This window comes from Aegilops tauschii, chromosome 5, assembly GCF_002575655.3.
Source record: "Aegilops tauschii subsp. strangulata cultivar AL8/78 chromosome 5, Aet v6.0, whole genome shotgun sequence".
NCBI lineage: Eukaryota > Viridiplantae > Streptophyta > Magnoliopsida > Poales > Poaceae > Aegilops > Aegilops tauschii.
The window spans coordinates 384433402-384503909 of NC_053039.3; the positions used below are offsets into that span (position 1 = coordinate 384433402).

The 70508-nt window shown below is 43.2% G+C and overlaps 5 protein-coding genes, 2 long non-coding RNA genes and 1 pseudogene across 16 annotated transcripts; 4 read left to right on the plus strand and 4 right to left on the minus strand.

Moving 5' to 3' along the window:
* The first annotated feature begins 465 nt into the window (after window positions 1–465).
* Window positions 466–7350, plus strand: LOC109751008 (uncharacterized). 8 transcript variants are annotated; one of them, XR_012184950.1, is made up of 10 exons: window positions 466–1180; window positions 1297–1384; window positions 2008–2185; window positions 3095–3279; window positions 4177–4307; window positions 4423–4761; window positions 4871–5086; window positions 5227–5316; window positions 5865–6179; window positions 6623–7350. It is a non-coding gene; the product is annotated as an uncharacterized lncRNA (long non-coding RNA). The 8 variants fall into 8 exon arrangements; XR_012184951.1 differs by having other exon boundaries at window positions 4427–4761; XR_012184952.1 differs by having other exon boundaries at window positions 4430–4761.
* Window positions 7351–10200: 2850 nt separating this feature from the next.
* Window positions 10201–14259, plus strand: LOC109750984 (putative wall-associated receptor kinase-like 16; annotated as a pseudogene).
* A 1211-nt stretch (window positions 14260–15470) lies between these two features.
* LOC109750998 (putative wall-associated receptor kinase-like 16) lies at window positions 15471–22328 on the plus strand. 3 transcript variants are annotated; one of them, XM_073500463.1, is made up of 5 exons: window positions 15471–15578; window positions 15655–16235; window positions 19810–20251; window positions 20357–20521; window positions 20950–22328. In XM_073500463.1, the coding sequence occupies exons 2-5, from the start codon at window positions 15786–15788 to the stop codon at window positions 22125–22127; spliced, it is 2235 nt and encodes a 744-aa protein (XP_073356564.1). In that variant the 5' UTR covers window positions 15471–15578; window positions 15655–15785; the 3' UTR covers window positions 22128–22328. The 3 variants fall into 3 exon arrangements, with proteins under 3 accessions (XP_073356564.1, XP_073356563.1, XP_073356565.1); XM_073500462.1 differs by having other exon boundaries at window positions 15480–15581; XM_073500464.1 differs by lacking the exon at window positions 15471–15578 and having other exon boundaries at window positions 15660–16031.
* LOC109750999 (putative BPI/LBP family protein At1g04970) lies at window positions 22316–26293 on the minus strand. Its single transcript, XM_020309912.4, has 6 exons — window positions 25722–26293; window positions 24697–24836; window positions 24161–24515; window positions 23726–23974; window positions 23190–23315; window positions 22316–22800 (listed from the first exon to the last, which is right to left on the minus strand). Exons 1-6 carry the CDS (start codon window positions 26112–26114, stop codon window positions 22558–22560), a joined length of 1506 nt encoding a protein of 501 aa, XP_020165501.1. The 5' UTR covers window positions 26115–26293; the 3' UTR covers window positions 22316–22557.
* Window positions 26294–33198: 6905 nt separating this feature from the next.
* Window positions 33199–35037, plus strand: LOC109751010 (berberine bridge enzyme-like Cyn d 4). Its single transcript, XM_020309923.4, has one exon. The coding sequence runs from the start codon at window positions 33246–33248 to the stop codon at window positions 34821–34823; it is 1578 nt and encodes a 525-aa protein (XP_020165512.1). The 5' UTR covers window positions 33199–33245; the 3' UTR covers window positions 34824–35037.
* Window positions 35038–35814: 777 nt separating this feature from the next.
* LOC141023445 (uncharacterized) lies at window positions 35815–38806 on the minus strand. The gene is made up of 2 exons (XR_012184953.1): window positions 38408–38806; window positions 35815–36738 (listed from the first exon to the last, which is right to left on the minus strand). It is a non-coding gene; the product is annotated as an uncharacterized lncRNA (long non-coding RNA).
* A 4172-nt stretch (window positions 38807–42978) lies between these two features.
* LOC109751001 (probable glutathione S-transferase GSTF1) lies at window positions 42979–44114 on the minus strand. Its single transcript, XM_020309914.4, has 3 exons — window positions 43823–44114; window positions 43686–43734; window positions 42979–43559 (listed from the first exon to the last, which is right to left on the minus strand). Exons 1-3 carry the CDS (start codon window positions 43973–43975, stop codon window positions 43099–43101), a joined length of 663 nt encoding a protein of 220 aa, XP_020165503.1. The 5' UTR covers window positions 43976–44114; the 3' UTR covers window positions 42979–43098.
* A 622-nt stretch (window positions 44115–44736) lies between these two features.
* Window positions 44737–54292, minus strand: LOC109751009 (uncharacterized). Its single transcript, XM_020309920.4, has 4 exons — window positions 53452–54292; window positions 53055–53102; window positions 45741–45849; window positions 44737–45647 (listed from the first exon to the last, which is right to left on the minus strand). Exons 1-4 carry the CDS (start codon window positions 53684–53686, stop codon window positions 45629–45631), a joined length of 411 nt encoding a protein of 136 aa, XP_020165509.1. The 5' UTR covers window positions 53687–54292; the 3' UTR covers window positions 44737–45628.
* Window positions 54293–70508: the final 16216 nt, after the last annotated feature.

Here is a 70508-nt window from a genome sequence, read left to right on the forward strand (position 1 = left end):
GCGACACCTGGTGCCCATAAGGGACAATCCGTGTCCCATGTCCTACTCTACCTCGTCGGCGACCGGACCTTCACCTCGCGAGTCTCACCGCTGCCGGACATGGGCACGGAAGGTGGAACAACAAGGACGGTCGCCAGTGAAGATTAGACTAGGTTTTACGTTACATGTAATTGTATGGATCGAAAGATTTGCTAACAAGGTATCCGGCCATGGAGAACATTTAAGGATCGACCGTTACTATCCATGGACACACCCGGGCAAGTCCACATATATTTAGAAGGCCGGATTTGCTAAGTCCGACTGTAGATGCTTTAATGAACTACATGATTTGGTGGACCTTTTTATTTTCTCTACTCCTAATGTCTCAGTTGGTAGTCTGCGTTCCGGGTTTTTTTTTCGTCCCACCATTTTCGTCCGGTTTTTTTCGCTGGTTTTCTTTCACCCTCTTCCCACCCCTCCCATCCACGCAGCCACCCAAAAAAACCCCACACCCAGAAAAAAAAGGCTCCATCGATCCCATCTATCGTTGCCGCCGCCGCCGCCGTCCGAGAGGGAGACGCCGCCCCCGCCACCGCCGTCCGAGAGGGAGACGCCGCCCCCGCCGCCGAACTCCGGGAAACGCCGCCGCCAAGTCTCCAGGGCAGGGCGGTTTCAATCCCTGCCGCCGAACTCCGGGAGACGCCGTCGTTGCGGCACAGGGTAGATTTCGCGTCTCCACGTGGTCGCACGCACGCCTGCACCTCCACTTCCCCCCTCGATCTCGATCGGATCTTTCTCTCCACAAAAATCGCCACCGCCGGCCTCCTTCGCTCGACTCGGCCATGGTGAAGCTACACCTCCCCCAATTCCTCCCGTCGTCATCGTCATCCTCCGTGTGACCCCGCCAGATTCCACGATTTGGGGGATTCCCTATGAGGAGCCGGCGCGTCGTCCTCATCGCAGGCGGTGGCGGGTGTTGGCATGTGCGCGTACGGAGGAGCTCCACCTCACCCACTTCAGCTTCCTCCCGTCGTCATCATCGTCCTCCGCGCGACCACGCCAGCTTCCATGGTTTGGGGGAGCCTTCCCTATGAGGATCCAGCGTGTCGTCCTCGTCGCACCCTAATTAGGTTCCTGGTGTGTCCGCACCGCCGCACCCTAATTTGATTTCGACTGGAGTCTAGGACGTCAGCGCCACCAGGTACGTACATCTGGCTGTTCATCTTTCTTCCTCCGAACGAGCAGCGACCTATGCGTTTCTGATTCTAGATTTGTCCAACGATTTGCCTGATTGTTTCTCCTCTCTAATCTCTATAGTTTACCAATCAGGTCCTTAGCACTGCCTTCCAGGTGATAATAAACGCCGTTCACCACAAGAAGAGGTGAGAGGCAGATTCCAGATAAGGTATGCCCTAGCAGGTTTTATGAACCAGAGGCGAGAGGCAGATTCTTGATGATGATTTTTAACTGGATCTTATATTATCATAGCTTTGTGCTAATTTCCAAAAATAATTGTCCTTTTCAATTTTAGTACTGTCATGCCATCTCGAAAGTATGCATTGAGAAGAAATTGTTGGATGAGATAGATAGTTACTATCATTACTAATTTACTAATTTGCATGTCGGATGATTTTATTATTTGATATGCTTAATGATTTTAGATGCCCTTATTTTTTGGCCTCTAAATTTATGTCTACATAGATTGATTATTATTTAGACCTTTATACTAAAGGCCCTGGATTTTTGTTTCGCCCTGGGCCCCTAAAATCCGAGGACCGGACCTGCCGGCAGCACTTGATTCTATTTTAGCTGCAACCAAGTATCTACTTTAAAGTTATATAGATCAGATTTTGTCAATAAAGCTGATTTTCCTGATCCTATAATCCTTGTTCTTTCAAGCCAAACATGTCATTTTCTTTAAGTTTGCATGACTGTATTTTTTATTTGTCATTTTCTAAAGTTTTATGAACACTTCTGTTTTTCTGTCGAGCACTAATAGAGAGAAAACTGTTTTCTTATTTTTAACAGGGAGCAAACTGCGTAGCAAGATCAATAATGAATGGTTCAAGTCATGTGTTACAAGTTACAATGAGCAGGTGGTACTCAAGTCCGTTGATGATAAGGATATTATTCGAACATTTACTGCAATGAGGTCTCGGAAAGGGCATTTGCCTCGTGATTGTCTTTAGTGCGCTGTCGGTATTCGGTATGTTCCATCTGACCATCTATATTCTTGCAAGCTTTTGATTTGTAATATATTCAAATAATTTGTATTTAAAAATTATGGGTTAGTAGATCCGTTTTAATTTGCATTTCTATTCTTGCAAGTATTCGGTATTTGCATTCTTTTGTCCACGCTTTAATTCCTAGATCCCGTTTGTTTCGGCAGCATTGTTACTTTGTTGTTTCTTCTGCTACAAGGCCCATGGTTATAGTAAACCTTCTTATTTTAAGCATCCTATCAAACCTACTTAAACAAACGTGTGCCTTTTTGCCCACATCTTCATGCTATTCATCTGCATGTTGCCTTGCATATATATATTTGGTCAAAAAGCATACGGTTTCACCACAACAGGTAACACACAGGCCATGTGTCCTCTGCTTATGGATCTGTACTTGTGTTTCGTATATGCTAACCATACTTTCTGTTGCTCTCGCCAAACTCTCGTGTTAACTGTTGAGTGATGGGATCAGTTCATGACCTAACTAAAACCTCTGATCCAACACCTCATCACACTTTTGGTCAGACATGCATATTAGGCCAACGGCACATTTTAGTGAATGAAAACTATGAGCTGAGAATAAATAGGCGCTCTGTTTGGTTCAGATATTTTCATACATAATTTGATGTACTTCTCATGGATATCTTCTTACACGTGAGCTTATTTTGAAGATGATAATAAGTTTCTGCCTTAGAGTTAATGCATAGTATATGACCGTCAATCTCCAGTTCGAGGAAGATTTTGGAGCAGCAACATACAAGCAGAGCTAAGATTGGTCCAGCCACTTCATTTATTTTCTGAAAAGGAATTGATGAATGAGAGTATATTTTGAGAGATCCATCTATATGGTACGTTCAATGCTGATTTGATAATTTTGCGCATGTCTCGTGCAGGCATGCCAGCGCCTTCGTCGACCTCCACTCGCCAATCTGTAACGCCTATGCCCGTGGTGGCGGGTCACACTCTGATGCAGCCGTGCACGCCGCCGCTACCAGACGACACCCCCATCGAGTAATACACCCCAGTCGAGATTTTCTATATCATCTCTGCCAAGGCGCAGTTATCGGAAGAGATTCAGGTAAGACTATCCTTGTTTTCTACATCAAATTTTGCATGTTCATCTATCTAATCTTTGATACTACATTTCTTAGCTAATGTCCTCCTTGCCTGTACCATGTTCATATGATTAACAAAGGCTTGGCCATCTTAATATAGTAGCCCGTGAGGTGGATATATATACTACTCCCTCCATTCCTAAATATAAGTCTTTTTACAGATTTCAATATGGACTACAGAATGAATCTACACTCTAAAGAATGTCTATATGCATCCGTATGTAGTCCATATTGAAATTTCTAAATGGACTTATATTTAGAAACAGAGGGAGTACTTCAGTTTGCATGAGAGAATAATCACTTATATGTGTGCCTTGATATTATAGTAGGATTGCTTGGATTATTTCTGTAGTACTTTGTCCAAAAATGTTGTTCTAATCCCTAGCTCACTTGAACCTGGGTGAACAGTAAAATAATTAAAAAATCTGATTTTTTTTTTAGTGTGAAACATTGACAAATGTTTTCATAGCGAATAGAAATTTTTCACCAGATGACATTCGTGGAAAATATGTCCAAAAAATAGTTGCAAATTTATCACCAGATAACATTGTGGAAAATAGTTGCGTCCGTACAGTTCTTCGTCGAATTTGTGTTTGATTTTTTCACTATATATTACTTCTTGCTTGCGCGAGGGTGGTGTAGATTTGTTATTTTTTGCCCCGAAAAGATGGTAGCCGGATTAGTAGTCTAATTGAGTAGATGCTGGTGAGGGAGGGTTACTTGATTTTTATTGAGTACATTATGCTCTGCTTTGTGACGAGGTTTGAAATTTGATGGTTCTGATGTGTAATAGAGGGGGCAAAAGTGTTATCGATTTCATTGTTTCTGTGCATGTTTACGTTGACCATCGGTGGCGGGAGGCGGCATTGCTGGCGGCCGAAGGGGTGCTTGTGGAAGCAGGTGGAATAGTCGGCAGCTGTGGGGATTCGTTATTCTCCGAGGTTGGCGGGCTCGACGCCAGGCTCGATGGGGCTGCGGGATTGTCAAGCAGGTAAAGTTCGTCAACTCGTCCAGTTTGATGCTTTTCAACTGCTGGATAATGGTTTCGTGCCATGCGTCGTCTCCATGTATTTACTAAAACATTTACTATGCTCTTCTATTTGGAGAAAGAAGCATGGTGCAGCCCACCAAGCTGGGGAGAGCCATATAATGCCCATCTTGGAATTAGCTGTTCGACTGAGATGTGCTGGACAAAAATATTGCCAGTTCCTTTGAGTATGCTTGACTTGTATAATGTGATTTTCATTTTTTAGAGTGAATTACATAATATATAGATATGCATTATTTTGGCTTTAGTAACTGATTTTCTCATGTTTAGAAACATGCGAGGTTGTGGGGGGGGGGGGGGGGGTCTTCTAGCATTCCAATCTGCACTACTTGTGCTTTGTTTCATCGACAGACATCATGCAATTGAAATAGTTTGATTCAGGACACCAAGCGTTTGGGTAAGTGGCATGGTGCTGGTCCTTGAAATTGATGTTCTTAGTGATTTATGATGGAGTTTTATCTGAATTTAACATCGCTGTCCTCAACATCAATTTTGTTGACTCATAGGCGGGTGATTGCTCAACGATGACTGGAGACGATCTTCGGTATTACAACTGCTTTATACCAATGGGTTATTTGCATCTCAAGTTAAATTAGTCACTGTTGATCAACAATGAGATGTGGCCATTGTTTGATGGATCATTGATGATACGGATGTGCAATGAAACAATGATATACCCACTGTATTGGACCCGAACACCTTCCTGAAAATTGTTCTGAAGGGTGAGACACTGAACCACCACACAATTTCAGAACTATATCTTTATATTATATCTCTTATTTTCCCCTTATTTGAATTTTATAATCCTTACTTTTCAATACATATCTAAATAGACTTGATGTTTTTGACTAATGGGTTGCAGGGTTAGCACAAGGAAACTATTGTTATGACTTGCGAGGTCTGCTGGAGGTGACCGGATCCGGATGACTTGAGCAAAGCTGTGAAAATTCACGTATACCGTTTACCAAACTCAATTTGTTTGGTCTAGATGCATGACTTTTAGAATAAATTTAGATTGTATGTTTACTCATTGTCGTGATCTTTGTACATCTGTAACTACACCCTACAACCTGAGCCACTTGACGACCTGCAATTAGATGTTACAAAATATAGATGCAATATGTTAATTCTAAGGTGGCATCAAAATCCTAATAATTCATACCTGAAATAAAATTGTGATTTATTCACTATCTTACTATCATATCCGCGTCGAGCACAACCGAACGCCTCTATTTCCGGTGAGGCCAACTATCCAGAATCCTCCCACTATCTTAAATCCATTGATGTTTTTCTGTTAAAGGCTTTGCTCTATGTAGATACTGAAATTAGCAACGCCAAACTTTTATTTTGGAAATATCACTTTTTTGTGAGAACTGGAAATATACTTTAGAGTACTTTGGTCTGTAAGTGTGTTGCGCTGCTGTATTTTAAAGACGCGGTTTGTATTGGAAAAGATTACATTAAAGATGGTGTCGATCCTGACGACGGGCTGCCTTGCAGGGCAAGGGATGGGGGTACAAGGCATGGGTCTGCGGCGCCACACCTTGCTGTTGCCTGCCGGTGGCCAGCGAGCTGTGGCGGTGCTTCTCTGTTGCATGGCGAGGGACTGGGGTGCAAGGCGTGCATCTGCAGTGCCACTCCTGGGGCATGCCTCTCCCGCGACATTGCCGGCATACACAACATACCTTACTACACGGGGATTTCCTCTCTGAACTAAATATTATGTCAGAACTGAATATTACGTCCGAAGACTGAAACATCCAGAAAGCTTATTGAGACTATTCATTGATGGTGTTTCTCTACTACACGAGGAAGGTAATTACCGTTTATGTGCTTCTTTTCCTATTTCAATGCACCATTGTGTTATTTTGGTTGAAAAATTAAAGTTTGTACATATTTTCATGGTTTATGTATAGTAGCTGAGATCCGTTGTTTTATTCCTACATATTGAGGAAATTCTGGTGAAGCTAAAGTTGGTGTTATTTCTCTTTTTTTCTGCGATTTAGTACTGTTGACATAGTTGCTAAAATTTATCATTTCAAAAGATCAGTGTAGTGGTGCAGGCTAACAAAATCGTATTGTCTACAAGCCTGAGGTACACAAACATAACAACTGATGAAAGAAGAACATATTTGTACCTTGTTGCCCGCTGACTATAAACAGAAGAACATTGAAACACTCGTTATTGCATTATATATTTTAGTTGCAATAGTATTTAATTTTGCATGAAGAAATATGTTGAGTGTTTCTTCGTTCAGTTTCATGTGCCAATTAGGCATGGACGACGACGGCCATGATCCCATCATCGCAAGCTCACGGGAGGGAGACACACGTCTCATCCAGTGTAATAGCACGCTCCAAAAAATCCCTAACCCTCCATGGAGCCATTGCCAGGGTGATGAGATCAACACCACCCACCACCACCACCGAGCTGTAGACGGCGTGTCATGGTGCTCCCTAGCTCTTCCCGCCTCTTAAGAGACCACATGGCGTTCTGGCAGTTCTGGTGCGGTTTTTGGCCAAGGCTGGAAGCCAAGAACACTTCTTAATTTTGATCATGGACGTGACATTGTGGTCGGTGTTGTGTGGTGCAGTTCAGAGTTTTCTTGCCTGGCGTATAACAATGCATGTTCAATGGGGTAGCCTCTTCTCAGGCACGAGTATCCGAGGCAGACCACGACATCTATTTAGAATAGCTACAACAAAATTGTGACAGAGATGGTTAGTGGGAGAAGGAACTTGAGACCACAGTCAATTCTGCTGTAGGGACTGTGTGTAGAAGATAGTAGTAGCAAACATAGAAGTCACTTTGGAAAAAAAGTGTGCATATATTGTTGTACTAGAGATCCATTCCTATATTTAACTGATATGCATGGTTGAATTGTAGTATGTGTGATACGTGAGAATAATGTAATATGAAGCGAAATGTGGTGGACAGGGCTTCACATTGTTGTTTTTCAGCAGAATATGATGTTCGTCTCTTTTTCATATGAACTACAATATGGTCAATGGTAGCTTGCTGAATAGGTTAAGCTAGACCCAAGACATAATTTCACGGCCAGAATTTGACATGTTTAATTTTTTATGGAAAGAATATTTGCTGCTAATAATTAATGATACAAGTTCTTATTTGTTAGTGCAACATTATCTTCCATGTATATAGATTGAACAAAATATAAGCTGAAGTGGAATGTCAAGCCTTAATTTATACTAAAGAATGATATAGGTTTTCTCTATGTGTAGAATAGGATTTTTTTCCCTTGGAGAATCTACTAGCTGGAGTGGTCAATGTCGATATCCTTGTGAAAGTTCGCATGATCTTAGCATGAACCAACTCACAATGCTATCTCGAGCAGTGCTTTATTCACTTAAGTATCTTTTTTAGGAGAATACTAGGTTAAAAGCCTATTGCAAAAAAATTAGACGCGAAGTTTATAAGGGTTACATGTATGCAATTTACATGGGTCTATCTAATGTTAGAGTTTCATGCCTCTAATTATTTGTATTTATGTATTCTAGCTACGGATACCAGTAGCATTAATTCTTTTAAAGTACTGCATCTATAAAATTTACTATTTAGATACTGTATATGAAAATATCAAGTAATTGTAAATGCCATTTATGATCACAAACAATCTTGCCGTATGATTGTTTCCATGGTCTTCAAAGAAGAGATCCTAGAAGTTGAGTGCAGTTGGAGGGGCCTCGGTCCTTTTGAGCTAAGAAAAGTTGATGGGGCCTGTCCAAGCTATGAATAGTAGATGGGGAAGTGTTGAAATATTTTGTGTTTCCATGGTTTCTAAATGGTAGGAGGTATGTGCAGTAAGCCGTACGGTTTTAAGTACCTAATTTCATGTGTAAAAGTTTGCCAGGGAATTCTGGTTGTAGAATCTTGGAATAAGGAAACAAAATCCTACATGTGTCATATTGAAATAATGAGTGAAGTGCACTGTAGGTCCTTGAACTATTTCAGGGGTGTGATGTAGGTCTTCAAACTATGAAAATCGTCATCCAGGTTCTCGAAGTGCAGTAAGTGTGTTATTCAGGTCCAAAATCTCCCTGACCCCCTCTAATTGGCCGGCTGATGCCGTTAACCGTGAACACTAAAAAGTAAACCGTGAATAGTAATAACAGCGTTCCAGTTCCAACATCATTTCTGTTCATGGTTTATTGTTCAGTGCTCACGGTTAACGGCGCCAGATGGCCCGTTAGAGGGGGAGATTTTGGACCTGAATGACACATTTACAACACTTCGAGGACCTAGATGATGATTTTCGTAGTTCGAGGACCTACGTGACACCCCTGAAATAGTTGGAGGACCTACGTGACACCCCGGAAATAGTTCGAGGACCTACAGTGCACTTCACTCTTAAATAATGAATAATAACAGACATGCTTTCATGAGATGATTAATCTTAAACATAAAAGGGCCTCCATGTGCCACCTATCATTTGTAATGCCCAATAAAGAGTTCTATGTTTTTGTATGACTTTATTTGTTTTGTTTATTATATCTGGTCGTATATGTTACCGAATTACATTGCAAGTGAAGTGGATCTCAATATTTTCGTATGTGATTGGCTATCTTTTTTATACATGTGAAATTTGATATGCAATCAGTAACAACCAACCTGCAATGAGTAGGAAGGCATAGTGATGTAATCAGTAACCCGATATTGAATCCTAATAATAATATCAACAAAAGAATGTTTTCAATTTTTTAAGGCCCGTGGCAACGCACGGGCACTCTACTAGTATCACTAACTAGGTACGAACATGTACTCTAAAAAGAAACTACTTAGGTACCCAAACATAGAAAGTACTATAACAAATAAGTAGGAGTAGTTTATTTCGGCAGCGTGCCATTCACCCAGTGAGAAAATGCACGTACACAGTACATCGCGCCTCACCTTTGAAGCTTCACGATACTACCGACCCAATTCGCGCTAAAAGTTTATTTTTAAAATACAATACAAACGCAAGCGTTAAAAGATTGCTTTAAAACATTCACATGCTGTGGCCTTTCCGGGCTTTAGGTCAGGGATTAGCATCGACGAAGGTTCCTCGGAGCACGCCAACCACCGATCGTGCGCGAAGGAAATGATAGCCCACTATGGAACAATTTTCGTATACAGTACTAAGAGGCGAACACTTTCCAGCTAAAAAAATGAACATTTCCAAAACCCTTCGCGCAAAGGGAACAGCAGCACTGCATGGTTCTTAAAGCGATCATGGGCCTGGTTGAGAGGAACGGCTGAATCAGTCTTTTTTCTTGGCCAGGCTCCAACGTGTGCAACGTGGCACAAGGCTGCAAGCATTGGGAACCATGGAAACGATACACTTTGGCCATAACTCCTCACTCCACTCCACTCATCGTCCAAACCCTCATTCTCTCACCACCCCTTCTTTGTCATCGATGGTCGGCTTCCTATGTTTACCCCCTGCCTACACTAGTGCTCACCTCTAGTGGCTCATTGGTGTTAGACGAAAAAGGGTTCCCCGCTTTATATTACGACGAAGTAACCAACCGATACAACCAACGATAGGTGCTGGGACGGAAGCAGACACGCCCAAAAGAACTGGAAAAGAAAGTACAAAAGAAACAAATGCCAATAATGGCGGATCGACAAAAATGAAGAAGCCTGCGCCCACAGGAAATCTCCCACCGAACTCCTAGACTCCGAAGCGCCGGTACCAATCAACACCCCCAAGAAGGGACGCGACGATGATGGCGCTGCTGCCAAGGGTTTCCCCCGGTACACGACGAGGGGAGAGGAAGGGTAGCCCCCGACGCCCTCCACGAAGGTCCGGCGGCACCCTCAGGCGCCACAGCGTCGATGTCGAAAAGGCCGACAGGGATTTCTCCTGATCCCAACCTTCACCCCAGGGCTCCGAAGCCCACCACCAAACCGACCCCCACCCTGCGCCAACATGGTCTTGAAGCTTCCACGCCGTCTCAGAACGGCACCACGAAGTGCGGTCTGTACAACAAAGAAGAGGAGCCGGGACTAGCGGCAGCAACACCGTAGGCACGCGGGAGCGATCCTGAACTGGAAAATAGCAAAATTGGCTTGCGGGGACGCTAAGAAGAACACGAGTTCCTACACATGTGTCAGCAACAACAGTGTGTGTGTTGATTCCACCACCCACAAGCCATCGCGAATGGATGCCGGGGTAGGTTCCTTCCCTTTTGCTTCCTTGTGCATTGACATAAGACCTCACATAAGAATCAATTGTATACACTGTTTAGCAATTCTAACTACAAACAATTGTTCCAGATATCGGTGAGTGCAGGCGCCTTGCCAATCCTTGCGGCGATGGTGTATGCAAGAACACGCCGGGAAACTACAGCTGCTCATGCAATTATATGACGAATGGTGTTTGTGTGCCAATTCAAAAAAAGCCTTCCCGTTTTCAGGCAATGCCTGTTATAGGTAAGTTCGTGTGTGCTGTATGGTGAGGACCAAAGTAAAATCACTTGATTGGACACCGTACGAAACAATACAAAGTCTGTACCAACATGATAGCCTGATTTATTTTCTTTAGAAGCAAGCTGTCTTTGGTCAAATTTCTAGTCTCTCCGTTCGCAAATATATATGATTGTTTTTTTTACAAATTAAACATTTAAAGTTTGAACATCACTACTGAAACTTTTACTAATAATTGATAACATAAAATTGATAGTACAAGATTCATTATGGAACATACTATTATAATGCATAGTTGTTTCTATTTAGAAAAAAAATATCTTTATAAATTATTATGTTCAAAACGATTATGTGTCTATGTTCAAAACGATATACATGTGCCATAGACGGGACTAATTGGTGTTTTTTCAATTTCTCTTCAACATAACACTTTTAAGTGGTCACTACTCATCGAAATTAATTCATTTTGAAAAAATACCTCTTGTAGGTGCAAGTGTGGGACTTGTCGTCCTTGTGATTTTTGTAGCCTGTGCATGCTTGATCCAAGAGAGAAGAAAGCTACAGAATATGAGACTCGAAAACTCGCTGGCGTGGACGAGCTCGCCTGCACACGGTATCACGATGCGTCCGTCCAGTTCGGGATGCGTGATGCACGACGTATTCCTAGACGCGGACGTGAACATATTTAATGCGTATACGTGACGGCTAGAGACGCCGTTGCAGCGGATTGTGACGGTGACGCCGCTTCGTCCTGTATCACATGTATAGGAACTTCATATGTATTGATACACACAAAAAACATGTGTATTATTTTGCCATGACGACATAATTTAAACTGCCATGGCATCGAATTTTAAGTTTGCCATGGTGTATGCAATATATTTGTCATGATTAAAATGTAAAAATATAACTACACACGAAAAATTACCATGGTACAATACAAAGGTGAACATGGTTAAACGGAGAGTGGCATTTTGGCACATGTGAGCGCGCGCTCATGATTTTTAAAATGTGTTTTAAACATATTTTGAAATGTCAAAAAATTTCAAATAAAAACTTGACGTATACATATCAATATTGTACATGCTCACAATGTTGTTTCGCGAAAAAGACAACTTATCTGTTGCGTGTGAAAAGACAAAATCCGGTGTTAAAAATGCTTTTCACAAGACATCCTTCCGTCTTTTTTACACAAGCCACAAAAAATGACGGTTTTCTCCGAAACTTGACGCGCACACATATAATGTCGAGATGTATGCGCCAATTTTTTTTTGGAATTTTTTCACACATTGAAATATTTTTTCGTGTGCAGAAGCGCGCGCTCCCGGGTGACAAAAAAATAGATATAATTTTTTTCTGAAATTGTGATGTATCAAACCTAGTCGACTATTCTACTCATGTGTGAAGTTTCGTAAAGAAATGAATCCCATGGTATTCTTAGTAAACAAAATATAATTGGGACCATACTATCATCAACAATGCTTTTAATATAGTTTCGATTTTCTCATTTTCACCGAGATTACCATGGTTGTGATTTCCTCGTGGAACTTCTTATCGGTTGACTAGCTATGTATATTACAAAAAAGTTTTTTTTGTTTTTTCTAGTATTTTTATACTAGTCATAAGGGGTACGCGTGGAACCATGTTCACAAAATCCACGTCTTGGCAAAAATTCATTTATAAAACATATGTGAAGTTTTCATGGCAAAATTTCATTTTGAAACCATATCCAAAGTAATAAACAGTTGACACGGAAATATTATTATTTTTTAAACATATGCCTCTAATAAAAGTTGCCATGGAAAAATTCGTTTCAAGATCTAAACATGTTGTAACAAAAAATATTCAAACCGTTCGATCAAAACATTTGCGAGAGATTTGATGATCCGCACTTGAACTCTAATAATAGAAAAATGGTATTCTTGGCTCACCCAAGGCAAGCGACTGGGCGCGTGAGCCTCTTTTTCGCAGGGATGGATCCGCGTACTGCTCCTCGCTAGCTGTCAATCACCCAATAGGAACCATATTCAGGAAACAGCATTTCATTAGTTTGCATGCAAACAAATTAGATATATGGGAGTTTCGCAAAAAAATAATAGATATATGGGAGACCGAAGCTACTCACTTTGACCGCTGCGTGCTGCTCCTCGCTAGCAGAACCATCCATGCGTCCGTCACGGCGACAGCCAGCTCCGTCGCGACGGCCCTCCTGGCCCACATCGGTATACGAAGCCGTATTTCCCTCCGTCCATAATTCCTCCTCCACGTGACCTTGTACCATTGGTCCACAAACCAGGAGCATGCGAGCTCGTCCGCCGTATCGCTGCTCTCATATGAAACTGGCCTACTTTCGGCAGCACGGTGGCACAATATTATTTGAAGAGATGAAGTCACAGCAATGCCATGCATTCAAAATTTTCTAGAAGAAGAATTGCAACAAGCCACGAACAGGTTTAGTGAAAAAACAAGTCATTGGTGGGGGAGGCCATGGAACTGTCTACAAGGGGCTTCTCAAGAGTAACACTGAAGTAGTAGTCAAGAGATGCATGATTCTCTTGATGCTCCATTTTAAGTCAATAAAATCCATCATTTGTCGAAAAAAAAGATGCATGACAATTGACGAGCGACACAAGAAGAATTCGGCAAAGAAATGCTAATACTTCCCCAGATCAACCAAAAAAATGTCGTGAAGCTCCTCGGGTGTTGCCTAGAGGTGGAAGTCCCATGCTGGTGTACGAGTTCATCCCAAATGGCATGCTCTTTGATCTCATCCACAACAACCATGGCTGGCGCATCTCCTTGACCACTCGCTTGGGGATCGCCCACGACTCTGCTGAGGCACTCTCCTACCTTCATTCAGGGGCTTTGACTCCGATCCTCCATGGTGATGTTAAATCTTTCAACATCCTTCTCGACGATAACCACAAAGCTAAAGTCTTCGACTTTGGCGCCTCCATCCTTGCACCAACCGACGAGTCACAGTTTGTCACACTTGTGCAAGGAACTTGTGGGTACCTCGACCCGGAATACATGCAAACATGTCAGCTGACAGACAAGAGTGACGTGTACAGCTTTGGTGTTGTTCTTCTGGAGCTGCTCGCATGCAAGAAGCCATTTAATCTCGATGCCCTTGAGCAGGAGAAGAGTCTATCAATGATGTTTATGTCTACGATGAAGGAGAATAGGCTTGAGGTTATGTTGGATGATGGGATCAAGGACGAGGAGAACATGGAGATTCTTGAGGAGATCGCGGAGCTGGCAAATCATTGTTTGGAGATGTCCGGTGAGAACAGGCCCTCAACAAAGGAAGTTGCAAAGAAGCTTGATAGGCTGAGGAAGGTGATGCATCATCCATAGGCGCAACAAAAGCCTGAAGAGATGGAAAGCTTACTTGGGGAACCCTCGGCAATGGTCCACTATCTCAGCATCGAGAAGAAAGCTGTGACAAATCTGCAATCAGGGCGTTGAGTATTCGCGCCTATTTTTCTTTTCAAAACAATCAATCAGTTTGTATATGTACGTTATCTATTTCTCATTATCTTTGTCAATTGCACTGTTGACCTAACGACATTACGATCACAAACAGCTACATATGGATAACACATGTGCCTAGTAGAAGTAGACGTAGATGAACAGAAATCTGAATCTAGATAATTTTGCGGTGGCAGCAAAAGGCACTAGTAGAAGTAGATGGAGTTTGTGGCGGCAGCACACGGGTACAGCGGCGGCAAGGACGGCAGCGGGGGCGGCCAGGAGGGAAAGGGGTAGCGCGTGGCGGCGGTAGAGGCCCGGCGGTGTGAGGAAGATGGCGCAGCGGCGGCAAGGACCTGCAGCGGCTGCGCGAGGGCGGAAGCTAAGGCTAGGATCGGAACCTATCTGATACCATGTAGTTTGGCAGTGCAACACACGATGTTTGATCGGGTGCATAACGCACGTATATATGTACAAGAGTAGCCCATGGCCTCAACTATACAACGAAACAGGAAACAGGGCTGTTAGGAAAAGATCATAATCATATACTCCCTCCGTTTCCTAAATACTTGTCTTTCTAGGCATTTCAACAAGTGACTACATACGGAGTAAAATGAGTGAATCTACACTCTAAAATATGTCTACATACATCCGTATGTGATATTCATTTGAAATGCCTAGAAAGACAAGTATTTAGGAACGAAGGGAGTACATGCGATTGGCCTATACATATATTCAACAGAAACTACCCCGCACTTGTTATGTATACACCCCCATGAGGTGAATACAACTGTTTTGCACCAAATATTCTTTCCACATTGGCCACGGTGAGAAACTTTTTTGTTTTTTGGATTATTTTGGAAGATGGAAGTGAGACTTTTTTTTAAGAAAAGTTTTTTCTAGATTTTTTTAGATGGATGTGATGTCCACATGATGCAAGAAAGTTTTTTATTTTATTTTAAGATGAAGGTGAGGAGTTTTTTTTTTCTTTTTTTTTTTCTTAAAGATGAAGAAACGTACGCATAGTTTCCTCTCAAGCGGTTCCGAAAGTTTTATGAATTCAGAGAGGACGTGCCCTCACTCAGAATAGTCTCTAGGTCCGCCGATGCTGTCAGCATGTCTCACTCAGGCTAGCTCAGCCAGAGATGTCGCTTTAAACTCTTCATGTGTTATTTTTTATATACTCCTCAAGTCGGGTGTTCTAGATTGAATTTATTATGAAAATAAAGTCTCGGTCAACATTCACTTCTAGAATGATTCCTCTGGATCTCCCACAAGGGTAACAATGCCAAAAGAAACCGCATCTTCCACGCAAGGTGGTAAGACTCGATGGTGACATGACCTTTGAACAAGTTTCAATCGACGCTAACTAACTCCTCAATTCGTCTGCAGAAATTTCTCATCGTTTGGAAACTACCGGTACTCATCCATTTAACTGTAGCCCCAGAGTAACGCCATGGTCAGCTAGGAAGGAGCTCAGGAGGTAGCATACGTACGTCCACACCGCTACCCGTTCACCGGCAATGACGAAGCTGAGGTATTCTCGGTTTCTTCTTTCTGGCCATATTTTCCTCATCCTTTCAGTGATTTGGGCGCTGGCCACGGCCGACGTACCGGCAGGCCAGCGTTCCGGTTGCCCGGCGAAGTGCGGCGACGTCGACATCCCGTTCCCGTACGGCGTCGGCAAGGAGTGCGCGTTACACGACGGCTTTAACCTCAACTGCACCACCGTGGAAGGCGTCGAGATGCCTCTTGCGGGGCATATCCAGGTGATTAAGATCTCTTTGGCTAACTCCACAGCCACGTTGAATACCACGGCGATCTCGTGGAAGTGCTATTACCCAGCCACTGGCACTATGAAATCCGAGAAAGGATGGTTGAACCTCACCAATACACCTTATTGGATATCGGAGGTGGATAATACAGTTATCGTCATCGGGTGCAATACTCTCGCTTATATGAGGAGCTCTGCTGTAAGTATCTTTTTTTAGAACTCTTCTGTAAGTAGTACTCCCTCCGTAAACTAATATAAAAGTGTTTATATTATTATTTTAATTATCTAAACACTCTTATATTAGTTTACAGAAGGAGTATTTGGCTTTCTTATAATGAACTGATCCAGGTGAAAATGTTTGGATAGCCAGGTTTTTCTAAATTTATTTCCAAGGTGCAAAACCTGCCAGATAGTAGTGTATCTATGCTTCACGAGCTTGTATGCATTCTTCCTAGCTACTGATTCCACCCGGTACACGGGCGTAGCCTTGTTCTTAATATTCAGATAAGACAAGGCTTTGCTGGTCAATAAATAATTTATAATTATACAAAAAATGCTAACTTCCAAACGTTTGTCATATAGGGATAGATCCAAACGACTCGTCTACCGTTTGATAAAGATCGCTCATTTCTCTGTGCGCCTATGTTCCCTTCCGATTTTCTTTTCCCTCCCCGCACACCGACCGTTTCATAGCCCGGTTCGCTTGGCGAGAGTCACGGCCCAGTACCCCTCCTGTCATTTTTATTTTGCGCACTCGCTAGCCAAAAAATTGTTGAACAAGGTTTAGATCCCTCGACCTCATGAATGGCAACGCAGTGTAATAACCATCTGGTCTCAGTAGTTGTTGTAGTTGATTACTAGTTAAATTGATTTTATAGATTTGTAAAGCGGATTCTGCTCCCATTCAATATGGATAGAGGTGCCGCTGCCCTCGAGCGAATTTTTTTGAGAAAAATTAAGGCCTGAATCCATACGTTCTTCCATATTTCCACGGATTTTTAAATGAAAAAAATTTGTTGCGCCGAGTGAGAATCAAACCTAAGTCCTCACATGTGGTAACTTTGACCCTAAAAAAGTTTTTAAAACATTCTTCGATAACTTTTGTTGTGGATAGCATGATAATTTACGCATCGCACATCTGATAACTTACATGCAAAAAACGAAGTTAACTTTAAACCGGGGATTTTTTCTGTTGAAAACATATCCCCGGTAACTACTTGTAAATAACATGATAATTTACAGATTCAGAGTTGATAACTCAAGTATAAATACAATGGTAACTTTTGACCTTGGGATAAAGGTTATTGTAAAATATACCCCTGATAACTTCTATGTAAATAACTTGATAATATACGCAGCGTAGAGCTGGTAACTTACTTAGCCGAAATGTGGTAACTTTTTGAGCCGGGGATTTTTTGTTGTTGAAAAACACCTCCAGTAACTCATGTGTAAATAACTTGGTATATACGTATAGTAGATCTGATAACTTACTTATCTCAGACATGATAACTTTCTTGACCGTAATAAAAGTTGTTGAAAGACAAACATCCAGTAATTTATGTCTAAATATCATCATAATATATGAATTAAAGAGTTGATAACTCACGTATAAACACCATGGTAATTGTGACCCAATAAAAAAATTGTTCTAAACATACTCTCAATAACTCTGGTGTAATTACATACAAACGCCATGTTAACTTTCACCCGTGGATTTTCTTTCGTTGAAACATTCCCCGGTAACTTTCTGTGTTATATCATGATAATTTATGCATTGTACACCTGATAACGTACATATAAACAAATTGATAACTTTTTTATCCGAGCACAAAAAGTTGTTGAAACATACCCCGGTAATTTCTGTGTAAATAAGATGGTAATTTATGCACCACTGACCTAACAACTTACATATAAACACATTGATAACTTTTCACCATAGGCGAAAAAAGTAGTAAAAATATAGTGTAAATAGCATGGTAATTTGTGCAACAGACACCTGATAACTTACATACAACATATTTGATAACTTTTTACCCATGAGAAAAAAGTTGGAAACATGCCCTGGTAGCTACTGTGTAAATAACATGGTCATTTATGCATTGCAGACCTCATAGCTTACATTCAACCACCATGGTAATTTTAATTTCGAGGAAAAAAGTTAAAACATAACTTCTCCCGCAATTTCCATGTAAATTTATGGTAGTTTTACGCACCATAGACCAAATATCTTAAGTTTAAACACCACGGTAACTTTCATCCAGGGATAAAAGTTGTTGAAACATACACCAGTATAAAGTTACCATACTGCCCCATGCTAAAGTTATCATGTTTCTCATGATATAGTCATTAATCTTCTCATACTGTAGTTACCAGGCTTATCATGGCATAATTATTATGTTGCTCATGACATAGTTATCACGCTGGTCATGCCAAAGTTACCAAGCCAAAGCATATTATTATTGCTGATATGACAGAAAAAAGAAATGTTCAAATAATCATGTTTATGTGTAATGGATAACAACTAAAAGTGGCTTAGTTGGGTTTTGGGCTCAATAGCAATTGAACAGACCTGGGTTCAAGTCCCCTTTCTAGAACTTTTATTTTCTTTTCATACTGTGTAGCCAAAAACCAAAAAAAGCACTAGCGATTTACTATTGGCATCTATGGTTTTTGAGAGAAGCAAAACAATCGGTGAAATCGATCTTGGGGCGATAGCGATCACGTGGGGAACGACTCATTCGGATTTATCCCTAAAATCAGAACGTTTGAAAGTTAGCACAACCCATTATACAATAGTTATATGTACTTTAATTATATTATGCTACTTATTCTAAATGAATACTTAATAATTATATTCATTTTTGTTATATTATATTGTACTACTTAAATTCAATGAACACTTAATAATTATACAATAATCATTTGTATTTTAATTACATGCTACTTATTTTCACTAAATAATTAATAATTATATGTATTTTTACATTTGTCTTACATTATTAATCCAAATATTCATGATCATATAACCAAATATCATTAAAATATATTGCGATAAATTCTATATCCTATATATACCTAAGAGAATCATCCCCACTATCTTATTTATCTCAACATGCAAGCATGCCACCTCACCATATAATGATGAATGGGATAGCCTAGCTCAATATGCATGAAAAAACTCACTACAACATTCAACCATGCATGGGAAGATGCTTTCCATTCGATTATTCTACTTATATTCAATAAATATTTTACAACTATACATAATCAAATATAATAAGTCATATAGAATAAAATAAAATAAAATAACATAAGACATGATCCCTGCAGGAAAAAAAATCTTGTTAAACACCCCTGCAGAGAAAAAAAATCTTGTTAAACACCATTTCATTCAGGCTAGAACTCCACCAGTTATACTACTATAGAATAAAATAAAATAACCTAAGACATGATCCCTTAACTAGTACTCCCTCCGTTTCTTTTTAGTTTGCATATAAGATTTGGTCAAAGTCAAACTTTGTAAAGTTTGACTGACTTTGTAGGAGAAGATATCAACACTCACACAATGAAATCAATATTATTAGATGCTTGATGAAATTAATTTTCATAGCATATAACTTTAGTATTGTAGATGTTGATATTTTTTCTATAAAGTTAGTCAAACTTTACAAAATTTGACTTTGACTAAATCTTATATGCAGACTAAAAAGAAACGGAGGGAGTACTAGTGCAAGTTTGGTTCAAGACATAACATATACATTTTTCACGTGCAGTATGTCATAGGTTGCTTCTCCACGTGTGAGGGCACCGCCCTGGAGAATAACAAATGTTCTGGTGCCGGCTGCTGCCAAGCCGATGTCCCCAAAGGCATACAGTATTATGAGGGCTATTTCAACGGAAACTACAACAACACAAAAAATTCACAAGACATCAGCTGCAGCTACATAACAGTGATGGAAAAAGCAGCTTTCAACTTCAAAACTAGCTATGTCAAATCCACAGTGTTTTATGATACATACAAGGGCAAAGTTCCTATTGTCCTGAACTGGCAAATAGCAGAATCGGCTTGCATGGACGCTAAGAAGAACACAAGTTCCTACGCATGTGTCAGCAACCACAGTGCGTGTGTTGATTCCACCACCCACAAGCCAGGTTATCGCTGCAAGTGCTCTGATGGGTATGAAGGCAACCCTTACCTCGCCGGTGGATGCCAAGGTTCCTTCACTTTTGCTTCCTTGTGCATTGACATACGACCTCACATAAGAATCAATCGTATACACTGTTTAGCAATTCTAACTACAAACAATTGTTTGGTTCCAGATATCGACGAGTGCCAGCGCCTTGTCAATCCTTGCGGCGACGGTATATGCAAGAACACGCCGGGAAACTACAGCTGCTCATGCTACCCAGGGAATTATATGACGAATGGCATTTGTGTGCCAATTCAAAAAACACCTTCCCGTTTTCAAGCAATGCCAGTTGTAGGTAAGTTCGTGTGTACGGTGAGCACCAAAATAACATCACTTGTGGGCAATTAATTGGACACCTACGAAGTACAGTAATACGGAAGTTTGTACTAAGATGATAGCCTAATTTGTTTTCTTTAGAAGCAAGTCATGTTTGGCCAAATTTCTAATATCTCCCGTCACAAGTATGATCGGTTTCTTTTTATCAATCAAACATTTTAGAAGTGTGACCATCACTGTTGAAGATTTTACTACAAATTGACAACATAAAATTGAAAGTACTAGATTCGTTATGGAATATGCTGTTATAATGCATGATTGTTTTTTAATTGAAAACAACGCATATTCATAGAAAATGATGGTCACTTTTCCTACAACATAATACTTCTATTATAACTGGCCACTACACATGGAAACTAATTCATTTCGAACAAATACCTCATGCAGGTGCAAGTTTAGGACTTGTCGTCCTTGTGATTGTTGTAGCTTGTACATGCTTGATCCAAGGGAGAAGAAAGCTACGAAATATGAAACTGGCCTACTTTCGGCAGCACGGTGGTACGATATTATTTGAAGAAATGAGGTCACAGCAAGGCGCCGATGCATTCAAAATCTTCTCAGAAGAAGAATTGCAGCAAGCCACGAACAGGTTTAGTGAAAAACAAGTCATTGGTCGGGGAGGCCATGGAACTGTCTACAAGGGGCTTCTCAAGAGTAATGTTGAAGTAGCAGTCAAGAGATGCATGACAATTGACGAGCAACACAAGAAAGAATTCGGCAAAGAAATGCTGATACTAGCCCAGATCAACCACAGAAATGTCGTGAAGCTCCTCGGGTGTTGCCTGGAGGTGGAAGTCCCCATGCTGGTGTACGAGTTCGTCCCAAATGGCACGCTCTTTGATCTCATCCATGGCAACCATGGCTGGCGCATCTCCTTGGCCACTCGCTTGGGGATCGCCCACGACTCTGCCGAGGCACTCTCCTACCTTCATTCGGGGGCTTCAACTCCGATCCTCCATGGTGATGTTAAATCTTCCAACATCCTTCTCGACGATAACCACAAAGCTAAAGTCTCCGACTTTGGCGCCTCCATCCTTGCACCAACCGACGAGTCCCAGTTTGTCACACTTGTGCAAGGAACTTGTGGGTACCTTGACCCCGAATACATGCAAACATGTCAGTTGACAGACAAGAGTGACGTGTACAGCTTCGGTGTTGTTCTTCTGGAGCTGCTCACATGCAAGAAGCCATTTAATCTCGATGCCCTTGGGCAGGAGAAGAGCCTATCAATGATGTTTATGTCTGCGATGAAGGAGAATAGGCTTGAGGTTATCTTGGATGATGGGATCAAGGATGAGGACAACATCGAGATTCTTGAGGAGATCGCGGAGCTGGCAAAGCATTGTTTGGAGATGTCTGGTGAGAACAGGCCCTCAATGAAGGAAGTTGCAGAGAAGCTCGATAGGCTGAGGAAGGTGATGCATCATCCATGGGTCCAACAGAATCCTGAAGAGATGGAAAGCTTACTTGGGGAACCCTCGGCAATGGCCCACTCGACGATTGTCAGTGATCAGTATTTCAGCATCGAGAAGAAAGCTGTGACAAATCTGCAATCAGGGCGTTGAGTAATCGCACCTATTTATTTTGTTTCAAAACAATCAATCAATTTGTATATGTACGTTATCTATTTCTCATTATCTGTCAATTGTACTGGGACTTTGGATCGCATTATAGTCGACCGAACGACATTACGATCACAAACGGCTACAAATGATGCCTGTCCATATGAAAGAACTGCAGATACATCACAAAGTTGAAACCATCAACTAATTCTCCAGTATAAAACCTAGTGTTACAGCAGGTTCAGACTAGTTGTCAGTTGTCACGTACCAGATTCACGGAAATATTTACATTTACAGTTACAGCTGTGGTTATTTACAGATTTTCATCGAGGGGTGATTACTTGCAGACTATAACCGATGCCGGACCTTAGTTTATACACTAGTTTATACTAATTGTTTATATACAACCGATGCCAGACTACAACAGATACGATCAATGAAATAGCATGGTGACTGCCGGATCTTCGCTGACTGATCCAAGAACATGCTTTATTCCAGATCTATTCATTGGTTCGATGAAGGAAACATCAGAGCTAACGATTATGCTTGAGTATGAGGTGAGGATATAAGCATCTCTGATGACGAAGCCCTTGATGATGGGCAACGGGAAACCTTGTCCAAGATACGAGTTCACATAGGGCACGAACAAATTTTTCAGGACGATGCGCATCACACTCTGACAATTTAACAGGATTAGCATCAGTTAAGAGTATCAGAACTCCAGAAGGAAAGAAATTATGTTCAAATAGGTAAAATTAGGTATATTGAAATATGAGTGCAGCTCCATTAGTAACCACTGGTTTATCTTTTGGTGTCAGGTTTAAGGACATCTCAGAAGGCATTTTCTGTTATACAATGGTGTTCCTTCAATTACTTAGCATCACATAATCTTTCATAAAAAAGCCAGATATCTTACTAGATATGAGGTACCAATTTCCCAGCTCATAGCGCTGGCATTTAGATTAGGAATCTCCCCTGCTACATCTTACTAAAGGGTGCATTTGGGTGCAATTGAAGGCCCTACCACTGGGAGACAAAAAGCTGAAAATGTGAGGCAAAAATTACCTGCACTATACCAGTATGAAGTTTGCCAATGTCACTCCACTTCAAGTCGAACGAGAAATAATTTAACTCAACCTCTCCCACAAGATTATTCCCAGAAACACTTGCACGTCCAGAAACAGCAACTGACTGCAAAAGCAATATGTAATTACAATAAGAATAACAGTAAGAGATTGAGAAAGATGCATATGTTTTCATGGAGATACAAACTTCCAATTATTCAATACAGCAAAGTTTAGTTTAGTTTAGTTTGATTGTTGAGCATATCAAACAGCAAAGTTTAGTTTAGTTTGATTGTTAACAGCAAATCATTGAATGGAATGTTGATTGCCGAGCATATCAAACAGCAAAGTTTAGTTTAGTTTAGTTTGATTGTGTGAAAAGTTGAAATATTGAGAGCCTGAAGCAACATAAAAAGGTATACTTTAATACCACCCAGATGGTGCATATGCATTGTCATTTCACTCCAATAGATTACCTTTCATAAACTGAACAACTAGGATAGGAACACACAAAATTAGTGAAGAAGAAAAACTCACCAGTGATATGCATGCAACTGGAACTATATCATCAGAACCCAATACAATTACTATGACATCTAAGTCCACTGTGGTGTCAATTCTACCCACATTAATCCTCACAGAGGGAGGTGATATAGCAGAAATGTTCAGCAGCATATCCTTGTTTGGATATTTACGGTACAACCTTGGAATCAAAAACCTCCAGCTAGCAGTGTTCAAAAGAAACTGATCGGGAACCTTGTCCACCAAATGTTGTAGTAAACCAGCCTGAATGACGAAAGTAATCGCGTCAATCAGAATAGGCTCACTGGTACGTAGTAGTATAGATGAAACATAGAAAACGTCTAGGTTCAAGTTAGCAACTCTGCACTCACATAGTCAATAAGAATACTATTCTTTTTAAAAAGGAAGAGAAAAGGAACAAATTTACAATGATAAATGATCATAGTATACCTTGAAGTAGAGAGCTGAAACCGAGTTGAAAACATCTTCGTCCAATGAAATCCACAGCATGTTTGAGGAGCTGCCAAGGGCTGGTGCAAGTTTGGTATCACCGAAATTTATATCACTCTGAGGAGCAGTTTTATCAGATGGAATAAATAGTCCATCTATATCAAACTCAACAGAGGAACTAATGAAGCGTGGATCATTAACAAATGTCACATTCATAGCAGCGACTCTATCAACATTAATTTCCTTTGGAAGGCCTCCTAGGAAATGGTCGAGCTTTGATGCACTCTCCACTATTTTGTTCGTAATCGCATTTTCCACAGATGATCTGATATGATTGCTAAAAGCATCTATGAATCTACAAAAAGTAAGAGGATACATCAACTGATGTGGGTTCAATAACATCTCATTAGAATTCGTTTGAAAATAAAAACCCTAGTTCACTTCAGATACATGTCATGACAAGAGTTTTATATAGAAAAACCATACTCAAAGGAGTTGACAAAGTATTAAAAAATATGGAACTGTGAACCACGTACCCTTGATAAAACCAAGAGGATCCTCCATTCAGTGTTATGTCCAAGTCTTTCATATAACAGCCACATTCCATAACAAATAGTTTTAGTGATCCATTTTCATTCTTCAGCCCCATGGAAACCCCAACGTCCATTCCTTCAACCTTAGTGAAAAGGATTCATGAATACACCTCGTACCTTCTTCCATATACATGTCAAGGGTGTCTACTACTAAAAAGTTACAAAGGTAAAGGATGTGTAACTATCACATATGTCGCACAACAATGAACAAAACAAAGGTGTAAGGTTTGACATGTTAAGAACACTTCCAAGTAAATGTAAAACTTACATACATAAAACTGCAATTGTTTGCAAAAAAGGCATGTAATGTGAATCCAGGTAATTAGTTGCTTGTGCAAGCTTTTAACTTAAAGAATTTCAAAAATAAAGTAACTCGCTTTTTGCCTTGTTCAAATGAACAACAAGCTTATCATCATATCAATGATTTATGAGGCATATGGCATCTCTAAGTTACCGTAATGCTGTTTAGTTGCTTGCTTCTGTCTATGTGTATAGCCACACTTAATTCCTACGAATTTTTACGAGTTAGATTTTATATTGTAAGTTCAAAACCCCATTGTGCTAAAATGTCATATGCTGGTCAAATCAATCCTGCAGGCTGACCAAATTGAAGCCTAAGTAAAAGAGTCATGCTGCTACCAATATGTAGCCAAGATATGAGTATTGTTTCAGTTGAAGCTTATGTAAAACAATCATGCTGCACTAATAGGTAGGAAAAATACCATTATCCCATAAAATAGTTATACTACTGAATAATATACATAGACACCCATGTACTTACTGAAGAAATGAAACTTTCTTTACAGCCCCATGTATATAATTCCCATGTAAAACATGTTGATAAGTATGAATTAGTTCTCCGATAACTAGGTTTACGTCTATTCTTGAGGATGCAATTACCTCTAATTCTGAGCATTATTAACACTTTATGAACCAATCTAGTGCCTGAAGCCCGTCGGTCGTGTTACCTGAATCGAAGCATTCCCACTGTCAGAGATCTCAACGAGCCAGGAGCTGTACGAGTAACTCCACTCCATGGTGAGGTTGACGCTGGACAGGGACGCGGCCACCACGACCCCCGTGTCGCCGGCGGCGACGGTGGAGTTGGCGACTGCCACGCCGCCAAGCACGATGCGGGAGGCGACCGTGCGGACGGCGCCGATGATGGGGATGCTCACGGACCGCTCGATGTCGGGTACGCTCAGATGAGCGAGGGTGTCGGCGGCTCGGGGCACGAGCAGGTCCTTGGCGAAGTCGAGGCCGGACTGGGAGATGACGGCGGAGATGTGCGGCGAGGCGGCGGCGGGGGAGGGAGTGGAGAATAGGAGGGTGAGGAGGAGGAGGAGGAGACGGGCGACCATGGCGGCGAGGGGGATAGTGTTCGCCGGCGGCGGCGGAAGTGGGTGGCGTCAGGGAGAAGAACACACGCGCGGCGGAGGGGAGCTTGCGAGCTCGCGACGGCTTTGACCGGCCGCGGCTTCAGTGAGGAGCGATTGGGGTTTGCCAGGGTTAACGTGGCGCAAACGTGGCTCGATTGGCCACCCGTCCACATGTGTTCTTCTTCTTTTGCCGAGGATCGACCCGTTGGCTAGGCAAATGAGGTAGCTGCCAGCCCATTCGAGTTCGAATCCCGACTCGGACACTCGATGTTCACGGAGTTTCTCCTATAAAAAATGCCAACAAAGGTTAGTCCTTGGGTTGGTCTTAATTTTAGTACTCTCGTTCTTTTTCTTTTGTTTAAGAAATGGTAGCCATGTGAAAGAGCGAAAAGTTGTCAATGCAATAGAAACAACACGATAGTTCTCATCAAAATGTGTGTCCCGTGAATTTGTCTTTGGTGGATCTGCTCTGATTTGATCGTTGTCCGTCTATGTTTGTGTGTGTTCAGGTTGCATCCTTTCGATCTACGCTACTCTTTATCGGCGTCGGTTGCTGTCCTGTTGTGATGGTCCTATGGAGTCTTAGCATGACGACTTCCCGACTGTTTACTACAACAAGTTTTTCCCGGCTCCGGCAAGAGAGGTGCGATGACAACGGCGCGCCTTCGGCTCGCTTCAGTGCTTGTAGTTGTGGTTAGGTGGTCTATGGATCTGGGTGTAATTTTTTTTATTTCTGGTGTTCGTTGTACTATCATGATTAAAGATGAATAGATCAAAAGTTTTCTCAAAAAAAAAAACATTACCTCCTTCCACACACTTGCCACCCACAAACGCAATTCGTCACACACCGAACAACGCACATCGTACCAATGTCAACACCGAGACACAAAAGAGCCAAATGCACATCACACATACGCGCAAGTTGAACGTCGACACTGGGACGAAGGGGGTATTTATATAACTCCATGCAAATATGCCCATTGCACACCTATTTAGGGTGTACATGATTATGAGGTTGTAGATGAATATTAGTTGTGTAACAAAAAGATGTTTTTAGTATGTGCATACAACACTTCTTGTGGGGATTGTATAAACTAAGAAATAACTTCCGTTAGAATCGGAGTTGTAGAATTATGTTGCAACTATGGTAGTAGGCAATTCACCATATGCTTAGGAATGTCTATTTTCCCTGCCCCGCCCGATGTCTAGACCAACCCAAGTTGTGGGTGTACCGATTGAAGGCGATAAGCCCAGAACCATAGAGGATGGAGAATGTTTTCTGATCATGATGAGATATGACGATGAGCGATGTGGTGAGCAATGGAGAGGAGAAGCTCTAGGCAGGACTGAAGGACAACAATATATGCCCCATGTCGAACATGTAAAACACTGCACCTATGTTTGTTCATGGATGTGACCTGAAGTAGATTTTGAGTCAATGCGATTTGTGAGTACACCGGTGTGGCAAAAACTAAAATAGCCGGCGGCCTTGAGTGCGAAATATTCAACTCAAATTTATTATGCACTATTTTTACTTCCTCTGGTAACCAAACATTTTTTTTTCTCACAACACAAGATTACCACTACTAGTTTCTTTATGAAAAATACTTTCATAATTAGTGGCGAGCCACTAAGTGAACGAGGCCCAGCGCAAACCATGTACAAGTGAACGATTGGTTCGTTTCCGGCAAATCCTATTTACCACTTATTATGGCCATTTGTCTTTTTTAGGCAATCTCGCGAAGTTTTTATTAAAACCTCACAGTGTTTACATGAACGAAAGAAAGATTATCGGGCTGGACCTAACCAAACATGACGGGCCGGCTCCTAAAGATAAAGAATGGTTCGCTAGATTGGGAGTTTTAAAATTTGAGCTCCTAAATTCATGAACTATATTACAAATTATGAAAACTGACGAATGGTCAATGATCTCATGGATGATTGCTCTGTAGCTCACAGAACTTCCTTGCTCTACAACATCAACCACCACCTTGCAATCCGAGGCAACATGAATCCGCCCAATATAGAGATCATCAGAAAGGTCCATGTCTTCTTTGACAGCAAGTGCTTTGAGTGTAGTTGGGTCAGAAATACTCTTGAAAACAACTGTTGTCACTCCCAGAAAGGTTCCGTTGTGATCTCTGCCACTTGTTGAGGCCATTTGTCAGACAATCACACATAGAGACACGAGCGTGGGCTGGCCTAACTGACCCAAGCAGTAGCGGTTTTCATTTTTCATCCATGTGTGTTTTTCTTAGTTTTTGTTTTTTTAGTTTTCCTGTTGTCTTTTTTAATTTATTTGTTTTTCCTGGTTTTCTTCTAGTTTTTTTCTTTTTTCTTATATATTTTTCCTTTCTTTTTCTTTTTAAAATTCGAGACATTTTTAAAATTAGAGAATATTGTTTAAAATACACAATTTGTTTTAATTCGAGATTATTTTCTAAAATCTGAGAACAATTTCTAAGTTTCCGTGATCATTTTTTTAAAGAAAGACATTAGTACGTCTTTAAATTTTATTTTATTTAACCTTTCCACTGTAGCTGATTTTTTCTGAGAGAAAACTGGAAAACCAAAAGAAAATCGCTCCCATGTCTTAATCACAAAAGTGGGCCGGCCAACTCAATGGCTTATGTGTGATTGGCCCACAAATTGCTCCAACGAGTGGCAAATAGTGAACTAGCGCAGCAATGGCTTACGTTCTTTTAACCTTTCCATGATCATATTTTTTAAAAGAAACATTAGCTCCCTTTGTTCCCTCTCATTGTCTTCTCCTATGGGTACACATCTTTGATCGTTCTATTTCCTGAAGATGTTCATGATTTGCTATCATTCTCTTCTCCTCATCAATCTCAAGCCCTAGTGAACTAGCGCAGCAGTGAGTGACAATGCCTAGTGGTGAGCTGGTGACCTGTGCTATCGACATGGCACTTGTTGGCGGCAGTAGACTCATGAATGGCAAAGTGTGCACGGGCACACATCCTGAGGCAGGACGCATGAGCACCCCAGTTTTCAATCTCCTATGGTTTAAAGTACGATTTCATTTCTTTTAATTTAAAATATGACGACTGTTCATAGTCTTTTGGATGATTGTTGAGTTATATGATAGCGAGTTGCTTTTCCCCAAAGTGAATGAAGATGATATAATCGAGACTTTAATGGCCAGGAGAAGGCGTTATCCTCACAAAGAAGGTGTGTTATCTTCTTTTCCTGCAAACTTGACATTTAAGCGTGAATGTTAATATGCTTTGAAGGACCTTATCCATTCATGCATTTGATTAAATTTATATTGGTGCGTTGGTATGTTGAATTTATGGTGTATTTTTTATGTTAGTTGGACCACCCTGAATCAAAATCTTGGCTACGACGTTGTTCAAAACATATAGTTACTTTAATTTAAGATATTTTTTTAGAAATTGCGGGTCAAAGTTTTGTATTAATTGGAACAATTGTCAATGTATGGATGGACTTGTATTTCCCGGAAGTAAATAAGTAGGCCACCTTTGGTTGAGTGTCATGCATCTCAAATCATATGAATATGAAAAGGGAAAAAGATGTTCTTTGGTTCACATGATAGGAATTTTTTTCATTAAGTCGAGGCTAATGTTTATTCTTCTTTAAAATGTGAAGGATAGGACAATTTTTGCATAGGAGTAAAATTCTATTATTCCTACGAACCAAAAGGCTCTAGAGAAAAAATTTATAGGAATCCTATCTTACAGAATTCATATAAAATTTCTCAAACCAAAGGAGGCCGTACGTATGGAGTCGTTGCCTTGGAACGGTAAAAACGTTGAAGCTTAGAGGGGGAGAAAACGGATAAATAGGGAGGAGTTTTCAACTAAATAACATCAAAACTATGCGCTTTTTTATCAATTGCCCAACAGTAATTTGTTTGCCCACCGTATGCTATTATTATGAGAGACATGTCTCTAGTGAAAACTATGGCCTCTGGGTCTATTTTAATCATATTACAAAAACCAAAAATGCTTTGCTGCAATTTTCTTTCTTTTATTTTACTTTGCAATTTACCTATCTGCATATACCAGATTTAATCTTTGCAATGAACGAGTACATGGGGATTAACGACTCTCTTGCCCACGTTGGGTGCAAGTATTTGCTCTTATGTGTGCAGGTACTGTTGACGGGTGTTTGCGTGGTTCTTCTATTGGTTCGATAAACTTGATCCTCTACTGAGGGAAATACTATCTGCTACTATATTGCTTCTCCCTTCCTTTTCGGAGAAAATCTCAATGCAGCTCACAAGTAGCATACATCCGAATCACCCTGCGGACCGATACAGTCCCACGTTAGATGACACAACACGTCCAGATAGTGCGGTCCAGATGTATGCGGGCGTTTTGAGGGTCGACGTTGGAGATGACCTTACCACTTGTTGCGGCCATTCGTACGACAACCACACATAGTGACACGAACATGGGTTGGCCTAACTGACCCAAGCAGCAGCAGTTTCCATTTTTCGTCCCCGTGGGTATTTCTTAGTTTTTATTTTCTTGTTTTCGTTGTATCTTTTTTTAATAGAACTTTTCCGGTTTTCTTCTAGTTTTTTTCCTTTTCTATATATATATATATATATATATATTTGTTTTTTTATTTTTAAAATTCGAGAACATTTTTCATATTTATAGAATATATATTTAAAATAAATGAAATTTTTAAAATTGGATCTTATTTTATAACATTTGAGAACATTTTAAAATTCATGAACAATTTTTTTAAAAATTATATTTTTTATTTTCCGTGATTTTTTTTTCAAAATAAAGACATTAGTACATCTTTCAATTTTACGATTTTTTTCCAACCTTTCTACTGCAGCCTATTTTTTCCGAGAGAAAAATTGAAAAACTGAAAGAAAATCGCTCCATGTCCTGATCACAAGAGTGGGCCAGCCCATTCAATGGCTTATGTGCGATTGGCCGACAAATTGCTCTAACGAGCACAAATAGGAGCACCCTTGGTTTCCTGTCCTACTCTCCTACTCTCCTCCTATGGGTACATCCTCGTTGATCGTTCTATTTCCTGAAGACGTTCATGATTCGCTACCATTCTCTTCTCCTCATCGATCTTGAACCATAGTGAACTAGCGAAGCGGTGAGTGCTACCGCCTAGTTGTGAGTCAGTGATGCGTGCGACCGACATGGCACTTGCTGGCGGCAGTTGATCAACGTATGGCAAAGCACACATGGGCACACATGTTGAGGTAGGACGCATGAGTACCACAAGTTTCAATCTCCTCTGGTTTAAAGTATGACTTCATTTCCTTTAGTTTAAAGTATAATGATGGTTGATAGTCCTTTGGATGATTGCTGAGTCACATACGATAGCGAGTTGCTATTATCCAAAGTGAATGAAGATGATATAATCGAGACTTTCATGGCCAGGAGAAGGCGTTATCCTCATAGATAACGTGTGTTATCTTCTTTTATGCAAATTTGACATTTAAGCGTGAATTTTAGTATGCTTTGAAAGACCTTATCCATTTGTGCTTTTGATTAAAATTTATTCTAGTGCGGTGGTATGTTGAATTTGTGGTGTATTTTTATGTCAGTTACATACACCACCCTGAATCAAATCCTGGCTACGACATTGTTCATAACATATAGTTATTTTATTTTAATTTCTTTTATATTAATTGCGAGTCAAAGTTTGTACTCCCTCCGATCCATATTACTTGTCGCTCAAATGGGTGTATCTAGCACTGAAATACGTCTAGATACATCCGTTTGAGCGACAGGTAATATGGATCGGAGGGAGTATTGGAAATGGTTGTCGATGTCGGAATGGACTTGTATTTCCCATCACCAGAAGTAAATAAGCAGGCCTGCTTTGGTTCATGGGATAAAAATATCGCATGAATATAAAACTTGTAGGAAATGAGATGTCATGTATCTCAAATCCTAAATATAGGAATAGAAAAAGTGTATATCCTTTGGTTCACATGGTAGGATTATTTCCCATCAAGTCTAGGCTAATATTTTATTTTTCTTTGAAATGTGAATGATAGTAATAATTCCTGCATGTGAATATAATTCTATTCAAAACCAAAGGGCTCTGAAGACATTTTTACCTATAGAAATCCTATCCTACGTAATTCCTATACAAAGTTCCTCCAAATCAAAGGAGGCCCTACATGCGGACTATAGTCGTTACCTTGGAACGGTAAAAACAGGGAGAGAAAAATGTCTAAACGGGGTAGGAGTTTTCAACTGAAAGAAGCCAGTCATGAGAAGAAGAAGAGGCATGTCAGCGACAGTACAACATGTCAACATCTGACAATCGCTTTGGATAGCGATGTTGGTATAATATAAACACCGTCCAATATATTTGACTGACCCATGGGATCCTGTGTACGTAACAGCTCGATCGTCGTAACCGGCCATGCATTTTGGCTGATGGTATACCAACGCTATGGATATGTCACTGCAAACACAATCTCCTTCCTTTTTCTTTTGCGGGGAAATACAATCTGATCTCCTTTTGCTCTGACTTTTGGATGATGATTATTCGTTATTCCATCCTGATTGATTACCAGTAGTTAGAATATGAATTTGTCCAAGCTATGGCAGTTTTATGCTGACCGTCCTGCATCCCATAACATCGTTCTCACCACTATTCTCACCAGTTCTGCACGGCAGCAGTCGCCTGTCCAAAAGTCCAACGCCGTCTAGACGTCCAGTAGGCCACGGCCGTGACAGTGCCATGCTTATCTTCCATGCAAGGATGACCTGCCATGTAGGTATCTGATACCAGCCATGAGAACTTTCTTGCTTTTACATTTGTTCTTCGTTTTACAACGAAAAACGAAAGCCGCGTCCAGTCTTCAGATAGAGATGCTGGACGATGCGATGTGACTAATGTAGAACCGTTCGCCCGATTAACAGTCGCCGGCTCGGCCTATGGACAGCGATCCAGATAGCTGACCATGACTTTTCAACGCCTCCAGCTGGAGTGGCGTGGTAGACCAGAGCACAATGCTGCCGTCGGCCGCTTTCAGGAGAACTCGTTCTGCACGTGTGCTCCCGTAGCCTATAAATGCATGCAGACGCGACTCCGAACCATGCAACACGGCAACGTACAACAAGCTAGCTAGCAAAGATGGCCATGGCCAAGAGCTCCAGCCTAGTGCTCGTCGCCTTCACCTTGCTCTGCTGCTACGCCTCCTCCGTCTCCTCCCAGGGTAACTCGTCCGACGGTTTCCTCTCGTGCCTGTCGGCGAGCATCCCCCGCCAGCTCGTGTTCACGCCGAGCTCGCCCTCCTTCACGCCGCTGCTCAAGTCCTCCATCCGGAACCCCAAGTTCTTCACGCCCAGCACCGTGAGGCCGCTCTACATCGTCACGCCGACCAACGCCTCCCACGTGCAGGCCGCCGTGCTGTGCGGCCGCCGGAGCGGGCTGCGCATCCGCGTGCGCAGCGGCGGGCACGACTACGAGGGCCTGTCGTACCGGTCCGTGCGCGCCGAGTCGTTCGCCGTGCTTGACCTGTCGAGCCTCCGTGCCGTGCGGGTCGACGCGCAGGCCGCGACCGCGTGGGTGGACTCCGGCGCCCAGCTCGGCGAGCTCTATTACGCGATCGGGAAGGCGAGCGGCGTGCTCGGGTTCCCCGGCGGCCTGTGCCCGACCGTCGGCGTCGGAGGCCATTTCAGCGGCGGCGGCTTCGGCATGCTGCTGCGCAAGTACGGCATGGCCATCGACAACGTCATCGACGCCGTGCTGGTGGACGCCAAGGGGAGGCTCCTGAACAAGAACACCATGGGGAGCGACGTCTTCTGGGCCCTCCGAGGCGGCGGCGGCGAGAGCTTCGGCGTCGTGGTGTCGTGGCAGGTGAAGCTGCTGCCCGTCCCGCCCAAGGTCACGGTGTTCAACGTCCCTGTGACCGCCAGCCAGGGCGCCGCGGACCTCGTCACCAGGTGGCAGCAGGTCGCGCCGGCACTGCCGGAGGACCTGATCATCAGGGTGGTCGTCCAGCAGAGGACGGCCAACTTCCAGTCCCTGTTCCTCGGCACGTGCGACGCGCTGCTGCCGGTGATGAGCAGCCGCTTCCCGGAGCTGAGGTTCAACCGCTCCGACTGCAGGGAGATGACCTGGATCCAGTCCGTGCCCTACATCTACCTCGGCAGCGCCTCGACCGTGGAGGACCTGCTGAACCGGACCACCGCCGAGTCCGTCTTCAGCAGCGGCTACAAGGCGACGTCCGACTACGTCCGGCAGGCCATCCCCCGGGACGCGTGGGCCAGCATCTTCGCCAAGCTCGCGCAGCCCAACGCGGGGCTCATGATCCTGGACCCCTACGGCGGGCAGATCGCGGCCGTGCCGGAGTCGGCGACGCCGTACCCGCACCGCGCCGGCGTGCTCTACAACATCCAGTACATGAACTTCTGGTCGATGGCGTCGGGGGACGGGGCCGTGCAGACCAGGTGGATCAGGGAGTTCTACGCGTTCATGGCGCCGTTCGTGAGCTCCAGCCCCAGGGAAGCCTACTTCAACTACAGGGACCTGGACCTCGGCGAGAACGTCGTCGTCGGCAACGTCAGCAGCTACCAGGCCGGGATGGTCTGGGGCCAGAAGTACTTCAAGGGTAACTACCAGAGGCTGGCCATGGCCAAGGGCCAGATCGACCCCGACGACTACTTCAGGAACGAGCAGAGCATCCCGCCATTTGCCAAGAGCAGGTGATCGATCAGCAAAATGGGCCGCTAGCTCTTTCTTTTGTGTACATGGTAGCTAAGTAGCTAGCTACGCATTTATCTTTATTTGCACATGTATTTGTTGATATTGGTTTGAGATTGCTTACCACAATTAATGATTGTGTGGTATATATGTACATGTATTTGTATCTTGAACAAAGTTTATAATAAAATTACACATTGTGTGAAAGTTCAGCACAAAACTATGCTTCTTCAGACTCTTATTATGACATATGCTTTACCTAACTTGGCAGAAAACTACACATTTTGGCCTAAAAAGGAGAGACTGATGATTTGCGGACAGATAGAATTAGTCAAAGGAATAACTTATTTTTTGAACGCAGGGTGACTTGCGCAATTGTGTGGGCGATGTAATAATGTGCGTTACTTTCGGAGTGAGAATCTTGAAAGGAGAATTAGCTGATCTGTTATGAAAGGTATAGTTTCAGCATTTGGGAATAATTTTAGGGACTGTCTATTTAACATTTGACTGATTTCTAATTGGATTACATTCAAATCTCCTGACAAATAAGCAGATGACACATGTATGTCCAAACACAGCCGACCATTGTATGTCTGTAACACCAACAAAACGGGTGGGGCTACAAATTATGACCCGGTTGCTTAAACTACTGAATATCTTTTACATGAACTCGTCTTCTTTTGCTCACGTCAGGAACTCTCCTACTCCTTTTGCCCATCCTTCTGGTGTACAGACAACTTTTACATGAACTTGTCTGCCGAAAACATCAAAGAATCAAGTGAAAAAAATGGAATCATCAGGTTCTAAGGGACTGAAAGCAACGCTGAAATTTATTTAGATCAGGGTAAAAACAGTGAACCGACAGGAAATACAGAGTTAAAAAAGCATTGTAAATAGTACACATGAACATAAGGGTGTACAGTAAGTACACATGAAAATATGTGCTGCATTACAGTGTAATGTAGCTGCAATTTACATTGTCAGAAAACCAGGAAAATGGTGATAAAGCATGGATTATGATAAATGTGGGATATTACATTGTAAGGAAAATGAGGATATACAGTGAAAAAATCAGACGAATTCCACTGTAAGTACGTACAGTATATACAATGTAATAATGGGGTATTTACAGAGTGTAACTCCCTAAAAAATCTTAGGTATCCCACTGTAATACTTGCAAGCTTTACAGTGACTATGCAGTAAATTACACTGTAAACTAGGGGATATTACAGTGAAATGAAACTGAAAAGGCACACTGTAGGAATGACAACAATGAAGTAGGCACAAAGACAGCATTTCAGACACATCAGAGAAAAAAATACTGAATAAATCAGTGGAAATTGCAGTGCAAACACCAAGGAATGACAACAGTGAATAATCACAGGAAATTACAGTGCGAACACCAAGGATTTACGGTGACTAAAGCTCTGGAATTACACTATACAATCTAAGGAATTACTCTGAAAGTAAAGTACAGTGAAGGTACACAATGAAGGTATTCTGGAATTACACATGGGAGGAAATACTCTGATAATTACAATTAAATTGCAGAGGAAACCCACTGAAATTCCATGAGACGAGCAAACAAACAATAAGATACAAAAGAAAAATATATTAATTATGAGCTAAATAGAGAACTACAACACTGGAAAACTGCAGTGCAACTTTAAAGAGAAGAACAGACTAAAGCCACGCGAGAGATTAGTATAACAAGGGGAACTGGCCGCATTCCCTCTTCCAGCACATGATAATTTCCTCTTCAATGATTTCACTTTATGAAAAAACAAAAAAGACAAGGGTCAATCCAAAGAAAGATCGTCAAAAACATAATCACCTACTTCCAGAAAAAAAAAGCACAAACATGATTCATATAGAACTTGAATAGAGCTTTGTCAACGCCTTCATCATCACCAGAAAGTTCCTGAAAAAATAAGTCAACATGCGCAAATTAAACAAACTGAAAGAGAGAAGAAAGAAGAAAATAAAAACTAGAGAAGAAGACAGAAATAACTACAAATGACATAGCATGAACCATCGTCCGCGAAGTCATTAGGCACAAATGGATCATTCAGAGAAAATGCACTCTCAATAGATGATGCTAATGGAACATCTTGGTGACAGACTTTCGTAGCCTACCCTTTAGACTAAAAAGCAAAACAAATCATAAAAAAAGTGAGAAACATATCCGAGAGCTAGCTCTAAACACATGAATACGACACAGGAATGCAGCTCAAAAATTGCAGAGAATGAAATAAAATTATAAGTAATGTAGATGAAATTTACAGTCAAAATATAATTAAAAAACTGGGAATTACAGTGTAAATCTCAATCAAATTACGGAGTGAATCTTAGGCAAATTCCAATGTAAATATCGGTTAAATTACAGTGTAATATCTGGGACATATTACAGTGCAAATCTGGGGAATTACAGTGTAAAACTCGGTCAAATTACATAGTAAATCTGAGACAAATTCCAGTGTAAATCTCGGTCAAATTACAGTATAATGTCTGGGACATATTACGGTGCAACATCTAGGGGATTACAGTGTAAATCTCGGTCAAATTACAGAGTAAAAGTAGCTCAAAAACACACACAAAATTTAGGCATATTACAGTATAAAATCTAGGGGATTACAATGTATATATTGGTCAAATTACAGAGTAGAAGAAGCTAAAATATACATAGTAAATCTGGGGCATATTACAGTATAAATCTAGGGGATTAACAATGTGAATCTCGGGCAAATTACAGCGTAAAAGAACCTCGAATTTACAGAGAAATTCTGGGGCACATTACAGTGCATATCTGGGATATACTGGGCATATTACACTGCCTACCTGATATTTGCAGATTAAGATGGCTACACTGGATATACTACAATACAAAATCTAACACTAAAAAATCAGAACAAATTACAGTGCTACTACACATGAAATTACAAAGTAAATAACCAGGAATTATATTGATAGTGCACAGAGAAATACATGGGATTACCCCTAGGACTACACTTCTCACTCTGCAAAAATTTCATATGGGAAATAAGCACTGAAAAAAGCCTAAAACAGGGAAACAATTAATACTACCAATATACGAACAACAATAATGAAAATCAGGAGGGTTGGAGTAGAACTGCCATGAACCAACCAACAGAAGCAAATACAGAGCCTACCTATTCAGCAGAAATGACCGAAACCTAACCACAAAAATAAACCTCTGATGACACCTACCACCGCATACATCAGATGAGATCAGAACATGAGGTCTAAAACCTAGCAGTGGAACCACAACCCAGAACAACAGACCAATTCATACATCTACAAAAAGAGCAGAGGGGGAATCAGCGGAATCTACACATACCAAGAAGCAGAACTAACATCTGCGTCCACAAGAGCTAACAAAATCCACAACAACACCCAGACACGTACACACACCATGAAACCAAGCAAAAACAGAGCTAGATCTTAAAGCTACAGGGGCGGAAACATACGAAATCACACAAGGAGGAGGGGGTAGACTAGAACAACCAACCGGGGCAACCAGGAATCAAAGAGAAAATCAAGCTCCAGTGGAGGGGGTTCTCTGGAATGACCTGAACACTACGAACTTGCCTCCTCTTCACCGCCGCCCAAGCGCTCTCCCTCTCGCTCCCTCTCTATCTCTCTCTAGATTCCAATAGTACTGCTCACGGTGGACCGGCTCATGGCCAGGGCATGGCCTAATTCCTATTTCTGTCCGTTATGCTGGCGCAACCTGGAGACCGCTCAGCACTTGTTCAGAGAGTGCACTTGGTCAAGGAACCTCTGGACGTCGGCGGCCAGCCGCTTTCGCGTCCCCACCTTCCTTCCAAGCTCCTGGAGGTCTTCAAACTGCATGGTGGATTGGCTGGATGGACTTAGCACGGTGCGTGTTGGCCGCAAGCGAGCGAGATCAATCGCTCTCCTAACCACCTGGTGAATCTGGCTCGAGCGTAACGGCCGCATTTTCAGGGATCTCGAGCGCCCTGTCCGGGTAGTGCTGGAGCTTCTCACCGACGAGCTAGCTACGTGGGTATTAGCAGGGGGTAACCACTTGATGCTGCGAGAGTGAGGTCTAGGCAGCCTGGGATCCTGTTTTTTTCTTTTGTTTTTCGCAGCCTTTGGTTGCTTTTGTACAGACTAGCGCTCTGTCGCTGTTTCTTCTCATAATGCAAACGCAGTTCGCCTGCGCTTCCTCAAAAAAAGAAATTTCAAAAGGAAAAAAACAAACAGAAAACCACACACGGGCGGCGGAAAACGGGCTGGACCAAAACGAAATGTGTGCCCGATAAGAAAAACTGACCCAAAACGACAACTCCCAGCACGAATCTTAATGTGTGATCGAATGGACACAAATTTGAATGAAAGCTAATTGCAAAATACTCGACTGAAAAATAGCAAAACCGTAATTTTATTGACTTCATACGGCTTGTTAAAGAAATCACATTGACTTCCTTATCCAATAATTAGCAAATATTACTTTCACTTAAAAAAATGTAGTGAGCAACATGTGGATTATCGTTTCGGGAAGCAACAATCCCTTCTATAGCAACGAGCTGGTGATCTTGAAGCTTGGCAACTCCAAACGTCAGTTAGCGCCACGCGAGTGTCTGCGTGTGGTGATGGTGTTTGTGTGTGTGCGCGCGCGTTTATGTTTCAAAAAGTATAGGTGAGCGATAGATGTTCGTTTTCGCTCTGTTTGACATGTAGTAATGACTAAATTATTGTAGCATTACAACTAACATGCAGCTTTTCTTGAAAGATAATTGACTGGCATACCGTGGTATACTTTAAAAGATGGATTTGGAATTGTTGAATAAATAAGATTTTCTTAATTCAAGTTTGATTTGTTTAGCCATCAGATTTGTCTGGAAATCTATGTTTTAATTTGTCTTAAATTTATTTACCCTTGAGTTATGAATATGAGCTAGAGATTGAAATGACAAGATTTTGTTTAGCCTCAATTGACTAGTGATAGACATAGCCTTGAAAAAATCAAGACACTGTCTTCTTATTCTTCCTAATGCATATGTTCCTCTTTCAATCCACCCATCAATCAGATTTACACCTTTCCCACAAATAATTTATTATATTTGATCCATTTGTTAAAGAAGAATTAACTCATTTTTGTATCCACAATTGTTGTATCTTATTTTCACCAAAACAAATCAAGTGTAACATATAAGATGATAGGTACATTTTTGTATCTGCTCCAGTTCATGGTAGTGGCTAACAATTGTGATACTATGGACTAAGATGTGAATTGTTTTCCTCGATTTGTGTTGATGGCCAACTTTGCTATACCTAAAAAATATAGATTCTCAACAGACGGTTTTATTTTATGTGTCCGTGGACCTGGCTTACACTATTCCATTGCATTTGTGTTTTTATTTTATCTTATTTTTAAATTATTTTGTTTTATCTCTCATTTACTATTGTGCCATAGAGATTCAAAGGCTAAGATTTTGTTTAATCCATTAAACAGGCGATAGACGTACCCTTGAAAATTCTCAAGAATCATGCTTTTGTTTTATCTTACATGTGCATTGATTTGTTGGTTAATCATTTGTGTACGATTGTGCATTAGAGATATAGAAGACTGAGATTCTATTTAATCTGAGACAAATGGGTTAAAGATAGACTATGAAAGGAAATCTGTAAATCATATCTCGCTTTCCCCCTGAAGTATAAATTTCTCCACAAATCCACCACATTTCACATGTACACCTATCCCAATGGATTTTGCTTTTGTGTCTGCTCCTAGAATCCTTTTTGTAGAACATGAATATCTTATTTGTAACACGTTGTCACTGTGTTGCATTTTAGAGTTCTCTCTCTCACTCTCTCACTCACTCACTCTCTCTCTCTCTCTCTCTCTCTCACACACACACACACACACACACACCAATTTGTATGGTTCATTGGAGGTCCTGTGGCAATTTTGGCGGTATAGGGAGGTGACGGTTGGGGAAAGAAGTTTCCTCCGCCAAAGAATTTGGATTGGGAACAGGCTGAGAGGGAGCATCCCGTCCCCTCTTATTTGGGAAGAATTGGTTGGAGTTTGGAGATCCCTTGTTTTTGGTGAGCTAAACAATTATTGGGAATGGGCTAGAGTGGTCTAACTCTAATAAAACTAGTAAGTGTGTACGTGCAATGCAGGTTATATTAGAAAAGATATTAATTGCATTTCACGTTAATATTAGAAAAGATATTGATTACACGTTGATATTAGGTAGGATATAATTAACACGTTATGTTAGAAAAGATATTAATTGCATTGTATGTTAATATTATTAAAGATATTGATTGCACATAGATATTAGGTAGTATATAATTATGTGGTTAGCACCAAAGTTGATATTAAGTATTGTATAAATGCATGCTAAACATCAGAGCAACATAGACCATTGGATAGATGTGTTCGAACATGTGAGATGCGTTGGATCTCCGCAACTCACTCTTTTTATATTGGTATTCATATAGATAACAACTTTCTAGGAGTTAAGGCTTTTAAAAATGTGATAAACATGCCCTTACTTGCATTCCAAATGGTCCCTCCCAAGATATAATAATGTCCCTCTCTACTATGCCAACAACCGTTTGGAAGCCCCCCTCCCCACATGTGCAAGTTCTTCGCTTGGTTGGTCCTGCAAAATAGGATTTGGACAATCGACACACTACATAGCGGGGATGGCCAAACTCCTGTCTACGCCCCCTTTGCAACAAAGCTCTCGAGTCTGCTTTGCACCTCCTCGCCCAATGCCAATACACGACCCGTGTTTGGACCGTGCTCGCACCTGGCTTGGTCTCCATGATTTCAGCATGTTTGTGTTGGGCAAATGCCACATCGGTGAGAGCTTGGTGGGCCGATTTGGTGAGGAAGTCGAGACCGAATAGGAGGGCCCTCACTTCTTTGATGATGCCAGTCTCTTGGGAGATTTGGAAGGAACGTAATGCCAGAGTCTTCCGCAACACCGCTGGCCCCACGATGGTGATTATAACGAGGATCAAGGAGGAAGTCATCTTTGGGTGTTAGCGGGTGCAGAACACTTGAGTAGTATAGTGCCGCGGGAGTAGTCGTATCCCCCCCCCCTTGCGGGCTTATGCCTAAACTATCTTCCTTACTTAATGAAAATGGCAAATTCTTTTTCTTTGTTTCAAAACAAATATCCCCCATAGTCATCTATAGCTATTGCACCACCTCAGTTTTGGGCCAAGCCCATGTTTTTTCGAACTAAAAGACCATGTGTAACTTTTAGAGTGTACTTTTAGAAAGGAGACCGACTTAAGATTGGATTCGACCCCACCCCCCTCTTGGGCTGGCCGAATCCCCTCGTTTGTCCCTCCTTAAATACCCTCTCAGGGCATCAAATTAAGGTTTGGGTTCGACGAGGCCTCCTATACTACACCACATCAGACCCTATTATTTTATTAAAGTACTTCATCTTATATATGCAATTCCGATTGCATTTAAATCCTTTCTTGTTTCTTTGGTTGCATATAGGGATTGATCTTAGTGATTTGGTTGTCTGTGTTTCAAACACCGTCAACACCTATATCGGAGTTGGTTGAGCGATTGGTAAGATGCATCGTCAAATGTTCGGTGTAGTCGAGTCGTCGAAGTCTCCTCCAACAAAATCGATACTGTCTCATCGAAAGATCAAGCCACCTTGTACATATCAGTAGGAGACATGAATTTTGAACTGTCCGAGCATCTCTTTCTTCTAAAGTTGTACGGGGCAAAGAACCAGATGATATTTGCCAGCAAGTTAATCTTGGAGGAGGTATGCTAGTTAAACCGGGCATATCCTGTGAGAATGTGGCATATATCTCTATGAACATTTTTGCTGAATATTTGAACACTAGAATTTTCAGCACCTCCTAACCATACTCATTTTCTTAACAAGGTAAAAAGTGGCAAGTAATTGATTAAATAGAGTAAAATGGAGGAACTTTCCTTAAATGGAGTGAATTTTGCCAAAAAATTGAAAGTTAGAGGTAAAAAATATAATTAACTCTTAAAGTTGACATGGACAAGTGTACGTGCTCCTAGCATAGCAGTCTTCTAGTTCTACTGTTGCACACCATGAAGCTACGCCCTACGCGGCACCCTTTTCGTGTGATGTTGATTAGATTAGAATATATATTTTGTAAAAGGATATGTTGGATACATGGCTTTTATTGAATTTCTTGGCAGAAAAGATTACAAAACGTTTACAGGTACGTGCTCTGTCGGACCGGGGATGACTTTAGAAACCAGTCATAACTAAACCTTGGTGGTCATATTGGCGCTGATCTTCTTGAACGAGGGCCGGGACATGAGGTCCTCCCACCAGGCCTTCACGCGAGGGTACGAGTCGAGAAGCGACCCATACGGCGTCGCGTCGACGATGTAGAAAGTGCTCGCGAAATGGTTGAGGTCCGCGAAGCTGAAGAAGTCTCCGGCGAGGTACCTGTGCTCGGACAGGCGCGCCTCGTAGATCTCAAGAACCTTCTTCGTCTTCTCAACGGCCTCGTCGACGACCGCCTGGTTCGTGGGGAGGCCGCGCAGGGTGGGGTTGAGGAAGCACTCGAGCATGATGAGCCGCAGGGCCTGGTGGTACTGGTGCGCCTCCACCTCCGTCCACACGTCCACCATGGCGGCCTCCTCCAGGTCGCCCTCCCTCAGCAGGTCCGCCTGCTCCGTCTTGTACTTGCGGAGCACGTACTTCGCGATCGCACGGGCCTCTGCCAGACATGCATGAGGACATTAGAATGCAAGTTTGAGACCTCGAGTGAGAGTGAGCCATGGAGGTTATTTCAGGTGCTTCATTTTGTAAGTATGTGAATGTGGATGTGTGGTGCTCAGCTCACCGAAGAGGACCAGATCGCCGTCTTGTAAGGCCGGGACCTTCCCAAACGGCTGCGGCAGGCTCATCAAGAAGAATAGTTAGCACTCATCACCGGATGGACAGGTCTAGCTATGCATGCATTGGGTTGGACACACGTACGTTTCTGGCGAGGTGCTCGGGGCTATTCTGCTCCTTGGCCTGGAAGAGATCCATGTGGACGAGCTCGTACTCCGCGCCGACCTCCTCCAGGCAGAGCAGCACCCGCGCCACGTTGATCGACTTGGCCGGCCCGAACACCTTCACCGGCGCCATTGCTGGTTTTGGTGTGCAGGTGTCGCAGATCGTAGGGTATATAAAGATAGATGGAGAAATATAGTAGAGTATGTGCCGTGCTTGAAGGAGATGAAGATGATGGTTCCAAATAATGCGCAACCACCGGCCACGCAGAACGACATGGACACATGGTGGTGTGTCCATTTCAATCAAGCGGCAGTGGTGCCTAGCTGCGACAGGGTTGGCTTCTTTTTCCTTGTGGTAATGGTGAGGTGATGGGGTCGTCTTGGTAGGTGGTACACTACTCAATGGTGAGCAGTGTTGATGGAGGTGGCTGGTACGTCTTGCTAGTACGAGTGGTCACTAGTCAGCACACTGTTGTTGGGACACTTCCAGGACCGCGAGGGCCACGATGGCTTGTCCTGAACCTTTTACATACCTACAAAAGGAAATGTTATAACGGTAGGTGCACCCGCCCTGAGGAAAAAAAAATCAAAACTAATACTAGAAAAATTCAAAAAATTCCAATTTTTTTATGTGGTAGATAATTTGATGCACGAGGTTCGATTCAACTTTCAAATCATTTGAACATCTGAGCAGCTCTCGGCAAAAAAAAAAATTCGGGGTCTGTAAAAATGTTTATTGTTCACGCACTGTTCTGACCCAATTTGTCCTTTTTGTTGAGAGCTGCTCAGATGTCCAAATGATCTAAAAATTGGAGCAAACCTCACGCATCAAATTATCTACCACACAAAAAATTGGAATTTTTTGAATTTTTCTAATATTTGTTTTGATTTTTTCTGACCAGGTGCAGATGAGGCTGGGCACCAAAACGCCGCACTCATGTTATGGATAACCAAATGATGCATACATGGTTCATCAATCTCTTCACTCTTAAAGGCACCCCCTCAAAAAGTATGATGCTCCCTCCGTTCCACAAGGATAATCCTACATCTATGAAGAGCCTACGAAGGCTAACATAATTTTCTTAACTAATTAACTTGCATCCCCCTGATTTTGAGGAGGGTGGGCCGCTTCATCCTTCTATCTCTAATTCTATTTGTCCACGTTGCATATTATGTAAAATACGTAAGCAGTATTACATAGGTGTAGCGCCATAATATAGTGCATATAGATTTTTTAAAAAGTAAAGCCTCATAAACTTTGACCAAATTTGTAGAGAAAAATATTTACATCTAGAATGCCAAACAAATATCATTAGGTTCATCATAAGATGTAGTTTCATATTTTATATACTAGTAAGATGCCCATGCTATGCTACGTAATCACATGAAATAAATTGGACTCGCAAAAGTACAGACCCAAACATATAGTAATATGATTTTCATTAAGAGAAGGTTAGTATTTAGCCATATCAAAAGTCTTTACTTAACGACGCTACAAACATCACAGAGTTACATGGAGCCACAGAACATTTCATTATGATTACATCCATCTTTAGCTAAGACATGTGCACAACTATTTGCAACCCAACATGCCTCCAAGCCATTACATTTTACTTTACCCAGAGATCACACCAATTTGATATGGCATTACACTACCTTTCCCTTCATTAGTGAAACTCGGTTTCAGTTACAACAAGGATCACAAAAGCACTTGCCATCATTGTCCACGGCACCGTCCACCCAAAATTAAGCAAAGTGAAGTAACACGGTTCAAAAATAGCTCAACCTAGTATGCAGGCCACGATCTAGTTAATTAAAGACAAAACATCAATCTATTAGCAAAATTTATTTTCACGGTATTACTATGTGCATAGAAAAATGCATGCACTTAGACTTACCTATGCGCTCCACCCTCCACACGTAACATTGTCGCCACGACAATAGCACGCTCCTCGGCGAGTTTTTCCAATGTACTTAGATTATTAGTCACCAACTTGTCCCATACAACTAACAAACAGCAAGGCAAACCTTACTAATTGCAGCCAACAAAATAAAAAAAGACCATGAGAACAAAAGTATGAATACAATTCTGAATTCTTAAACTATGGCAGTTTCTCAAGGATTAGTTAAATCAAACTTCTAAGCATTACAAATTATAGGTTTCACCACAACTGATATTTATTAGTATAGAAAAAATCCTTCTTCAAAAATCTTACTTGGCAGACACTAGTAGAAAACAGGGCTTTCGTTCGGGCCTGGCCAGCCCATTAGTCCCGATTCCGCACGAACCGGGACCCATGAGGTGTATTAGTCCCGGTTTGTGAGCCCAGGGGGCCGGCCGGGCCACGTGGGCCACTGGTCCCGGTTCGTCTGGACCTTTTGGTCTCGGTTCAACGCACGAACCGGGACCAATGCGCCTCGCCCCTGGCCCATGACCAATAGTCCCGGTTTGTGCCACAAACCGGGACTAAAGGGTTGGTCCTGGTTGCGGCCAGAGTTTAGTCCCACCTCGCCAACCGAAGGGCGCTCACACCGGTTTATAAGCCCGTCCCTCGCTGCCTTGTTGAGCTCCTCTCAAAATGAAAATAGATGCCCTTATACAGGGAATTTGACCTAAATTCATAGTGAGTTTCTCTGAAATTTATAGAAATTTATTATGAATTTAGGTTGAATTTTCTCTATAGGCGCATCTATGCTCATTTTTTTATGTTGGGGTTGGCGATCTTTACAGACTTTTTGTGTGTTGAATATGCACCATTCAAAATCAATCTCTGCTTTGAATGGTTCATTTTGAACACACAAAAAGTCAGGAGTTCAAATAAGTTTTAAAAAATGAAATCCCTTTGTAACAGACGAGTTTCCGTATGAAATCTTGATACTTTGAAAGAGATTGTCCGTTTTGTACACGAAGTGCATCCAGTTTTTGCCGGGACCCTCTCAACTTTCTTGCACATGCTATGTGGATGAAATGATGATACCATGCCAACTTTCAACCTTTTCAGAGTTCATTTGAAATGCTTTTCAATTTTAGGGTCTTATAGCTCAAAATAATTAATAAATGCATGAAAAATAACAAATAAAATAAATAAGTAATTAGAAACAAAATAATATAAACTTTATTAAAATATATAAGTAGAAGCAAAATAAAATAATTAATAAAATTTATGAAACTAAAATTAACAAGGTATTTTCTGTTCAAAACATTATAAGAAACCTCTAGTATTATTGAAATTAAAATCATATAAAATTGATGCAACTAAAATTATCGAAGTATTTTCTGTTCAAAATCATTAAAAGCAAAAAGAATTTTCATAAAGAACTTTTTTTGATAGAAACTTTAATAGCAAAAAGAATTATCATAAAGTAAAATAAATAAGTAATTAGAAACAAAATAAAATAAAATAAATAAGTATTTTGTTGTAAGTAAAAACAAAATAAAATAAATAAAGCAAAAAAGAAAAAACTGGGAAAAAATAAAAAAATGCCACCTACTGGGCCACCACGGCGTGAATACGACTAGAAACCCATCCATGGGCCAGGATTCAGGCCCGCAGAAGGCCCAGCAGGCCCACAGGCATAGCAGTGCAAGATTAGGCCCAGAGGCCTGCAGTTCAGAGGAGTTCAATGGAGATGGCGGGGCAGGGCTTATAAACAGGTCCTGCCGCTCCTCGGCTAACGAGGTGGGACTAAACATCCCACCGCACCGCGGCTTTGGTAGGCGCAGGACATTGGTCCCAGTTGGTGCCACGACCGGGACCAATGCACACCTTTGGTCCCGGTTCGTGGCACCAACTGGAACCAATGCCCAACCTTTAGTCCCGGTTGGTGCCACCAACCGGGACCAAAGCCCTCTGCTTCCCGCCCTTTGGGCTGCTGAAAAGAGGCCTCTTTTCAGCAGCCCAAAGGGCGGGAAGCAGAGGGCTTTGGTCCCGGTTGGTATTGGTGGTACCAACCGGGACTAAAGAGGGGCATTTGTCCCGGTCCGTGACAAGAACCGGGACTAAAGCTTCATGTATATAAGGCACACTTGTGAAAATTTTGGTTTGCATCTTGCAGTTCGCCCCCGACGACGCGTGGGGAGAGGACGCCGCCAGGCTGCCGGACGCCGTCGCCGTCGCCCCCGCCCCGGAGCCCACGCCGAAGCCGTCGCCATCGCCCCCGCCCCGGAGCCGACGCCGACGCCGTCCGCCGCCCACGCCGTCGCCGTCCGCCGCCAACGCCGTCCGCCGCCCACGCCGTCGCCGTCCGCCGCCAACGCCGTCGCCCGTGCCCTGCTCCGCGCGCCCGCCCGGATCCTCTGCACGCCGATGCCGTCCGCCGCCCCCACCGTTGCCGTCGTCGACGCCGTCGCCGCTCCCGCCGTCGCCCTAGCCGGCCGGCCCCGCTGTGAGCCGCCGCCGCCCCGAATCTTTATTTTTTATTTTTTTGTATATGTATTTTTTCCATGTATATATACTAGTAAGTGTTTAATAAAATTAGTTAGATTAGTTGAATTATATGTTTTTCCATGTATTTTAGATTAGTTGAATTAGATGTTTTTTGTCAATTTATGTATATATATGTGCATATTTAGAAAAAAATTGTGTTGAACTAGTTAAATATAATAGAACTAGTTAAACAAGTTTATTTTTAGTAAGTGCTTAGTAGTTGAACTAGTTGATTTAATAAAACTACTTTATTTTACTATAGAAGTAGTTTATTTTAGTAAGTACTACTTTATTTTATTTATAGTAAGTGCTTAATTAGTAGTTGAACTAGTTGATTTAATAAAACTACTTTATTTTACTATATATAGAAGTAGTTTATTTTTAGTAAGAACTATTTTATTTTATTTATTTATAGTAAGTGCTTAGTAGTTGAACTACTTTATTTTAGCAAGAAAATTAATAGAACTAGTTTATTTTTTTAGTTCAAGCAATTAATCCCGCATCGACGTCGACGATTCCTATCCCGCATCCTCGTCGTCGACTCGGCGGAGGAGGCCGGCTTGATCAGAGGGGCCATGTCCGGGACTGGGCTCCGCCGGGCTGGTTTTGGGAGGTGCTACCTTCCGGTGGGCATAGGTTGGTGAGGAGCCAGCCCGTCGTTGACCCGATCCTTGTTTGGTGGCGGTCGCGTGGGCCAGTGACGGTGCCGAGGCTTCCGGACACCGCGGAGGTGGTACGTCACCGTGTCAGCGAGGAGGACCAACACGTCCGTCGCTACATGGTTGTGTTGGAGGGCAGGTTCGACAATACCTGGCAGGTTCTTCATGGATCTCACTGGAGCTATGATCCTGTGATGGTTCCGTCCCTTTGGGTGTCCACCGCCCGCGCCGATACCCGTCGGGCGCTACTGTTCTAGCTGTACTAGCGATGCTATATGTATGATAGTATTCGAGGTGTATTAGTGATAATATTCGACGATGTACGGACGCATGGAGATGATGTAGTTTTGCTTATAATTGAATGCATCCTAATTTGAATACTACTTTATTTTGTGATTTGATTTTGCTTATTGAATGCTCAAAGTGGAAAACTACTCCTACTTTGAATGCTAAAATTGGAGAGCACTATGCAAGGCGTATGCATATGATTAGTTGATAGCTTATAGGGTTTTTGTTTTCGCAGAAATCTAGGAGCCCCCGGCCCCTCCATCATTCCCGCCGTCGTCCCCGTCACCGCCCCCTCCGACATCGAGGTGAGACTAGCCAAATCCTTTTTTAGAAAGATAATTAAACGATATTTCGGGTTGACTGTAAGTCTGTCGAGTCTCCACCATATATGAGAGGACGAAGAATCCCGACTGTTGTCGTGGGGGTAGCTTCTCCTTCGTTCCCGTGTGCGAGACAATTTGGTGTAATGCACTCGAGAACGAAAGGAGGAGCTACCATACCATCACCGATGGCCGCAAATGTCAGAGAGGAATCAGTGAAGGAGAGTTCCACCATATATATATGAGAGGACGAAGAATCCCGACTGTTGTCGTGGGGGTCGCTTCTCCTTTGTTCCCGTGTGCTAGACATTTTGGTGTAATGCACTCGGGGACAAATGGAGGAGCGACCATCACCAACGGTCGAATGTATACACCACGTGAGCTGAGAGTTTTCAAGAAAAGACTCGACAAACCGATAGTCAACCCGTGATGAATAATAATAATCTAACTTAGGTTTTTTAGTACATATATTTAATTGTAGACGTTTAATATTTGAATTATGAACATAGGAAATGTCGTACTCGGACGACGAAAGTCTCCCGGAGTGCGACTGGTGCCACGACGACCGAGGTCAGTGCGACAGGCCTCACCTGGACGAAGATCGGCGCTTCAGTATTAAGCTGGAGGAGACCTTCGATGTTGAAACGGTACGCAACGACGACAAGTGTTATTTTTTCGTAATTAAGCACGACTTCAACTATTTCAACGTGTAATTTTCATCTTTTACAATTCGGCTAGCTTATCCCATGCCATGCAAGACGCTACATCTTGGAGAGGATGGGTTTTGAAGACCATGAAAGTATGGAAACAAAAAAAATTCACCTAAGGACCCATCATGATATAGATTTTGAAGTAAATCTGTATAATTCTGAGAGCGTAACCCATTTTGGTTGCAAAAATTGGGAAGCATTTTGCAAGATGTATGGTTTTGATGAGGGTATGCTTGTCACCACGGATCTTGGTGATCCTGACATCGAGCAAGACAATATGGACATTTGGGTCCTTGTTGATACGCCTCAAATTCTACCGCTATGTGAGTTTCTCATACATAGTTATTAGCTAATTTATATTGTTCATTCAAAATAGTTGACAGCTTATTATCATTGACAGCTTATTTTGATTGTTCAAACAATGTGGGGAACATGGTAGACAGAACCTACTACACCGATGGCTCTGAGTTAACTTATAAGGAGAAAACTCATCTGGTCGGATTTTGTACTGATCTTGAGAATTATAATATCTATTGTAAAACTCCTCCACATTATGGTCAATACGTGCCACTACTGCACGTGTTGAACTACGGTAACTACTATGGAGATACCCTGGTAAGATTTCTTACTATTATGACATCCGTGCATCTTTTGCATACTTCTAAAACTAGTACATCATTGCTAACTATGAAGTTATTACTATGTTTTTCAACAGATAATCCCAGAGGATTGTGTGCCTCATTTGATGTATCATAATGGTAGGCTTGATGTTTTGAACATACAACCAGGTCATCCTACGAATCTCAACTGTCCATACCGGATTTCTAAAAGAAGTGGAGACATGCAAATCAAAGAATGGAAAAAAATGTATGGACAGTCGCAAGGAGGTTCTTGGAAGCAAAAGGAAGCGAAGTGCAAGAATTGGGGACAGGATGATCTCCATTCTCCATAATGGAGAGTCAAGGTCTATATTATTTTATGCTATTTTACCTTATAGAGGGTATTTCGGTCCTACCTAATACTGATGATCATGTGCTAAGAACAATTAAGTAGGGTTGGTTCGATGACTATGAGGATGATGATCATATGACTGATTATTAATAACGAGTAGAAGTTGTATGATGATGATTAGTAGGACTTGTTATTATATATGATGATGCATGATGCGCGCATGAAGAGTTATTATATATCAGCGGGTGAAATGAACATGGATTGGATTGAAGTGAAGGCAACATGCATGTGGTGCATGTCGAAAGTAGTACAATCCAAACTTGATCAAGTTAGGATTAGTATTACTTTCGACATGGACCACATGTTGCCTTCACTTCAATCTAAGCCATGTTTAGGCATAGCAGTACGTAGCGTTGGTAAACCAAGCACGAAGATATAAGAGGACACTTCTCTCTAATAGCTACCTAATAACAACCTAAATTAACCCCCAAAACCCCTAAATCAGCCCATTTCAAAAACAAAAACAAAAACCTCAGCTCCAGCCAGATGCTGACGCGTGGATGCCTATTGGTCCCGGTTGGTGTCACCAACCGGGACCAAAGGCCCCCCGGCCTGGGCTGGCCGCAGCGGCCGCGTGGAGACCCATCTGTCCCGGTTCGTGTAAGAACCGGGACTAAAGGGTTAGGGCATTAGTAACGACCCTTTAGTCCCGGTTCAAAAACCGGGACAAAAGGCCCTTACCAACCGGGACAATAGGCCCTTTTTCTACTAGTGAGACTGAATACATTCTACTACAACCATGAACTGCAGATCAGTAGTTAAATCAAACATGTGAGTATTCAGCATTACAAATCATAGGTTTCACTGCAGCTGATATTTATTTGTACTAAAAGAATCTTTCTTTAAAGATCTTACTCCTCGTATTCTTCTCTCCATCGGAACAATAGGGCCGTTATGCTTATTACTAAACTTGTTGAAGAGATGAAATAGAACCAAGGTCTATCTTTTTGATCAGAGGTTGAATCGATCATCAGAAGAAGAATTAGGCCAAAAATTAGAATACATTCTGGGAAAATGAAACTTCCATTGAAAAGAAGCAAATGAAACGCTTTCATAAAAATTCTCGTAGAATCGAGAATGAAGTTTTCATTCTGTACATGCCAGATCATGAATTAGTAACTGCATCCAATCTCCGAAAAGTCCCGATTGTTTTGATTTTTGAAATGGGATATTTACGGAATAGCTATGCCATGTTGAGGATCTAGGCTGACGGTTACAGGATATACGCCCACCAAGAGCATGATATACTTTCAAGGGATAGCAGGTTGTAAGATGTGCATATAAGCAGCATCCCACAACATGATGGCCATACAAAATAAAGAAAACAAAAAAGCTGAAGTTCTAAATTCAAGTGTGCTCTATATTGTACATCCCTATTTCTGATCATATGTCTATAACAATTGTTTGAATTAAGCACCAAGAGATACGTTTTTCTCATGTTCAGGGAGACGAACCATACTTTCTAGAACACATCAACCATAGGTAAAATTTCACTTATTTCACACCTACATATTTTTCAAATACTCACATGCCCTAGAAATGTAACATCTGTTTCAGTTGCTACAAGATGACCCATGAATCTTGCTAGGTATGCATTCCCCGCGATGTGACTTGGGCCTCATAAATACAAATTTCTTTTTATATTATAATTTGATTTAAGTCCTGTTTATCCCTACTAAGCATTATTTTTACTGTTTCTGTGAACAGAAAAGAAACTTGAAAAAGAAGGCGAATGAAGACACATACTACACGCAAAAGAAATTTTTCTATGGAGACTAATACTGCAAAGGACCTTACATTTTTTCAGCAAGCTGAGGGAAGACATGGCGCCTCTCTGTACTGAATCTACAACAGAAATTGCAACAATTACTCAGCTATAGAAAGTAGTCAGTGATAATTTGATTGCCATTCAGCAGAGGGGATCAGCTCAATTATTCACATACATGATTTTTATTTTTTTATCCTTGGAGGGAAAATATTAATCACCGAACACCTTCAGCAGACCATTGTTGTATACTTGTATTTTATTAGTTCATAGTTTGTGATGTCATTATACAAGAACATCGAGGAAGTCCAAACACTGTGGACGAAATTTAGAATTCAAGATTTCTGTCTCGTGCATATGTTCAACTTCAAACATAAACTGCAGTTTAATAAGCTATAAACCAACCGATTCAGAACCAACATGGTGTACCTTGTGGATACGTACAGAAAGCGCAAGTCCGAAGAGGCCGATGTGCTCGGTTGGAAGGGGAAAAGGCAGCGCAGACCACGACGAACTGTCCGCTTCCTCGTTCCCGCGACGGTGAGCGAGCGACTCGGCAGTACCGGCGACGGTGAGCGAGCAGGGTAGCAGCAACTGAATCTGCTAAGAGGTAGAGGAGAACAACGGAGTATAAGGGATGGGGAACCCCCTGCGGGTGCGGCATCGCTGTTTGAATTTTGAAGGGAGGTGGTGGAGCTCAAGGCCGGGGAGTGGGATTGGAGGAGAGGCGGCAAGACAGTTGGGATTGGGGGAGGCCATGAGAGCATGCAACGGGAGAGACGAGGCGGACAGATTGGGGTGAATGACCGATGCTAGCAGGCGCAATGAGGTGGTTTGACTCTACTGTAAGCCCTTCACGTAATGGCGGTTGGACTCTTGGTATTGTGTATTTTTTTATTCCCATCTCATCCAGGAGGGCAGACGGACCACGAACTGGCTCTTTTAAAGAGTAAAGATAAAGATATAAAGATTTGGTATTATAGATACAAATAGTTTTCTTTATAGACTCAGTCAAAGTTTTCAAACTATGACTTTTCTAAAATCTATACGCACAACATTACGGAACAGGGGAGTATGGTATAAAAGTAAAACGACAGTCAAAGAACAGTTGTTTTTGAATACTCTAGTCATGATCAATTTTTATGCACTTTTAGAGCAACTCCAACGCGCCAACGCAAACAGACGGTGAATTTGTCCGCTTTCTGTCCGTTTGGGTCAGCCCGGCGGACACCAATGTTCGCTTCCATGTTTGGGTCGGCGCATGCGCCCAACGCTGACCCGACCCATTTCGACGGTGCGAAAAAAAAAATACAAAACATTTTAAAAATAAAAACAAACATTAATTAAATATTAAAGCCGGCCACGAAGGCCGGCGATAGTCCACGCGTCCACATCTTTATTAATTAACAACAAAAAGCTAACTATGAGGCGGCACGCTGACCCACTCTCGCACTACTCCCGTCCAGGAGTAGCGCTCGACGGGGGCCGGCTCCGGTTCGGCCTTGACCGGGGACAACGGGGCCACCAGCGGCAGGACGCAGTGGCCTGCCGCGGAGAGGGCCATGGCCTCCTTCGCCACCCTGCGTCGCTCCTCCTCCTCGCTCTCCCGGAGGACAGCCGCCATGGCCGCCTGGTAGGCGGCCTCCGCCTCCTGGTCCTCGTCGCGGACGACGAGCGGCGGCGGCGAGCTGCGGGCGACTTCGCGGACGCCGCCTCACCTCGCCTCCTCGTACTCGAAGGCGAACCAACGAGCTCAGTTGGGCGAGTCGAAGGCGTACACGGCGTCGCTGCGCTGCTCCGGCGTCAGCAGCGCCCGCCGGTGTCGTACCCCCTCCGCGTGCGCCCTGGCCGACCATGGGCCGCCGGCACCGGGATCCTCTCTGGATCCAAAGGCCAGTCGTGTAGCAAGGTCACGTCCGGGTAGGGGAGAGGGATGCAGTGTGATACGTCTCCATCGTATCTACTTTTCCAAACACTTTTGCCCTTGTTTTGGACTCTAATTTGCATGATTTGAATGGAACTAACCCGGACTGACGCTGTTTTCAGCAGAATTGCCATGGTGTTATTTTTGTGCAGAAATAAAAGTTCTCGGAATGACCTGAAACTTCACGGAGAATATTTTTGGAATTAATAATACTGGCGAAAGAATCAAGAACAGGGTGCCCACACCCTGTCCACGAGGGTGGGGGGCGCGCCTACCCCCTGGCCGCGCCCCCTGCCTCGTGGGCCCCCTGGTGCTCCACCGGCCTCAACTCCAACTCTATATATTCACGTTCGGGGAGAAAAAAAATCAGAGAGAAGGATTCATTGCGTTTTATGATACGGAGCCGCGCCAAGCCCTAATCTCTCTCGGGAGGGCTGATCTGGAGTCCGTTCGGAGCTCCGGAGAGGGGAATCCGTCGCCGTCATCATCATCAACCATCCTCCATCACCAATTTCATGATGCTCACCGCCGTGCGTGAGTAATTCCATCGTAGGCTTGCTGGACGGTGATGGGTTGGATGAGATTTATCATGTAATCGAGTTAGTTTTGTTAGGGTTTGATCCCTAGTATCCATTATGTTCTGAGATTGATGTTGCTATGACTTTGCTATGCTTAATGCTTGTCACTAGGGCCCGAGTGCCATGATTTCAGATCTGAACCTATTATGTTTTCATGAATATATGTGAGTTCTTGATCATATTCTGCAAGTCAATAGTCACCTACTATGTGTTATGATCCGGTAACCCCAAAGTGACAATAATCGGGACCACTCCCGGTGATGACCATAGTTTGAGGAGTTCATGTATTCACTAAGTGTTAATGCTTTGGTCCGGTACTCTATTAAAAGGAGGCCTTAATATCCCTTAGTTTCCAATAGGACCCCGCTGCCACGGGAGGGTAGGACAAAAGATGGCATGCAAGTTCTTTTCCATAAGCACGTATGACTATATTCGGAATACATGCCTACATTACATTGATGAATTGAAGCTAGTTCTGTGTCACCCTATGTTATAACTATTACACGAGGAACCACATCTGACATAATTATCCATCACTGATCCAATGCCTACGAGCTTTCCACATATTGATCTTTGCTTAGTTACTTTACCGTTGCCACTGTTACAATTAATACAAAACTGCTACTGTTACTTTTGCCACTATTACCGTTACTTCCATACTACTTTGCTACTAAATACTTTGCTGTAGATATTAAGTTATCCAGGTGTGGTTGAATTGACAACTCAACTGCTAATACTTGAGAATATTCTTTGGCTCCCCTTGTGTCAAATCAATAAATTTGGGTTGAATACTCTACGCTCGAAAACTGTTGCGATCCCCTATACTTGTGGGTTATCAAGACTATTTTCCGGCGCCGTTGCTGGGGAGCATAGCTCTATTCTTTGAGTCACTTGGGATTTATATCTGCTGATCACTATGAGGAACCTAAAAGACGAGAAAACCAAAATTTATCCCTCAACTACGAGGGGAGGTAAGGAACTGCCATCTAGCTCTGCACTTGATTCGCCTTCTGTTTTGAGTAAACTTGCGACACCTAAACCTGCTTTTGCTATTTATTCTGATATGTCGCATGTTATTGATGATGCCACTTCTGCTATGCATGATACTTATGATGAAACTACTTCTATGCTTGATAATACTGTGCCACTAGGTGAATTTCTGGATGAACAACTTGCTAGGGCTAGAGAGAATGAAATTATTGAAACTGATAATATTAATGAAAGTGATGATGAAGATTCCCCCCTAGATATGAATTGCCTGGTGTGCCTGAGGGTTATGTTATGGATGAAGAAACTGCTAGAGATTTTCTTGCTTGCAATGATAGATATGATCTTAAGAAATTGTTAGCTAAGCTGAAAGAAAAATCTTTGAATGCTAGAATGAAATATGACCCTGCTTTTGCTACTTCACCTATCTGTATTTCCGATAAGGATTATGATTTCTCTGTCGACCCTGAGATAATTACTTTGGTTGAATCTGATCCTTTTTATGGCTATGAATATGAAACTGTTGTGGCACATCTTACTAAATTAAATGATATAGCCACCCTATTCACTAATGATGAGAAAACTCGTTACTACTATAAACTTAAATTATTTCCGTTCTCATTAAAGGGTGATGCTAAAACATGGCTTAATTCTCTTGATCCTGGTTGTGTGCGTAGTCCCCAGGATATGATTTATTACTTCTCTGCTAAATATTTCCCCGCTTTTGGGGATATTACTACTGAGTATAAACCGGCCAGGAGAGGCCGGGTTATCCCCATAATAGGTTATTCATATTTGAAGCCCATGAAGAAAAGGAGTGTGGCGCTTTACAGAGGAGATCTAACACGAAGGCTTAGGGCCCAAAGGCGGATTAGGGTCCATAGACATAAACCGCCATATGATGTATAGCTTGTGTTGTAAGATAAGAAAAGATAGAAACCGAGCCGGACACGTTGATGAGTCGGCCTCGGGATTCTGTAAACCGCCGGGCGTCAACCTGCGTATATAAAGGGACGACCCAGCGGCGGTTTAGGGAGAACACACAACAGCTCGAGAGCCAGGCATAGCGGATTCGCTCCCTGGTCATCGAAACACTAGCAATTCCACATCAACTGGATTAGGCCTTTACCTTCACTGCAAGGGGCCGAACTAGTATAAAACTCTCTGCGTACTTTGTCCGCTTTAACCCCTTTAAGCTAACCCGTTGCGATGGCTCCATGACTAAGTCCTTTCACGAGGACATCTGCCGTGACAAAACCACGACAGTTGGCGCCCACCGTGGGGCTATCGCATGATGGTTTCGAGTTCTTAGAGGGCAGCTTCGAAGGGCTCAAGGGATACGCTGTGGGCCGGATGACCAAGAGTCGTCGTGGCAAGATCTACATCGATGACGCAGGCTGGGGCCCCGAGGCTGGCTCAATTGAGTATGGGTACCGGGTCCCCTTCGGCGGCATTCACGTTTTCATTGGCAAGATCATCGAACCGGGCCCTGAGCCGGACATCTGCACCGACCTCGTCGAAACGGCTCAGCGTGCGAGACCCGCCCGGGTTCAGCCTGCCGTGAAGCGTGCCTTTGTGGGAGTCATCCACAGAGCGGAATCTGAGGTTAGATCGGCATCTGGTGATGAGACCGTCATTTACTCTGATGATGAGTCATCTACCGGAGAGACCGAGTCGTTGTACCAGTTGCAAGATGGCCAGATTGGGGGTTGTTCCGATGGCGACAGTATTCCAGACCCCTTTGATCCGCCGAGCCGGGTTGCGATCTTCATGGCCGGTACACAGCCTGCGTAGCACTCCTCGGCTGCAGCGTCAATGATTTCCGGATGAGTAGCACCGACTGCAGCCGGGGCAGGAGGCCCCGCGCGACCGCCGGCTCAGGTTTTGTCCGATTTATTTGATGCTTTGGCAATGTTGCTGGCAGAAGTTAACCCGGCGAATCAGGATGAGCATAACACGGAAATTGCAAAGGTAAAGGATCAGATAACTCAGGCCAAGGCAGACCTGGCAGCAGAGGATACCAGGATAGCCGCAGAGCGGGCCGAGTTGGAGGCACAGGCTTACCGGCTTATGTTGGATCAGAGCACGTCAAATGATGTCATGAGGAGAAGGTACCGGTCTCACCTGCCTCCGGTTTATGAGGCAAGGAATCTCTTTAACACTCCAGGGGCAGGAACCAGCAACCAGCCAGTAGTAAACCGGGCGGAGGCACCTGGAACGGGGGCGCCGGTTCAGCCGCGCCCGATGGATCCACCTCGTCAGAACAACGTCCTGTCACAGCACGTCCCAACACCACTGGGTCATTACTCTAACCCGTTGGATAACATTGTTGCCGCCGCTTCACGATTGGCAGCTCTCCCGATCGAAGGCGAATCTCTAGTGGCAGTTGAGACACGACGGGCTAGGGAGCTCCTTCAAACGGCCCTGACTCAGCAACATGCTTATTTATATAGCCGCGAGACGATTCATTCCACTCCCCGCCCGAGCCGAAGTTACAGTAGGCGCATTGATGAACCGGCTGTGTCAAGCAGTGTGCGGAACCGTAATCCACCCCGTGGCCATAACCCGACGGGTGGTGGTGCCGATGCTCAGAATGTGGTGGACCAAGGAGGAGCGCGTCGAGAAGCCGAGTTAGCGGCGCAATACCCGGCCCGTCAGCTTACTCCGGTTCGTCCAGCAACTTCGGTGGAGCCACGGGTTACCTCTAGTCCTTTGGGGGTGCTGTGCCTCACCCCGGCTTTACGTAATGTACGGCTACCCAAGGATTTCAAGGGTCCACGTAAGGTGCCCAATTACACCGCCGATTTATCCCCTGAGTCATGGGTTGAAACCTATGAGATGGCGATGGAGATGCTGGATGTGGATGATGCGGCATGTGCTAAATACTTCACCATGATGTTGGAGGGAACGGCTCGCACTTGGTTGAAGAACTTACCAGCTAATTCCATTGGGTCATGCGCTGAATTAAGGGCCCGGCTTATTCAGAATTTCAAGGACACGTGCAAGCAGCCCATGTCAATTGTGGACTTAGCTGCCTGTGTCCACGAGGAAGGAGAATCAACAACCCATTGGGTGCGCCGGGTTTCGGAAATTTTGCATTCATCGGACCGCATCAGTGCTGATACAGCAGTTTTAACGTTGGAAGGCAATTGCCGGTTCACACCTGTGAAGTTGAGGTTGGGACGGCTCAAACGTCACTGCAATGACATGGGGACGCTTATAGCAGCTCTGGTTAAGTATGCTGACTCTGATAGTACCAAGGACCCTGAGTCTGATGATGAAAAGACGGGAAAGGGAAAGAAGAGCAGCACCACCAAAGGGCAGCAGCACAACCCGGCAGGTCATGGAAACAGTGGTAAGCGTAAAGCGGATAACAGTTTAGATTTTGTGGCTAACACCAACACGGAGGATAATGGTCAGCGTCGTAAGGGTAAACTGCCCCCGCGTGGTGGAGGATCAGGTCCCAATCCTGAGCGCCTATCTCACCTGTTAAACCAGCCTTGCCCAAAGCACGGGTCGCGAGAAAGACTAGCCACGCACCTCTTGAAGGATTGCTTTATTATGCGGGAGTTCAAAAATTCGGATCTTTTCTGATACGATCATGGACCGTCCGGCGGTTCGGGACCCAGCTCTCATGGGCCGGGTTATGGCGGAGGCAGTTCCGGTTCAGGTTTTCAAGGTAACCAAGGCGGACATGGCAATCAAGGCAGTCAGGGAAACCAAGGTGGTTATAATCATCAGGGGAGTCAGCAGCAGCAGCAGTCGGGTTACCAGAGCTACCCGAAGAAGTTGAATAGTGGGCAGTATCATGTCTTCACCACTAGACTGTGCAAGTGCGACCAGAAGCTTCATAAAAGGGCAGTGAACTCCATTGAACCGGCGGTTCCACGTTACTTGCGTTGGTCTGAATAGACCATTGTGTGGAGTCGAGAGGATCATCCACCCCGGGTTGATAATCCGGGTCATCTGGCATTGGTGGTGGCGCCTCAGGTTGGAGGATATAAGTTCACCAAGGTACTCATGGATGGAGGGAGTAGTATCAACATCCTTTATTATGAAACCTTCCGTCGTATGGGGTTAACAGATAAGAATCTTAAACCATCAAACACCGTTTTTCATGGTGTGGTGCCTGGTAAATCGGCGTATCCAGTTGGTAAGATAGCTCTGGAGGTTGCTTTTGGAGATGAGTACCACTCGAGGTCAGAAACATTGACTTTTGAAGTGGTGAAGATCAAGAGCCCATATCATGCCCTGTTTGGACGGCGGGCTTATGCTAAGTTCATGGCAAGGCCCTGTTATGTTTATCTGCAGCTCAAGATGCCGGGTCATAAGGGGACCATCACCGTACATGGAAGCCGTAAGATCGCTTTGGAATGTGAAGAAGGTGATGCGGCTTATGCTGAGTCGGTTTGTGCAACAGAGGAGTTGAAGTTCTACAAGGAGGATGTTGATCCGGCGGATATGACTTCTTTGAAAAAGCCAACTACAGAGCATGATCCGGCTTGAACTTTAAATCGGCTGATGAGACTAAGCTAGTTGATTTTGTTCCTGGCGATTCATCCAAGCAGTTTAGCATCAGCGCTAACTTGGATCCGAAATAGGAAAGCGCGCTCATCGAGTTCATCCGTGAGAACCGGGACATCTTTGCGTGGAAACCTTCTGACATGCCAGGTGTACCGAGGGAACTCGTTGAGCACACTCTTAATGTCGATCCCAAGTTTAAACCGGTCAAGCAGTTTCTCCGCCGGTTCAATGAAGAAAGACGCAAGGCCATTGGTGAGGAGGTAGCCAGGCTCTTGGCGGCTGGGTTTATCATTGAAGTATTTCATCCTGAGTGGTCGGCTAATCCGATGCTAGTCCTTAAGAAGAATGGCACTTGGCGTATGTGTGTGGACTACACATATTTGAACAAGGCTTGTCTAGCAGATCCTTTTTCCCTCCCTCGTATTGATCAAATCATTGATGCTACGGCGGGTTGTGAGCGTCTGAGCTTTCTGGATGCTTATTCTGGTTATCATCAGATCAAAATGATAGTTAAGGACCAGGAAAGACAGCTTTTATAACTCCCTTTGGAGCCTTCTGCTATGTATCTATGCCTTTTGGGCTCAAGATTGCCCAGGCGACTTATCAGTGTTGTGTGCAGAATTGTCTTCATGATCAGATCGGGTGCAGTTTTCATGCTTATGTGGATGATATAGTGGTGAAGTCTAGAAAGGAGGAGACATTGATAGATGACTTGAAGGAGACTTTTGATAACCTCCGGGTTTATAAGATGATGCTTAATCCGGCCAAGTGTGTCTTTGATGTACCGGCGGGCAAGCTCTTGGGCTTTCTGGTGTCTAACAGGGGCATTGAAGCTAATCCGGAGAAAATCAAGGCTATCACTTCTTTGGCTAAACCGAAGTGTATCAATGATGTTCAACGCTTGGCAGGCCGGATTGCAGCCTTAAGCCAGTTTATCAGTCGCCTTGGGGAGAAGGCCATCCCTTTATATCAGATGCTGAAGAAGACGGATGACTTCGTCTGGAGTGATGCCGCCAATGAGGCATTTGAGGACCTAAAGCGGCAGCTAGTTGAACCGTCTGTCCTTGCTGCTCCTGTTGATAAAGAGCCCTTGTTGTTATATGTGGCTGCTAATGCCCGGGCTGTTAGCGTGGCTATTGTGGTGGAGCGCAAGGAGGCCGGAAAGGAGTATCCGGTTCAACGGCCGGTTTATTATATCAGTGAGGTACTTTCCAAGCAGAGGTACCCACATTGGCAGAAGCTGGTGTATGGAGTTTTCATGGCGAGCCGGAAGCTTAAGCAATATTTTCGGGGTCATCCCATTACCGTGGTCAGTTCTGCTCCTTTGGGGGATATAATCCAAAACAGGGAAGCAACTGGCCGGGTTGCCAAGTGGGCCATTGAGCTTGGACCTCACGGGATAAAATATATGCCTCGGACGGCAATCAAGTCCCAAGCGCTGGTGGATTTCATCAATGACTGGACAGAGTTACAGGCGCCAGAAGAGAAGCCGGATCATACTTATTGGACTATTCATTTTGATGGGTCCAGGCAATTGGAGGGCTCGGGGGCTGGAGTCGTATTAACTTCCCCACGAGGTGATAAGTTTTGTTATGTTCTCCGTTTAATGTTCCCTTGCACTAACAATGCAGCTGAATATGAGGCTTTACTCCATGGTCTTCGAATGGCTAAGGAGATGAATTTAAGCCGGGTTAAATGCTTCAGTGACTCGGACCTGGTGGCTCAACAAGTGTTTGGTACTTGGGATTCCAAGGACCCGCTCATGGCAGCATATCGTCGAGAGGTGGATATTGTTGCGGGTCACTTCAAAGGTTATCAGGTCGATCATGTGGACCGGCGGAAGAACGAAGCGGCGGACGCTTTAAGCCGTTTGGGTTCCCAACGTAAGCCGGTTCTACCCAACGTCTTTCTGGATCTGCTACATAATCAGTCGGTCAGGCTCCCTACAGAGGAGGATCTGGCTGTTCCTGATCCGGAGGCTCAGTTGGTGGCAGCTCTTCATATCATCCCAGATTGAACGGTCCCATATTTGGCGTATATGAACCGGGGCGAATTACCGGAGGATGAAACTTTGGCCAGGCAGGTAATCCGGCGGTCCAAATCAATGACTATAGTCAATGGAGAATTACATCATTGCAGTGTGACAGGGGTGTTTCAGCGTTGCGTGTCTCTTGAAGAAGGCCGTGAGATTTTGCGTGAGATCCACGAAGGCGATTGTGGTCACCACGCCGGTTCAAAGTCCCTGGTAGCCAAGGCTTTTCGTCATGGTTTTTATTGGTTGACGGCCATGCAGATGCTGAAGACTTGGTCAAAAAATGTGACAGCTGTCAGAAATTTTCACGCCGAGCTCATGTTCTGGCTCAAGAACTGAGGATGATTCCAATCACTTGGCCGTTCGCAACTTGGGGGCTGGATATGGTCGGGCCCTTTAAGAGATCCAAGGATAAGAAGACCCACCTGTTGGTGGCAGTTGACAAATTCACTAAGTGGGTGGAAGCAGAGCCAGTCAGTAAGTGTGATGCAGCCACGGCGGTTCAATTGATCAAGAAGGTGATTTTCCGGTTTGGTTTTCCACACGGCATCATAACTGATAATGGCACTAATCTGTCCAAGGGTGCTATGAAAGAATTTTGTCAACGAGAGCACATCCGGCTTGACGTATCATCAGTGGCTCACCCCCAATCTAATGGTCAAGCGGAGAGAGCCAATCAAGAGATCTTGAGAGGAATCAAGCCCCGGCTCATGGTCCCTTTGCAACGGACGCCGGGTTGTTGGGTGGAGGAGTTACCTTTTGTGTTATGGAGCATCAATACCATGCCCAACAGATCTACGGGTTACACGCCTTTTTTCATGGTTTACGGAGCAGAGGCGGTTCTCCCTAGTTACATCCGTCATGACTCACCTCGAGTGGCGGCTTATATCGAAGATGACAATGAGAAGGCACGACAGGAAGCGCTTGACCTATTAGATGAGGAGCGTGACATTGCAACAGCCTGTTCGGTGATTTATCAGCAAGATCTGCGTCGTTATCACAGCCGCCGGGTTAGAACCAGAACTTTTCAAGAAGGCGATCTGGTGCTCCGACTCATCCAGGATCAGACTGATATGCACAAGTTATCCCCGCCTTGGGAAGGACCCTTTGTGGCCAGTAAGAATCTGCATAACGGGTCATACTACCTTATCGATGTTCGAGAGCACAAAGACTCACGTAAATCGAAGGAGGAGACCCACCGGCCGTGGAATATCGCTCATCTTCGGCCTTACTATACTTGAGCCACATGCTCTTCTTGTGTACATAGTTATGACAATGTATATATTATGATCAATATAATAAATCGGAGCCTCAGCTAAAGCGGGGTCTCTGTTGTTTTTTACATCATCTGTGGTTACATGGGGGTTTCTGTTCATAAAGCGGAGCTCTGTCTACCCATTGATCCTGCTTATAAAGCCATATCTATAAAAAAAATCACTTGGGGGCTTGGTCGTATTCGAACCATAGCTACACGTCTTGATCGGCGCAAGGCCACCAGGAAAATGAATTGGGGGCTTGGTCGTATTCGAACCATAGCTACACCTCTTGATCGGCGCAAGGCCACCAGAGAAATCACTTGGGGGCTTGGTCATATTCGAACCATAGCTACACCTCTTGATCGACGTAAGGCCACCAGGGAAATTACTTAGGGGCCAAAGAGAGTATTGCAAAAGCACAACTCAAACATAGGCACCCACTAAGCACAGCTCAAAATATTGCTCAGGGGCTCTTTGCTTCTCAAAGAACAAAGAGTCTACACCCTTGTAATAGGCTATCAAGCTAGGCTTGGAAGTCAGGTGTATTCACCTAAAACCCCGGGTTATCCTGCCTTCTTTAAGTAAGCCACTCCGTCAAGGTAAACCTAGTATGACCCGCCGAACGTTTGGCAAGTCAATCTCATATACCCTGAACTTGCCAAAGTTAAAACGACGATTGGTTAATGTGAGGTCCATCTTAAAAGGCTTTGTAAAATGGTTTAACTCAGTGGCCTGGCAGCCCATGAAAAGCCTCGATTTTGGGCCTGGCAGCCCATGAAAAGCCTCACATGTTCTTTTTATGGTTTTATTTGCCAAGTTTTTTCTCCTTTGATGAGGTTTATAATATTTTATGATAAACCGGCGTTTATTGACCCGGCTTGGTTTTTAACTGCAAGTTGTCAGTACATGATTAATTATAATCCGGCGCTTATTGACCCGGTCTGGTTTCGACTACAAGTCGCCAGTGTTATATATGGGTAATCCGGTGTTTATTACAACCCGGTACGATTTTATCATAAACCGACAAAATATGGAAAGAGTTATCAGTAGTCAAGATTGGGGTTATCGCCCTTACTGCAAAAAAGTTGGTCAACCAATGATGTGATTCAATGTCACAGGTATAATCAATTCCATATTTAATTATTTTCAAATACAGCCTTGGTTATAAACCCTGGCTATACTTTTGGGCATCATGACCCGTCCGGCGGTAAACCGCCTGGACACTTTCAACTTCTTGAATGTAGGAACAGCTTGAATAAATCGCTACAGATTATGAGCAGACATAATATATCTTAAGCTTGGCGGATTAACAATGTCAGGCAAAATAAATATGCGCGATGGCATAGCAGACCAACTGTTTGAACTAGCCTATTACAAGGCGCTTTCATGCCCAAAAAATCATTGTTTTCAGCAAGGGTTGCAGTATGCAGAAGGCTAAACCGGCCTCCGGATCATGACTCGTCACCAGGCTGACTTGACGGCTGTGGATCATCTTGCGCCGGTTCATCCTCCTCCTCTCTACCAGTGGCTGGAAGTCAATGGTTGCCCAATCGATCCCAGTTAGGGCTTGGAATACAACTTCATCGCTTATAAGTGTGGACGGTTCAACGTCAGGGGCATAGGTATGCTTACGGATTGGCGGGATAAGATTTTGAGCATCCGGAGTTGGTGCAGCGACCCGTTTGTTGTTGACGTCATAACTCGCTTGATAGTGTGCAAGGTCAGTTTCTTCAGCCCAATTGGCAAGCCAGTGGATGCATTTCCCTGGTTATGGCTCAGAGGTCATTATTATCAAATTCTGATCCGTCTTCCCTTAAGCTCGGGTAGCCTTTACCCACATCCACCGGATCAAGGTCAGGCACCCATGCTTTAGCCCGGGTTAGCGCGGTCAGAGCACCTTCCCTTGCAGCCAATCTTTTTAACTCTTCAACCCGGGCAGGCAGCATTGACAACCTTTCTAAGGTTTCCTTGATTAAGGTTGGGGGCGACTTGTTATGAGAAGCAGTGCAGATGATCCGTTGCGCGCCAGTATATAACTGCTCTATAAGAGTATAGGCAGCCTTCAGTTTCTTCTGCATGTCAGAGCCCAGATGGGTAATGCGAGTTCCTGCATCATTATGAGCATCAGTAAACCGGCAACTGATGGAAATGTATGTTCAAAACTTAAAGTGACGATATTTACCAAACACATCAGTGGTCATAGGATTTATCTGCCGCTTTAAACCAGTCAGCTCTTCTGCCACCGGTTTAAGGGCCGCTTCCGCATCCTCAGCTCTCTTTTGCAAAGAGGTTTTCTCTATGTCCCAATCCGCCCGCTCCTTCTTGAAATTTTCCTTCAGCTTCTCCACTGCTGCTAAGGCACTAGTGAGCTCATCTTTGGCTTTGGATGTTTCTGCTTGCTGGGACTTGATGTTTTCTTGAAGATTAGTGGTTTGGGCTTCCTTTTTGCTCAGCTCAGCCTATAAGAGATAGACATATAATGAGTTGGTAGTACATATTTGAAGTACCAAGCACATAACAAGTTTTACACTTGATACTTGGGGGCTAATGCCTATTTGCTTGTTATCAGAAATTTTTACAAGTCCCAAGCACAATACAAGTATTATTCTTGGCACTTGGGGGCTAATGTATATTTGCTCAAAGTAACATTATGGGTATTCTTCTAAAGTCCCGGTTCAGCTTGAAAAGATAACCCGGCCCTTGGGGACTACACAGACAAAAGTGACAAGGTTATTATTCTATAGTCCTGGTTCATCTTCATAAGTTAAACCGGCCCTTGGGGGCTACGCAAGCAAAGTTGAACTATTATAAAGTCCCGGTTCAGATTGATATCATAAACCGGCCCTTGGGGGCTACTGGAGTTGATATTTGGACAAAAGAGAAACAATTATGCAGAGTTAAGCAGTAGTTACCTCATATCGTTCCTTCATCAAGTTCACTAAACCGGCTTCATAATCATGACTTGTGTACAGACGATTCAAGAAGCCAGAATGAATGTCTTGGGCGTTGAGGTGGGCGTAGCTTGGTAAATCGGCATTCCATTTGCCTTTGCCCATAGCAGAAAGCTCTTCCTTGGCACTATGGTTTGATAAAGCAATAGGGTTACCAGGGGTGGTGTGGCCAAAGCCAGTAATCATAACATCATCTGCCTTGTCATCTGCAGCCTTGACTGGGCTTGATGGTTTATCAGCGGTGCAGATTGGGCTTGATGGTTTGTCAGTGGCTCGGACCGGGCTTGTCGTTTTATCAGCATGGCCCGTTGGATCAACCTCTACTTGTTCAGCAACAAAGTCATAATCTTGTGGTGGCGGATCATCAAGCATGGCGTCAGTATTTGTTTCTTCCGGATTTGGAGTTTTTTCCAGTTCAATAACTACATTGTCGTTAGCTGGTTTATTTAACCGAGCTTTCTTGCTGGGTCTAGGCTTGGCACTGAGAAGAACAAACATAAAGGTCAAATACATCGGGCGGACATAAGGCATTAAAGGTAAAATTAAAGCATAACTCACCCAGGAACTATCTTGAGGGTTGGAAGTTGTGTGGCCGTTGACTCGCCAGAGGATGAATGAGGTGTTCCCTGATAAATCGAATCAGACGGATTAAGAGGATGTCGGAAACAACCCGCCTTGGGGTAAGAAGTATCAGGAATATAAGAGACCTCTGATCGACGTTTCCGGACTGGAGTGTTCGGTAAACTGGCGGAGGTAACTACCTGGCCGCAGTGCCGGGTTGTGCGGCGAGCTTCGTGTTGCTGCTTCTTCAAAAGAAAGTTTGGGTCCATGTGAGCTAGGGGGTGAGAAAATCTTAGTTTCCGGTTTGCTTGACGGATTTTCTGTGTTGGCAGAGGATCTGAACCGGAGGAAAGAATAATTACCTCTACATCATCAGCATGGCTGGCTTCAGCGTCATCCTGATAATAGTCATTGTCAATGAGGTGTATGAAAAAGGAGCCAAGAGAGTCAAGTTCTACCTCTGATTCTGGGTTTTGCGGATCATCATCAACATTTGGTTCAGAGGATTCAGTGGTTTTCTTCTTGGTAGGTTTTTTGGTAACCTTGGTCTTTGGGCGAGGTGTCTTTGCCGGTTTATCCTATGGTTTTTTCTTCCAGAACGGATCATCACCCTGTCAAAAATGGACAAAATTTTGAGGGAATATTTAAAAAGGATCAGGCTAAAACAAAAATTATATGATTCTTACAGTCGGAGGTTTATTGGAAGCATAGAAAGGACTTAGCCCTGTCTTGCTGCAGACAGCCTCCGGTTCGTTCAGTATTTTCTTGAGAGCCTCAGTAACTTCAGCTTCTGTTAGCTGAATGTTGATATGCCGTTGAGGATCTTTTAAGTCCCCTGTGTACTCACACATTAAACTGGGGTGCCGGCTTAAAGGCAGAATGCTCTAGGATATCCAGCAGTGAACAAAGTCAACGCCTGTTAACCCGTTTGCTATAAAGGCTCTGAGCTTTGAGAGTTGTGGTGCGTAGTTGGACCGTTCCTTTGTAGTCAGCCTCTGAGGAAATGGGTGTGTATTGCTAAGCCGGTGAGGACGATAACCCGGCAGAGGATTCTCATCAGTTGGAGACGTTTCTTGGCAATAAAACCAAGTCTGATTCCAGTCCTTGGGGTGACTATGAAGCTCGGCATGAGGGAAGCTAACATCTTTCCTCTTTTGAATAGCCATTCCACCAAGTTCAGTATTGGGTCCGTCTGTGAATTCTGTACGACGGTTCAAATAGAAGAAATCTCTAAACAGCTCAACTGTGGGCTCCTCTTGAAGATAAGCCTCGCAAAATACTTGGAAATTACAAATATTGGACACAAAGTTTGGTCCAATATCTTGAGGATGGAGTTGGAAGCTAGCAAGCACATCTCGGAATTTTTTTGATCCGGGAGGGCTAAACCCTCGACCCAGGTGGTCAACGAACACAACTACTTCTCCATCCTTGGGCTCAGGAGGATTTTCTGGACCAGGGGCCCTCCAGTGGATGACGTCTTTCTTTGCTAAAGCGCCGGTTGCGACACATCCGTTTAGTTGCTCTTCTGTAACCCGGGAAGGGACCCAGTCACAAGCATAAAATTGTTTGGCATTTCAATGGAAAGCTGGAAAAGATCAATGCCGGTTTAAGATTCATGGCTGACAAGTATAAAGCGTCGCAAGGACAGAAGGAAAATACGTTGAGGCATATCCACGTGTTAAACCGGAATCTGACATTGGAAGAGTTACAAAGGTAAATAAATCGGCGGTTTAAGAGGGGACTAATGGTACCTGCCGGATTATCATTTTCTAAAAAGCTAAACCGCTTACATTGGTATGGAAGGTACATATCTAAATGTCTAAGTAAGGGAAAAACAAGTTTCACAGACTGATATGGTAATTAAGACTTAAAATATGGTGTTTAAGACTTAAAATATGGTGTTTAAATAAAACCGGAAGATCTGCAGCGTATCAGTGAATCAAAATATATTCAGACTTAAAATACAGGTGTTTAAGTAGTTCATCAGATCCATATGAGTTTTTCTATGGGAAGAAGATGTTCTAAGGATGAAAAAGGGGATTACAACTACGACTGCGCAAGAAAATATCGGATCTGAGATCGCTGCTTACACTACGGAGATGAACAGAGAAGAACAGTTTCGAGCTTTGATGAACACCGAACCCTAATGGTGGATCTAGAGCAAGGAAAGGGAAACTTACTGTTGCTGACGGAACAGCAAAGGCGCGCCGCGTTTCTCTGGTACGTTCAGGTTGATGCAGCGGCCGGAGATGAGGTCGAGGGCAGATCTTGACGACGGTGGCCGCGCGTGAGGGTCAGGTCGGCGCACGAAAGAAGAAGAAGCAAGGAGGCACGGGGGGGGGGATGAAAAGGACCCCCGGTCTTATTTATAAGGCGAAGGGATAAGTGACAGGCGCGGAAATCGAGGAGCCAAAATAGTTGGATATGTGACAGAGCTGTCGCCTCGATTGTCGGAGACTCATTAATGAAGGTGAGATATATACAACTTTTAATAACAGGTGACGTCATGGCGGTTTATTACAATCTTGGAAGATGACGTCATGGCGGATTACAAGGTTATATGAAGGCGCTAAAGGGAGAATTTTCCTAAGTGTTGAAGATTGACATGAACAGGTTCAACTCAATCTGGGGCCTAATGTTGGGGATATTACTACTGAGTATAAACCGGCCAGG

Excerpts from the sequence above, each read along its gene's own strand:
- LOC109750998 (XM_073500463.1), top strand. The coding sequence starts at position 15,786 with ATGACGAAGCTGAGGTATTCTCGGTTTCTTCTTTCTGGCCATATTTTC. Across the intron at positions 16,236-19,809 it reads CTTATATGAGGAGCTCTGCT|TATGTCATAGGTTGCTTCTC; the intron begins GTAAGTATCTTT and ends TTTCACGTGCAG. Across the intron at positions 20,522-20,949 it reads TCAAGCAATGCCAGTTGTAG|GTGCAAGTTTAGGACTTGTC; the intron begins GTAAGTTCGTGT and ends TACCTCATGCAG.
- LOC109750999 (XM_020309912.4), bottom strand. The coding sequence starts at position 26,114 with ATGGTCGCCCGTCTCCTCCTCCTCCTCCTCACCCTCCTATTCTCCACT. Across the intron at positions 23,975-24,160 it reads TTTCAGCTCTCTACTTCAAG|GCTGGTTTACTACAACATTT; the intron begins GTATACTATGAT and ends TTCGTCATTCAG. Across the intron at positions 23,316-23,725 it reads CAGTTGCATGCATATCACTG|TCAGTTGCTGTTTCTGGACG; the intron begins GTGAGTTTTTCT and ends TTGCTTTTGCAG.
- LOC109751010 (XM_020309923.4), top strand. The coding sequence starts at position 33,246 with ATGGCCATGGCCAAGAGCTCCAGCCTAGTGCTCGTCGCCTTCACCTTG.
- LOC109751001 (XM_020309914.4), bottom strand. The coding sequence starts at position 43,975 with ATGGCGCCGGTGAAGGTGTTCGGGCCGGCCAAGTCGATCAACGTGGCG. Across the intron at positions 43,735-43,822 it reads CCGAGCACCTCGCCAGAAAC|CCGTTTGGGAAGGTCCCGGC; the intron begins GTACGTGTGTCC and ends AGCCTGCCGCAG. Across the intron at positions 43,560-43,685 it reads CGGCGATCTGGTCCTCTTCG|AGGCCCGTGCGATCGCGAAG; the intron begins GTGAGCTGAGCA and ends CATGTCTGGCAG.
- LOC109751009 (XM_020309920.4), bottom strand. The coding sequence starts at position 53,686 with ATGCCGCACCCGCAGGGGGTTCCCCATCCCTTATACTCCGTTGTTCTC. Across the intron at positions 53,103-53,451 it reads TTTCTGTACGTATCCACAAG|ATTCAGTACAGAGAGGCGCC; the intron begins GTACACCATGTT and ends TTTCTGTTGTAG. Across the intron at positions 45,850-53,054 it reads CCTCAGCTTGCTGAAAAAAT|TTGTATGGGACAAGTTGGTG; the intron begins GTAAGGTCCTTT and ends GCTGTTTGTTAG.